This window comes from Cricetulus griseus, chromosome 5 (assembly GCF_003668045.3).
Source record: "Cricetulus griseus strain 17A/GY chromosome 5, alternate assembly CriGri-PICRH-1.0, whole genome shotgun sequence".
NCBI classification, from domain to species: Eukaryota; Metazoa; Chordata; class Mammalia; order Rodentia; family Cricetidae; genus Cricetulus; species Cricetulus griseus.
Genome location: NC_048598.1, coordinates 60,944,696 through 61,016,460, shown reverse-complemented (window position 1 = coordinate 61,016,460; position 71,765 = coordinate 60,944,696). Strand labels below are relative to the sequence as shown.

Genomic DNA, 71,765 nt, shown 5'->3' with positions numbered 1-71,765 from the left:
TTTAATAAGTGCTATTTGGGCAAATAGGAGAACTTATGTAGTGGGGAAGGAAATTGGTTTTTGTTTTTTGTTTTTGTTTTTTTTATCTCTATTGCTTTCCTCTTGTTAGCATTTGAGGCTAGATTAGCTAGCTCTCTTCCCCTCCAAGATTGTGGGGAAGTGCTTGCCTTTGTTTTATTGGGGACTTCTTGAATTTCTTCCATAATTGTCGGCTCATGGATTTTCAAAGTGGCGTCTGGAGTGCTTGGAATTTGACATTGTGCCTTTGGTATCATTAGCCACATCTACACTCAGCAAACACTGAGAGCATCAGCTACTTAGGGATAGGGAATGGGAGTTCAGATTAATAAGTCAGTCTTGTGTTTTAGCTGATTGCAGACTCATTTACTCGAGGCATTATTGATAATTTGAAATTCCTTAGCATTACCATCATAACATTATAGCTGTTTGCTAATTAGTATTAATCAGCTTTCTGTTTACTGTAAACAAAAACAACTAAGATTTATGTTTCTGGTGCACAGCAAACTACTCATCTCATTAATCAAGAGGAAAAAAGGTCACAGTTGCCTTTCGGACTTGCCTCCAGTGGCCTAAAAATCTGTTGTACTAGCCTAGGCCTTGAGTACATGGACCTTTGAGGGTTATTGAAAATACAAACTAATAGAAACCAAAGTTCAGTGTGGTAGCACACCCCTTTAATCCCTTCACTCAGAAAGCAGAGGCAGAGTTAGAGGCCTATGAAGATTACATTGTAAGACTCTCTCAAAAGTTCTACAGGAAGAGTTTCTCAATCATTTCTATTCTACTTGCTCTCCGTGCAGTTAAACTTGAAAAGTCCCCTTCTGATCCTCAGTCCATTGTGGATTTCCTATCTGTTGCAAACATTTTCAGGAAAGGATGTTCCTTCTTGATCAGATAACTTCTCTATCTAAGCTAAAGGCACAAATCTGTTAGTGATAAGCTCTGCTTCTTTCCCCACCTCACATCATTTCTGTGTAATGAATGATCCCTCTTAACAAGACAGGTGTTATTTTGCCTTTTGAACAATAGGTACCTGTATCTTAGCATTTAGAAATTACAATTCTGTGGAAAATTTGGTGTATGATTTTAAAGCTTGTGAGATTTTTAATTTTTATGTTATGTGTATGAATGTTTTGCCAGCATGTATGCCTGTGCACCATGCCTTTGGGGTATAGAAGAAGGCATTAGAACCCCTGGAACTGTAGTTGCAGATGGTTGTGAGCCACGGTGTGAGTGCTGGCAATCAGACCTGAGTCCTCCACAAGAGTCGGAAGTGCTCTAAGCTGCTGAGGTGTCTACAGCTTCTTTGTGTAAAAACACAAAGAAAAACATTTGAATTAGCCGGGCATTGGTAATGCATGTTTGAGAAGAATGTACTATACTTTGGGGGAAAGGAGTACTTTCCAGGTTTCCTTAGCAAAAAGTTCTACTCTTTTGGTCTTTATTATGTTTCCCTTCTTATTTTGTTGTTTTGTTTTTTAGTGCTTTTATTACTGTAGTGAAGTAATGAAGATTCTATGTAGCCTGTTCGTTTTCGGAATTCTCTTTGTGTTGTGCACCCATAGAGTCTTTCACTGCCCATATATAAGATGATATGACTCCTAGCCACACAGGGAGTAGTGGCTGAGCTGAAAGAGGCAGTGCTGTGTGATTGGCCTGATGTGTCTCAACTTTTAAAGCTGTGGTATTACTTTGTGTCATTTTTTTCCTTTACCTCCACTGTGAACACACTAATACTAAAGTTTGTTTGCTTGCTAGTTTTTACTTAACCAAGGTCAAAATGTTTTTATTTGCAAAATAAATACAATGAATACTTACTAAAACTTTTAATATTGGCTGGTCCTGTGGTGCTGATTTATGAGAACACCAGTGTCCCAGAAGTTGATACACAGTGTATCGTGTTGCTACACCGGTCTGGGGGAGAGGAGAGAAGAAGGAGAATGAATTAGATCAGTGCTGGAGATACACAGCTCAGAGGCAAAGCATGTGTTTTGCTTTGTTGTTTTTCAAGACAGGGTTTCTCCGTGTAGCTTTGGAGCCTTTCCTGGCACTCGCTCTGGAAACCAGGCTGGCTTTGAACTCCACTCCCAGCCGTCCGCCTGCCTCTGCCTCCGGAGTGCTGGGATTTAAAGGCGTGCGCCACCAACGCCCGGCCAAAGCATGTATTTAAACATGTGCAAATCTCTGGTTCCCTCCCCAGAACCAAAGAAAGGGAAAGCTTTTCATCAATCTTACTTTTAGTTGAATTCCCAATATATACTTCATGGTATAATAATATATTCCTTTCTTTGCCCAATCCCAGAAAGTAGAGACTATTCCCAAAATGAATTTGCTTTTAAATGACCAGTTCATAAAAATTTCTCCTACAGATAATATCACCTACTGCATTGTTTTTGGCTGCAAAAGTGGAAGAACAGGCTCGAAAGCTTGAACATGTTATCAAAGTAGCACACGCTTGTCTGCATCCCCTAGAGCCACTGCTGGATACAAAATGTGATGTATGTAAAAACGGGGAGGGGGGTTGTTTTGATTTTCTTTATAAATTTTAAACCAGGAACCATCTTACAGGAATGCTTTCTGTATGCTTCAAGAATTTGTGTCTCACCCTGAATTATATAAGGTTTTGAATCATGCTACTTGATTCACAGTTACTTTGAAGTGTTTGTGAATTCAGTGACTGTCTTAGTGTCCTATTGCTGTGAAGAGACACCATGATCACAGCAACTCTTATAAAGGAATACATTTAATTGGGGCTGGCTTACCATTTTAGAGGTTCAGTCCATTATCATGGCAGGATATGATAACGTGCAGACAGACATTGCTAGAGGAGCTGAGAGTCCCTACATCTTGATCCATAGCAGCAGAAATAAAAACCGTGTACTTGGGCATAGCTTGAGCATATATGAGATCTCAAAGCCTACCCCCACAGTGACACACTTCCTCCAGCAAGACCACAGTTCCTAATAGAGCCATTCCTTACGGGCCAAACATTCAAACCCATGAGTCTCTGGGGCCATTCCTATTCAGATCACTACAGTGACTTATGCTTACTGTGCAGGGGAATGGGTGTGTCCTATGTGACCTGTTGGTAAGTGTTCCTCTAAGAACAGAAGTTGAGTAACTCTCCGGTAAAACTGGAGGAAAGAATAGAAGACTCAATTTACTCTAGATTGGTTGTTATTCTCGAGTTCTGTGACATCCTAAAATGAGAGATACAAGTGTGGACCTTTGCAGTTATTTGTCTAGCATTATGGGTAAGTTATTCAGTTGGGAATATTCATCCACTCAGTGACTACCAAGTTATGTTAGTTCCATTTGATGTAGGTCATGTTTAAAGTCCTAAGTTTAGACTCTAATAGAAGATTAATGCATTACTGTTTTTTAAATGAACAAATACTATTTTGTACATTGAATAATAAGCAATTTGTAATAGTTTAACAATAGTTCTCATAGTTGCTGCTAATAGAGTAAACTCACTCTAGTATGTACATGCTAATGTTTTAAAGATCAGCTCAGTGCCTTAGATGTGATCTCACTCTCTAGGTTTAGTGTGTTCTCAGAAAAATGAGCATGCACGTGTGGTACATGCGTTTAGAGCAGATATACCAGGATCTAACTCTGTGTGTAGTCTAGACTAGCCCCAAACAGAGTTATTCTGCCTCCCAAGGTGGTAGCCACCAGGTACATCTTAAATGTGATGTATTACTTCCTTCTCACCTAGGTCAGTTGTTAGAGTCCCAAGACTTGGGTGGCAGGAAATTTCTATGTTCTTTCTTCCAAGAGCTTTGTGAAAGGGAGATTGGCTCTTGAATTTTAAGGGAAAGATTCTGTGATAATTTGTCTCTCTCTATGGTGAATGGAGGATGACATTGATCTAGGGGCTTAAGATTTGCCTTTTCTAGAGAAGTTGATTCTGAAAATAATTCACAGACATGAATTGGTAAGTTTTCTTCAACAAGGTGGGTTTGAGTTAAGTGCTCTTCCTTGGCTCAGTGCTCCTGTACTTGGAGTCTAGAAGCAACAGTGCCTGTGAACTTGCACTCTGCAGGCTGTGGGTCTTTAGTCAGTTGACCTACTGTGCTTGATGGTACTCTGTTTTATTTGTTCCTTTAGTTTTGTTTACTCTTTGTATTAAAAGTGGTTCTATTTAAACTTGTCCCAAGAGTGGGCATGCTCCATTTATTGCCTCAGTTTCTTTGCCTTGTATTTGTAAGCAACTGCTATACTATAATCTTCATGAGGTCTAACAGTCCAGGACTATAGTGGTGTTGTATTTATTCTAATATCTAATATCTAATATCATTTTTGTCTAACAGGCTTATCTTCAGCAGACTCAAGAACTGGTTTTACTTGAAACCATAATGCTGCAAACACTGGGTATGTGCTCATATCATTTGTGTCCAATATGCAATATTCTAAAACAAAAATTTCTACAATAGCTTCTTATTGAAGAAAGTTGTTTAAATCTAGTTTTGGCCCAGCACTCAGAGGCAGAGGCAGATCTCTGTGAGTTGAAGACCAGCCTGATCTACAGAGCTAGTTCCAGGACAGCCAGGGCTACAAAAAGAAACCCTGTCTCGAAAAACTGAAGAAAAGAAAAAGAATGTTAGACTTATCCAAAGTTCAGTGGTTCTCAGGAAGGAAACTAGCCAGCTGAAGTCAGAAAAATACGAGCGCTGGGGATGTCAGAATTCTGACCATTGTTCTTTTCCATTCCGCACATATGGAATAAAAACTGCTCTATTATAGCAATTTTTTGTTTTCATTTTACTATTATTCCATTTCCAGATGAAGTACAAATAGGAGTAGGAGTGGTTTATAGTACATGCCTTTAATCCTAGCATGTGGCTCTCTTGTGAATTTGAGGGCTTCCAGGACTACATAGTGACTCTTGTCACAAACAAAGAAAAAAAGAAGTAGAAATACAGCTACATGTGCTGTCATATTTTAGTTTAAAAGTAGTTTATTTAAAGCACATGAATTAAGTTTTATTAAAAGATTTTGCTCCTGACTGACTTCCCTAGATTTCCTTCTTTGTGCAGACTAGATTCAGCTTTCTGAAACCCATTTTCCTAGTTTTTATTCTAGTCACTCTCATGTATAATGTATTTTATCTGTTTGGATTTAAGGCAATTTTGTATCTTATTAAAAGATACAAAAGTGAAAGAGTATTGCCTCTAAATCCAATTATTTGGCATATTGTCTTGATTACAAAATTTGTTAGTTACATTTATTTGATATTAGTATGTTATGTTATAAAACAAACTTATTTTTATGATATGAAGGCATTACATAGGAGCTGAAGGTAGGAGTTAAGTAGAACTCTCAACTTCTGTGTTCCATCCCCAGCGCCAATAACAATAATAGTCACTTTGTGATATGCATATCTTATGGCACATTCTTAAACACAGAATAATGCATACTGTTTAAGTGTACATTAAAAACATATCCTTTTATTTGAAATATTATTTTGCTTGTTAATTACAGGAGAGGTATAAATAAAATACACCTTTTTAAACCCTGATTACTCATTTGTTAGACTTTAGACTCAGTGTTCTAAAGATACTAGATAATAAAAGTAAAAATCCTGCCACATGGAAGAGCTGATTAGATATCCATTGAAAGCTTTCCAACATTCTTCCTTGAATTTCTGAAGCTATTTTTAGAAACAGTCTGCCTGTGTAGCTCGATGTCTGGATTATTCTTGTTAGGAGATGTAGCTATGCCCCTTTGGTTTAACAGTAAAATGAAGATAATGTTAAAGAGAGAAAATACATAAGCTGCAGCCATGGTAATAATTATTTGATGATTTGAACATAAACTCCAATGGATTAAAATTCTAACTTTTAGATCAAGTTGGCCTTCATGTTTAAATAATTGTCTTTTCCTCTTGAGACTAAGAAACTAGTTGTCATTTATTCTGGAGGGTAAAGGACATGTCTGCAATGAAAAGCTTTGGATTTCTCTTTAATACTGAAGAGTGTATTAGACATGGTCTTTTGGTGAGCTGCATTGCTCAGGCAAGTATTGTAGTGGTAAGTAGTTGGGAAAAAAAAAGTGCTTTTCATTTCAGGTTTTGAGATCACCATTGAACACCCACACACAGATGTAGTGAAATGCACCCAGTTAGTAAGAGGTGAGTGGTCCCTCAACCCTCAATCATCTGGGATGAATGTTGTTTTCTTTTCTCTAGGATTGGTATGGATACTTTGTAATCTTTAAGTCTTTTGTTGGGTTTTATTAAGAAGGGAAAATGTAAGCCAGGCAGTGGTGGCACTTGCTTTTAATCTCAGCACAGGGAAGGCAGAGACAGACAGAGAAACCCTGTCTTTGGGGCGCGGAGGTTAAATAATCGTAGAGCAAATGTCATCTTGAAATAGTATTCATCTACTTTGGTCTGCATTTCTCCAAGTGCATTTGGTTGCTTGTGTGTGCTGGTAGAGAAAACTAGCAAAGCCTATCATACACCACTGTGGTTCCTATTAAACCATATGTAAGCAGGAGCCCTTTGTGTTTGTTGTGGCACTAGAACTCTTCCCCCAGGTTGCCAGTGTTGCTTCTCTAGTTCCCATTTGGATTATTTATGGGTGCATCACAGCCTCTGGGGACCACTCCTGTGCTTTCTCTTTTTTTGAAAATAGGATCCTGTGGTTTCAGTCTCTTGCAGGATTTTTAAGGTTTATTTTTAAACAAAATGGATAAGACTTTTGAAGACTGGGACTTTTTGTTGGAGAGAGAGAGAGAGAGAGAGAGAGAGAGAGAGAGAGAGAGAGAGAGAGAGAGAGAGAGAGAGAATGTTAATAGTCTCATTCATTCTAAATTGAATTCATTTTATATCTAGATAGTATTTTATTTTTGCTAATACCAACATTGGAAAACAAGCCTAGAGTCTTCATAACCAGCACCCTTGCCAAAGTAGAGTTCTGAGACTCATATTTTAATCCTAGGATGATACTTTATCAGTGAACCATTTTGTAAACCACAATATTTTAATTATAGTTCCTATTCTTCTCAAATATATTTTGTGGCACATTCCCTTCCCCGATTATAGTAAAGTACAGATTAAATAGCTTACTTAACTAGCTGTAGGTGTGAAGAAGAAAAGCTTGTAGATTGATCTCCCTGAAAACTTGAAAGAACAAACTAGTCTTTGCAAGGAAGCAAACCATGTAATTTGCTAAGTCAAGAGCCTAATGAAGAAAGACATTATATACGCTAATAATATTAGTAACACTTTAACAAAGGTGTATGTATTGCCTTAGGAAATAAAGCTGGATTTAGAATTAAAAAAAAAAAAAAACTACAGATTTGATACACCATCTACCAAAAAGAGTTTTGTTATTGTTTAATTATTTGACGTTCTACTAAATTCTGGTTTCTAGCCTGAACCTTGAGTACAGAGAGAGAGAGAGAGAGAGAGAGAGAGAGAGAGAGAGAGAGAGAGAGAGAGAGCGAGAGCTTGAGCCTGTGTTCATGTGTGTTTGGCGGGGGAGGGGGCTGTCTGTCTGACTTGGCTTTGAAGTAACTGAGCTTACTTCCTTTAAAGATGTTCTTTCATCTTTAGTGTCTTAGTTTCCTTTGCTCTGTTAAGACTTTGAACTAACAAAAACACTTTCTCTTCATTCCCGTTTTTTGAATTTAGATACAGTCCTTGGGAAATGTGATACCATAATTGAATGTTTTTATTGTTTTATGGTTGGTTGGTTGGTTGGTTGGTTTTGTTTGGTGGTGGGTGGACATTCATATAAAGCCCTCACCTCCTGCTCCAGATGAGACAGTTGCTACTTTGCTGCAGAATTGGCTGTTGTCATTTACAGGGACCTTTCACTCTGTGATCTCTCCTTCCCTCCCCACCAGGAAAGAATACCATACTTAAGTCACACTGCCTCCAAGACCTCTGGTGCTCTGACAGTCTTCCTTAGCACAGCTCTGCCAGACCCAATCCTTTTTGTTAAACCTTCCCTTGATGATCACATGGGGCAGCAGGGATTACAGGTGCCATGAGTGAAAACTAGGAGGGGAAGGAGTCTGGGGACTAGGGAGGGTGGGATTCGTGGCTGCCAAACTAGGTTAACAGTGATTTTTGAACAGTCGGGGTGGGGGTGGGGCTGATGAGGTCATTCCTATTGGGAAGAATATGGGATAGGAGAAGGGGAAGGAAGGGGAAGTTCTAACTGTCTTAGAACTAGTTAAAAATTGCTTTCCTGTTGGACCAGTATCTAAAGAATCCTTATTTCCCCTAGAATACTCCTCTTTCTAGGTATTATCTCTAATTGGGGTCTGTAAATTTAAAAAGTGTAGTGGGGCTTTCTATATTCTGTTACTATGTAATAACATGGTAAAAAACTGAGGTTGTACTCTGAGTTTGGGGTGGGGGTTGTTTTGTTACATTTTAAAGAAAATTTAAGCCAGCCTAAATATGATGACAGGATTAAGTTTGGCAGGCAACTCTTTGTATTTTGTACTAGACTTCAAAAATCTTTTCTTCTTCTTCTTCTTCTTTTTGTTTTTTGTTTTTTGTTTTTTTTTAAATCCAGGAGAATGCTTTATTTCAACTTTTAGCTGACTAGATGCTTAACTTAGTATCGAGTTTAGCCTAGCTAAAAGCAAATCGGCTTGTTTCTCAGATCTATGGGGGATAGCAAGAAACATTTGAGTGAATGTTGTTGAAGATTTTCAGTAGTATAGAAAATGATGGCGCTCTTGTGATATTTGTAAGTAGTAAGTAAAATTTACTTTTTGTGTACAAATCTTTGATGTTTTGTTGTATTAAGAGTTTTGTGGTGTTTACACATTGAAGCTGATGATATTGTCTTCGTTCTTCTTTCTTTTCTTACAGCAAGCAAGGATTTGGCACAGACATCCTATTTCATGGCTACCAACAGGTTGTTATCCTGACCCTCTTTGTTGCACTGTTGTAGCACACTATAGCTTCCTTTAATGCAGGGCCCCCTCAACGTGTCTCTTGCCCTTGTTGCAACAGGAGACTGGACCATCTACTGTGGTGGTACCTTCCTGGTTGCTTTGCGGTGTATTGTACAAGGGACTTTGGGCACAGAGGGGTTAAATGCACACTGTGAAGTGTAGTGGTGCTTTCTGGTGGCATATTCTCGATTTGTGAGTGCATAAGTCTAAACTTGGTAGCCTGAATAGCAGCTAAAGATTACACAGAGCTAAACTTAACCTAGAAACTTGGTAAGTATAAAGCTATTTCTAGTTTACAATTATAGTTAAATGACATTTCTTTTTTAATTTTCACATTGATCCAGTCTTTTTAAATAATTGTTAAAGTTTCTTAAGTAAAATTTATGTGATTTGGGGCTTATTCCAGATAATATTCCAAATAATAAATTAGAAGTAGTCACGTATTATCAGTGCCTAGGATTGCAGAGATACTTTAAAAGTCCCGCTTTTCTATTTAGAGAAAATAAAAATATAGTATGTGTTCGTGGCTCTTCAGTAATTGTTTCATCTATTCTAAACTAGAAAAATAGTTCAGAGGAGGCTCTAAAATTGAATGTATGGTTCTATTCTAGATTGATGTTAAAGGTTGAAAAAAAATTTTTTAAGTGGGCACTATGGAAATGGGAACCAAACTACCGTTTTAGATTAGCAAAACTTAGACCACTGGGCATGGTGGCATGCCCATGTCATCCCAGCCCTAGAAGATGGAGACAGAAAGGTCAGGATTTCAGGGTTGTCCTTGACTATATTGAGAGTTTGTGACCAGTCTGTGATACATGAGACTCTGTCTCAAAAAAACTTTGCAAAATTTCACGTGCCCAATTTTTGGTATATAATGAGAAGTAAAGTTAGTATTTATTAGTATTGGTTGACTTCTTTTGAGCCTTGAAATTTTTTGGCAAAAGGTAAGTTCTCTTTAAGGCTTTGCTGGAAGGGTCACAGAAATTTACATGAACAAGGACTGATTGACTAAGAAGTATTTTTGCTATTAAGCCACATAACATCAAATGGTCTCATCTTTGATTGTTCCATTAAAATTGCTTTGTTTTATAATGTCTTTACTTTTTTGCCATAACATTAAAAAATGAACCAAGACTACCACAAAAAAAGGTTATGTTGTATATATGATAATTATTGTAAATATACTATTTTCCTTTGTATAATACCTTATTAGACTTTAAAACAAAAGTTTTATTAGTATTAATTATGTAAATAAAATATAATACTATGGGGTGAGAATGAAGAAAGTGTTTCATGATCTATATAAAGGCTTTGTGTTATAATTTTCAGTAGTGTTAGCTCTTAATAGAATATCATTATGTAAAGAAAAACACTTCTGATTTTGTTTGCTTTTGTCTTACTGGCAAATGTTTTTCTTTGTTTTACATATTTTGAATTTTTGTGGCCCTCCACTTTTAAATCTGCTGTACACCAGTTTGCATCTTACGACCTTCTGTCTTCAGTACAAACCCACGGTGATAGCATGTGTGTGCATTCATTTGGCTTGCAAATGGTCCAATTGGGAGATTCCTGTGTCAACTGATGGAAAGCACTGGTGGGAATATGTGGACCCTACAGTTACCCTAGAGCTGCTAGATGGTAAGTAGAGGGAAGAGATCCTTTCCTGTGTGAAGACTATACTATAAGCTTTTTCTGTAAATGCAGTACATTATACCACAGTGGCTCCAGTTTCAAGTCCAGATGTCCTTTAATTTACTAGTATTCGTATTTCAGAAGGTAACATCTCTTTAAAGGCCCACATTTAGTTCCATTTTTGATGGAAGAACTTAAAAGTACAGTTAGGAGTATTTTGAAATAAGGAACCTATGAACCACATCAACCATCAAATGTTTATTAAGCACCAGTTCACACAGAAAGCCCCTTTTAGGGTTCTTCAATAAATAGAATTTTAAATTTTTATTATTTTCAGTTTTTATGCAAATTAATGTAATAAATGAGTTTTATTATGGCATTTTCATATATGGGAGTCACTGTATTTTGTTCTAATCTGTCCCCTTGTCCCAGGTTGATGGGACATGAATAAGCTGGACTGGGTGTGGTGGCACATACTGTTAATCCCAGTAATTGGGAGACAGAGGCAGATAGATCGAGGGTTCAAGACCACCCAGGATACACGGTGAGACCTTGTCTCAAAGAAGTAAAAAAGAATAAGCTGGAAATACCACATACCAGTTGAGTTTTGTCTATTAGATTAAGAGATGTTAAGTATACTAATCTTGTTGCATTTAAAACATGTAAACTAGGATCAGGATATAACTAAAGTCCTAAGCTCAATCTCAAACACTTTTACAAATGTAAGCTCAAAGTTGTGTATTAGCTTCCTGTTAGGCCATAGGGTTTCTTCCTTATGATGTCTCTTACATTATTAATTAGGAATGAATAAGGGAAAATTAAGTACAAGTCCTACCAGTTATGAACCTGCGATTTGAGGGTCTCTGGTAAGAGACAATGATAACTGATTAAAAAATAAACCAGATTGTTGAGATGAGTGATAAGCACTCTGAGCAGGTATAAGATTTCAAAAAGAAAGTAGACAGCAAACTGAAGCAGAGGTCAGATTTTTCAGTTCTCTCTCTTTGAGACTTCCAATCCCTGTTTACAAGAAGAAGGCTGATGGGAAGACAGACTTCACCCCCTTTACTATTAAAAATACTAATTTTACTACATAGAGTGCAGAACCCAGGGTTATAGAGTTTGTGGGGCAGTGGGGTTTCGCCATCAGCTAAAAAGGAGCCACAAGCAGTTTATAAGCCAGTAGTGGGGCTACAGGTCACATTTACCTGACTGGCTATATTTGGCCTACCTCACTTAAGAAACACATGCTTTTTTTTTTTAATGGTTAGTTTTTTGTTTTCTTTTTTTGTTTGTTTTCCCAATTTATTTGGAGGAAAACTAGTAAAGGTCTTTTCATTTGCTTCCCTTTGTCCTGTACCTTGAAAAAAGATTAGTTTGTTATGTCATCATCTCACTTTAGCAGTCAATAGATTGTAAGTAATCTGCCTTTTTTCTTGCTTTTAGGATGTAAGTACAGTTAACCTTACTGTTATTATAATTGATGTAAGAGCCACCTGTTATTTTCCTCTACTTCTGTATAGGCTCCAGTTCATTATTGATTTGGAAGTTGAAACTCTATATTAAAATAGTAGTATAATTTCTGTTTTGATCAAATTGTCTGTAGTATTTCTACTATTATTACTTCCTGAAGCTACTCATTTAGTAACTGTCCCCAAACAGCATTGGCTTAGATTTAGCCTAGTTATAAGGGTCTTTGCATGTGAGTGTGGGTGCATATGTACTCATTAAAGTGGTTTATGTCTCATTCTGTCTGTAGATTAGCTCCAAGGAAGAAAGACCTCAGTAAAGAAACCCCTAGGAGTTGGAGCCAGGAGAGTCAGTTTGAAGCCATACTCCCAGGCAGCCTAGGCTACATGAGTCCCTGTCTGTCAATGGGGGTGGGTGGGTGGATGGACGGATGGGTATAGAAGAAAGGCCTCTATTTTAGACCTCATACCCTCTGTAGTTCATGTAAATTGTTTATTTACATTAATGGATTATTGCAAAATTTAACAGAATAAGATACTTGAGAGGAAAAGCAAAGCTTGCGTTTTTGTCTATGTGCAGATAAAATTTGTGCAGGAAATTTGAGGCAGAACATCCTCATTCACACAGGACCCAAAAATACCTGGATATTCTCTACATTTGTTGGTGCCTGGTGAAAAGTGATCTTTTCAAAGGAGGAAATGGAATTCTCAGCATTGGATATTTTATTTTATCCAGACTTGCTCAAAAGCTCCTGAGACTAAACAGGAAACAGTCTGGAATTACTGAGGAAGCTCCATCTAAAAGCATGGTTGACTTAGACTTTAGTTGATGAGTATTTTTAGCACAGTTTTTATAGACTGATCTTAGTGATGTGATATAATGCAGTCATTACTGTCTAGAGTGCTGGGCATTGAACCCCAAGTCATATGTGCCAGGCAGCATCTCATCCCTTCACAGGCTGAGTTTGGTTAGTTGTCATGCTGTGACAACCTTTAGATAGCTGTGTATATAGTGATACTGAATTAATTTTTTTTATGTCCTGCTATGGGACATCTTAACTGTTTTTCAGTCTTAACACTGGCCTAGGCTGGGTGACAGGAAAACTTGCTATTTGCACTGAATCAGTGAATGTGCCTCTGCTTGGTCCCACTGTGTTAGATTGACTTGGCATGGTTAATACATATAATAAGCCTCATTTGACATGTTTGTCATTGACTATTAATGATGGCTTTTAGGTGATAAAGGTATAATTTAACATGGCTATGCCATTTTGGAACGGTAGTCACCTCATTGTAATCCTAAACTTAAGGTGATGGATAAATTAGATAATGGATAAAAGTCTTACCAGAGTAATTTGCTAGTATAGCGCTAAAATTGCTGGGAAGTGTGAATATGGGTAGAATTTTCTTCTTTTAGATATTTAACCTTGAAATAATTTTAAGCTTAAAGAAATTGTAAAAACATTTAAAGAAATCCTTGTGATATATTGAATCCTAGCTTCTGTTGTTGACATCTTATATAGTGTTTGGTTGTTAAGATTAGGAGATTAACACTGGTATAATACTACTTATTAAACCTGGTTTCTGTTCAGATCGCCCCATTTTCTCTGGTGTAGGGTCTTAATGTTCTGTTTGTATCCAACTGAAATATCCAGATAGTCACCTCCAGGCTGTCAGGGCTCTCTCTGTAATTGCTTCTGATTGGAGGACTAATAAGTGATTTCCAGATTGTCTGATGTTTTTTCATCGTTGAGATTGAGTGTTCTTGGCAAGAATACTACAGAAGTAGGTACTTGCTTGCCCCTCAAGCATGGGACGGCATTCACTTAATGCTGGTCACGTGATAATGGTGGTGCTTTTGAGTTCTTCGTTGTAAAGCTCTTCTTCCTCTTTATAATTAAGCCTATTGGGGAAAATACATTTAGGGCTATACAAATGAATACCTTTTTCTCAGACTTCTGCCTGCAAATTTTAAAGAACCCATTGGTGGCTCTCTCCTCTGTGAAATATTGCTATATTGTTTGCCTGGTAGAGAGTCCCACCACCACCACCCTCCAGGAGTTTATTTTCTAAGCAAGCAGGTGAAATTCGGGGAAGGAGAGATCTTTTTTGAGTGAATACAGCTTTGAAATAAACAGTTCAGAATTGTATCTACTTCTGTGTATGCCAAAGACTGAATAGGAAGTTAAGAATAAAAGGGATGAACTCTTAGGACCCCTTTTAAATATTGTCCACTTGAGAGAAGTTCAGATCCTAAAGGCACCGTCTAAGCTTTAAATTTAAATTTTATTTTTAGAGCTAACACATGAGTTTCTACAAATATTGGAGAAAACGCCTAGTAGGTTGAAGAGGATTCGAAACTGGAGGGTAAGAGAATTGGCAGGATTTAACAAAATATATCAATTTGTCACTACTCTAGCAATTGCCTAACAAATGGTTTGAAATTGAATGACTGAATACTGTGCTTTGCAGTATTTCCCAATACATTGATTCAGTATACCACACTTGGACTGCAGGTGCTCCTAGTTGCTCAGCTCCTGTGTCCAGTGAACTGTCTATGTCATATCTTTTTTTTTTTTTTTTTTAATTAGTCTTAGTCATGGGGAAATTCCCTTAGCTTTACAAGTGAGGCTAAAGCCTACACAAGTTATTATCTCAAGTCCTGGGTTAGGATGTAATTGTTTCAAATTCTCAAAACTTAGAGTCTTCTGTTTCATTCATTTATTGCCTTAGAACTTTGAGTCCAGATGGTTTTATTTCTGTTTACATCCTATAGATTTTTACAAGCAAAGAATTTTGTATTAAAACCCCTTGCTGTCATTGTTTCTTCTATTTCTCATTTAACTAGGCTATGGCTAAGAAACCAAAAGTAGATGGACAAGTATCAGAGACACCACTGCTTGGTTCATCTTTGGTCCAGAATTCCCTTTTAGTAGATAGTGTCACTGGTGTACCTGCCAACCCAAGTTTCCAGAAACCTTCCACATCAACGTTCCCTGCTCCAATACCTCTAAATCCAGGAAATACGTCTGTTCAAGACAGCCGTGCATCTGATACTTTGTCAGTGCTAGCAGCAGGAATGCCCAGTACCTCATACAGTTTGTCGTCACACCAAGAATGGCCTCAGCATCCGGACTCAGCCAGGACAGACCCAGTATACACACAGAAACAGGAGGCCACACTCTCTGGAAGCCAGTACATCAGCTTCCAGCAGGGACCTTCAATGACACTGCATTCGGGATTACATCACAGGCCAGACAAAATTGCTGATCATTCATCAGCTAAGCAAGAATACGCTCACAAATCTGGGAGCAGTAAGCACCATGGGCCCATTCCTGCTGCTCCTGGAGTGGTTCCTCAGAAAATGTCTTTAGATAAGTACAGAGAAAAGCGGAAGCTGGAAACCCTTGACTTGGACACAAGGGATCATTATATAGCTGCCCATGTAGAGCAGCAGCACAAACATGGGCCAGCCCAGGCAGTCGCAGGCAGTTCTGTCACTTCTCCCATTAAAATGAAACTTCCTGTCACCAACTCCGACAAATCTGAGAAACACATGGCAGAGAAAAAAGAAAAGAGTGGATCACTGAAGTTACGGATTCCTATCCCACCCCCTGATAAAGGTCCCAGTAAAGAAGAGCTGAAGATGAAGATCAAAGTGTCATCCTCAGAAAGACACAGCTCTTCTGATGAAGGCAGCGGGAAGAGCAAGCACTCGAGCCCACACATCAATAGAGACCACAAGGAGAAGCACAAGGAACACCCTGCCAACCGCTACCACAGCAGCCACAAGCATTTGCACATGCTCAGCGGAGGAGGTAGTAAGCATGCTGCTGATGGGATGCCACCCACTGTGCTGAGGAGTCCTGTGGGCCTGGGCCCGGACAGCATCTCCTCCAGCTCCAGTGCAAGGAAGAAGCTGCATATCAATGATGCCTCCCACAACCACCACTCCAAAATGAGCAAAAGTTCCAAAAGTTCAGGTAGTTCATCTAGTTCTTCCTCTGTTAAGCAGTATCTATCCTCTCACAGCTCTGTTTTTAACCATCCCTTACCCCCTCCTCCCCCTGTCACATACCAGGTGGGCTACGGACATCTCAGCACCCTCGTGAAACTGGACAAGAAACCAGTGGAGCCCCACGGTCCTGAGGCCAATCACGAGTACAGTACAAGCAGCCAGCATTTGGACTACAAAGACACATTCGACATGCTGGACTCGCTGCTAAGTGCCCAAGGAATGAATATGTAATCATTTGTTTAGGTCAACTTTTCCTTTCCTTTTTAATTTAAAAATGGTTGGAATGGAAAACTTCCTCCTGATCCAGCAGTGGTGCCACTGCTTCTGTATTTGTAAGTGCTGCTTTATTCTTCATTCTGAAAAGAAGAGATGATAGTAAACAAGTCTTTCTCCACATGATAGTGTTACCAGTACTGTAAACGCATGGAAGATGCAGCTAAGAACATTAGGATGAATGGCTGGCTGCTGCTAGGAATCTAAGCTGCCTCAAGCTTTTGTTATTTATGATTTGAATACTGTAGCTGTTTTTTTGTTGTTGCTTGGCTTTGAATGAGTGTAAATTGTTTTCTTTTGTGTATTTATACTTGTATGTATGGTTTGCATGTCTCAATGATAAAGGGATAAAACAGTATACTGACAACTGTTTACAAGAAAGTGGAGAAAAATGTACATACATTTTTGTATGTTTAGATATTACCATAAATACTCAGGATTGGAGCTGCTTGTAAGTATAACTATACAGAATAACTTTATTTTCTCTCGTCAGAGTCCATCACTAATCTAAAACACAAGTGGCACTTTTTTATGTTACCCTTAAACTCTAGGCCTTACTGGAAGCCGCTGAGGGACACTTCACTACTACATGGGGATGCGGTGCCGCGGGGGGTCCTTAACACTGGGAAGCGCTCAGTTTGCCTTCAGAGAGTCTGACCAGATTGGCTACAGAATCAGCCCTGATTTCTGAAGGCTTGAAGAGGAAAAGAAAAAGACAAAAGTTTACATACACTTGATGTGAAGTGCATTTAAATGTTTGTTGGCTTGTTGCAGTGCTGTAGAAGAACAGTTAATAATGGGTGTGAGGGTGACTGTGGCTTAACTCACAGGAGCTCCCAGTGAAGAGTTTGTCCATTTCTTCAAGAACTTTGACACTATAGATTTTAACAGTGAACAGGGGTCACTTTTCCTTTACATTTGCAGTGACACCGTAGTCTTTAATACACTCTTCCCACGGGGAGAGAGAGTGAGTGAGTATGTATTAGGGAGAGAGAGATACCATTTCTTTTCAGGTAAATGCAGTCTTCCTTATAAAGATGAAATTAAACCTATGCTCTCTTGATTCTTTTATATTCTGACAATAAATAAAAAGAAAACATTGCTGACTGTATTTATAGCTTATGGTCATTATCAGGAAAATGTAAGGAAAAAGGCCAGCCTCAGGCAAGCCACTGCTGGAGGTTTTACATTCGTTTGCACGTCTTAGTAGGTTCTCATTGAGGTGACGCTTGCACTGTCACCTGACACATGGTCAGGGGATAGACTAATTTATCTAAATTTTGGTGTAAGCACCAATAGTATGGCTCTTGTATTTCTGTGGTAAGTCTTAGCTGTTGAGTCTCTTAAGATGGGTCGGATTCAACTTGTATTGAATCACAATTTTCTCTGTATATGAACTGTTATAAAGCCACTGATCTGTGCACAATTGTAATTTTATTCAAGTATGTTGTGGTTGTAAATATTAAGAGTTGAGCCTTGTACTCTACTTTTATTTAGCAATTACCTAATTTTCCAGTAGCTATTTGTTTGTTTGTTTGTTTGTTTTTTAAGGAAAATTGTTATTATTTTGTCAATGTTATTTGAACTTGTGATGTCAGGAGCCTCTTTGTGGGAACTCTGCCTAGCAGGCTCATCATCACTCTGTTCTTATCTTGCATCAGTAATCTGTTACTATGTGATTTTGTTGCTGTGTGGTATACTATTGTATCATAAACATGGTGATTCTGATGCAGTTACAGTTTACTGTGGTACATATTCAAGGACTAGCATAGAATTAAACAGAGTGCAAGGTGAGGAGGGAGGGAAGGGTTTTGTTCTTGGTGATTTAGATGTGAAACCTCGACAGAGCATCATGTGAACTGACATGGGGTGGTCATGCTACTGTATCATTGGGAGTGATGCCAGGAATTTTAATCAGCTTTTGTAAAGAGTATCCAGAGAAGTAGTGAACTTATTTTCAGTATGACATAGACAACAATGTGAATATTTAAGGTCTGGGACTATAGTTAAACTTCACTAAGGATTTTCAGAAATGTGTTGTGTTTTTTGTTTGTTTGTTTGTCTTTTTTTAGATATGGGAATAAAGGTAATTTTGTTGAATCTTATTGGTGCTAATGACGGACAGTTAAACAGATAGTGTATATGCTGTGGATCAGTACACTTAGTACTTCCAGAATTGACTTTGAAATGCTATGTATTCACTTTTCACTCTGTAAATGTAATTCTTTACAATGACTATTTATTAAAAGGCAGTCAGTCTTGATTTTTACAGGATTGTGTGAACTATTCAAACTCTTCATCCTCTGAACAAGATGCTAAAACCACAATGGGGGAAAATGTGTGAATCCTCTTAGGTTTCCTTTCCACTAAGAAAACCTTCAATTCATATCACCCTGAATTTGCTTGAACCATCTTGTTTGCATAAAATAGTTCATCTGCATGGTCCCATTAGACTCTACCAAAGAAAAAAGACTCAATGAATGGACGTTCTATTGTGAGTCTTCTAAGTAGCCATAAATAACCAAAATAGTATCAAACTTAGGTGTGAAATTTCACATGTGCGAAGTACTGTTAAGGTGATACATTTTGATGAGTTTTTTAATACTTGAAAATATTAAAAACATTAAATTGTCCTATAAAAGAGTGATTCATTCTTAAGGATGTGTTTCCCTAGGTTTGTGACCTTTTTGCAAAAGCACATTGTAATCAGAGGCATCCTGTCTACCTCTCTCAGCTAATTTTCCAAAATCAAGATGTGCTTCCTAAATATTTGCCTTAGATACTAACGTGCAGTTTTCAGGACCAAAGCAAGGGAGTGTTTGTCTGCAGAAGTCTTTTTGTAGGCCTGTATTACACACTCTGTGGCAGTGCCCATTGGTGGAGAAGGCCTTGCATGTCTCCTAGTATCAGATAGTAGCAATGGAAGGCAGTGGTAGTGGTCCCGGGCACCCGTTAGAGCAATGACTGCATCTCAGTGCATCTCAGTCTTCTTTGTTGTTCAGAATATTCAGCCTTCTAAGATGTCTTCCATGGTACAGGTTATCAGTTTTCTTCAGGAATGTCTGAGTACATACTTTGTGCCAACAGATTGTTATATAGGACTCCCAAACTTTTAGACCTATCTGTCCCCTTTGTACTAAAAATAGAACTAGTTAGGGATATATACCTTAGAGAAACAGTTTGGAATGTTTTCATTAATTACAAACACCTTGCCTTAAGAGGTTTCAAAAAGTGTATTTTCTTATCTGAGAGTTTAAATTCTGATTTTATTCCTTATCCAGCCTGAGGAATAATCCACTGCCTGTATATGCACAGATGGAGCATGAGTTGTTGATTAGATAACTCAGGCTCCAGCACTATGGAGATAGTTTGCTTAGATAATATCTAAGTAAGAGGAAAGTTTCTGGTTTGGGTATATTGAGACACAGTCCTAACTCAATACAGGCTGGCTTTGAAGCCTCTACCCATGCCTGGATCATTGTTTTAAGCTATTCCCAATCTTACCTGAGCAAAAAGGGACTTCAAATGTGGACTTAATTTGCCGGAAGATTCTGAGGATTTCTTTGCTGGGGGAAAAAGAAAATCTGGAAACTCAGTAACAACCTTTGGCTTGGTATTTCTCTTGATTGAGCAGTTTCCCCCTCAGGATCCTATCTTGGGCAGCGCTAGGATCCGATCAGCACATTTACACAGGGAAAGAGTCAGGAAAGCCCATGCTAGGGGAATGTGAGTGGACTGAGTTTAACTCTCCTGTGCCTGTTGGTTTAAGAGAGGTGGGCTGAAACAGTGCATTCCTGGTTTTCCTCAGTACTGTGTTGGTCCTATTGATACTAGGGTGTGTGTTTAGAATGCAGGCACTTTGTGTAATACAAGTCAGCAGTTAGATGGAAGCCAGATGAGATGCTTGTTGGAAACACCTGTCTTCATGTTAGTGGTCTGGATGGTACTGACGTGCTCCAAGTTCTTTGTTATTCCAGTTTTGAATTGTGCCCAGCTGGCTCTTTGCTCTGTGAGTCCCCTTTCCTGGTCTGTGATTTCCCATCTTTCCTGCCTGGTGTATTCTTGAGGTATCCTGATAATGCCCAAAACTACATGGGTAGGGGCAGTTCTGGTCCCCTAAGCTGTCTTCATCCTTTCACTGCAATTCAATAATCTCAAAAGTCAATCCTGGGAACTGTGTAGCTTCCCTTTGTTTCCAGGTTTTGAGAGGAAACCTCACTTAAATTCCTCCAACCGACAAGTTCATTTAGTAGTTTGTATAACTTAATTGGCCAGTTGAGAGTAGCTTCTCTTGATTAGGAAAAGGTTCCTGAAGTACCAATTTGTTATGGGCAGTGGAGTTTGAACGTTCAAAACCCTTGTGGATAATTGAATGAAACAAGAAAATTGTATACTGGCATGAATTAGCCTTTGAATTTCAGCTTCTCATTACATAAGGAATTACTAATAAAGTTTGTTTATTGACAACCAAATACAAGGCTGTAACATGTCTTAAGTTAATGTGAATCTAAAATAAACCTAAAATATCAGTTCCTGGGGATAATGGGAAGTTTGCTGCAATATAATTGACTCTCATCCTTCCAAGTACCCTATAAGTCACCCAGGAAGGAGTTTGACTGGAATGGGGTTCTCCACAGTGTCAGCCTCAAACTTGACAGTGGTGGTCATGGCTAAAGAACTGAGTTTTGTACTGTGTTCTCTTACAAGTAAGGGCCCATGTAGCCCAGGCTGGCTGGTTTTAAACTCACTACGAAGCCGAAACTGGCTTGAGCTGCCCTTGGCAGCTACAGATGAGCACAGTACGCCAAATTTTTTATGCGTTTTAAACACTTCTTAGCTGCTTCCAAGTCCCCTCCACCAGTTTTCCAGTACTTTCTACTGGAAAGAAAATAAAAGTCATAATTTTAATAAAGTAGAATTGGGAAGCTTGTTTCCTATAGAAATCTATGTTAACCTAAATATAGTTTGTTTTGTTGGGGGTGGGATGGCAGCAGGTACCACTATACCCTTGTGGAGGTCAGAGTACTACCTTTGGGAGGCCATCTGCCTTCTGAGCCATCTCACTGGCCTTTGCAGGTGAATTTACTCATTTGTAGATGTGCTGACAACAGCAAAGGACTCTCACTGAAGCGGTGCTAACACAAACCTCTTGGGTTTTTTTGTTTTTCCAGGCTGTCCCTGTGGCCTCACAGGAGAGGGTTAAGGTCTGTGTGGAGACCTGCACCCTAACATTCTAAGCTCCAGAACCCCTCTTCATGATAGCCTGGTTTTGCCGCTGAGAAATGTACATAGTAGAATAGGAGCATAAGTCGTAATTGTAACAGTGGGCTTCTTAGAACTTGAGGCCAGAAAGAGCTCCAGGAAGTACTCATGAAGACCTGAGTTTGACTCCCAAACCCACATTTGTCTTGGTTTGGTTTTTCGAGACAGTTTATCTGTATAGCCTTGGCTGTCCTGGAACTCTATAGACCAGGTTATTGGAAAACTGCCTTTGCCTCCCAGAGTGCTGGGATTAGAGGTGTGTGGCACTTTAAAAAATGTGGAAGCTTCTGGGCCAGCAACCCTGGAATATACAGATCCTCAACAAAATGACTCCCCAAAGTTGGGACTCTGAGCTCCACATACACTCTGGTATACAGGTACACACACATAAACATACAATGATAAAATTGGAAGACTGCACTGACCCATGGTCCGTGGTAGTAATGTCAGTGTTGGTGAGGTAGACAGTGCATCTCTGGTGCTCACTGACCAGCTAGTCCAGTATTGTACATCAATAGAAGGGGGTAGACCTGTCAGCTAATTTATTTTGCTGTGGTCTCTAACAGTGAAAACATGCCTTGTTCACCACCCTTTCCCCAGAGGTTTTAACAGGCTTGAACAGAAGTCGTCATTGCAAAGTTCAAAATACCAGATTTAAATGAGTTTTGGCTGCACGGTGGTAGTGCACACCTTTAGGCGGGCAGATCTCCACCAGGGCTACACTGAGAAACCCTGTCTCAAAACTCCCCCGCCCCCCCCTCCCAGGTGCTGGAATTAAAGGGCTGCACCACCACAACCTGGCTGAGAATAGTCTTCAAACAATAGCTGTCAAGTTTAGTAGATAAACATCAGATACAGCCTACCAGTATAAAAGGTTTATAATCTTAACGATTTTTACTGGTGTTTAGAAAGGCGAATAACTGAGTAACTACAGTGGAGATGACTTCAAGCCAAGTAACCAGCGAGCAACTGTCAAAGCAGCCTGGGGTTTGTGACCACACCTTAAATAGTTAAATTATTTGAACTTTTTTTTTTTTTCTTAACAGTCTAGGACCATTAAGAGTTTGAAAGAAGCTAGGTGGTGGTACACACCTTTAATCCCAGCACTCAGGAGGCAGAGACAGATGGATCTCTGAGCTCAAGGCCAGCCTGATCTACAGATGGAGTTTTAGGACAGGCTCCAAGGCTATACAGACCCTGTCTTGAAAAAAGTTTGAAAGAAAAATAACAGGGCACGCCAGCTAACAATCTAAACAACAGAGGAGAGGCTACCTTAAATGCCCTCCCCTGATAATGAGATTGATGACTAATTTATATGCCATCCTATAGCCTTCATCCAGCAGCTGGTGGAAGTAGAAGCAGACACCCACAACTAATCACCGAACTGAACTGGAATCCAGATTCAGAGAAGGACGAGTGAAGAGCAAAGAGGTCCAGACCAGGCTGGTGAAACCCACAGAAATAGCTGACCTGAACATCGGGGAACTCTTGCTCCCCAAACTGATAGCTGGAATACCAGCATGGGACTGATCCAGACCCCAGGAACATGGGTTTCTGTGAGGAAACCTCGGAAATCTACAGGACCTCCTGTAGTTCAGTCCTTATCCCTAGCATAGGTGTGGGCTTTGAGAGCCTGTTCCATATAGAGGCATACTCCCTGAGCCAAGACACACGGGGGTGGGCCTAGGCCCTATCCCAAAGGATACCCTATGGATACCCTCCAGGGGGAGCAGAAAGGGTATGTGATAGGTAGGGTTTTAGTTGTGGTGGTGGTAGGGGAAGGACAGGTGGGAGAAGGGAACTGGGATTGTCATGTAAATCAATCAATCCTGTTTCTAATTCAAATAAAAAAAAGTTGAAAAAATGCAAAAAAAAAAAAAAAAAAAAAAAAAACAGGGCAGCAATCAGTAAATGTCTACAGCTGCTGGGAAGAGGGAGCTAGTAAGAGAAAAAAACATGCCTTTAAAGCTGGGCACGGAGGAGGGCTAGCTGCTGTGGGGGTGTCATAGTTTTAATTGCTGTGATAAAACACCATGGCCAAAAAGGGTTCATTTCACCTCATACTCCTGTATCACAGTCCTTCACTGGGGGAAGTCAGGAGAGGAAAAACGGGGCACAAAGAGCAGGAGCTGATGCAGAGGCCGTGGAGGAACTCTTTCCTGGCTTGCTCACCAAGGCTTTCTCAGCCTGCTTTCTTACAGCACCTTGGACCACCATTCCTGGGGTGGCGCCACCACAATGGGTAGGGCCTCCCTCTCAACATCGAGCACTAAGAAGATGCACTGCAGACTTGCATATAGACCAATCTGATGGAGGCATTCTCCAAGTGCTCTTTAGTTCTGAGCCATCTTTCCAGCCGAACAGTTATACTTTTAAAACTAGAACTCAGAAAAGCAGGCCGACTTAGCAGTGGAGATCTGCAAGCAGCTGCCTGGCTTCTTGACTTCGGAGTTCAGAGACAGAATACAAGGCCCTCAGCTCCTGTTACACACCCTAACGTTTCTAGAATAGGTTATAGTGAGATTCCTGGAAAAATTCCAAGTTCTTGGGATCCATTGCTCCAGTACTCTGGTGGCTAAAGTATGGCTCCCTCCCTCTCTCTCTCTCTCTCTCTCTCTCTCTCTCTCTCTCTCTCTCTCTCTCTCTCTCTCTCTGTGTGTGTGTGTGTGTGTGTGTGTGTGTGTATGTGTGTGTGTGTATTTCTGCCAGGTTGGTTTCAGCATCACATCACCAATCCCCAGGATATCTCACCCTACTTTCCCTGCTTCCTTCAGACTTCTTTTGCAGGAATTAAGTCATGGGTGGCTGCGGAGGTAACTCAGTGGTTAAACTGCTTGCTGTACCTGAATTCAATCCCCCACACCCAAGTTGAAAAAATCATTGGAGAGGTCCTGGAGAGTAGGTACAGCATTAATAAGATATGTTACTCTTGCAAAGGATCTGGGTGCAGTTCCTAGCACCCATATCAGGTGGCTTACAACTACCTGTAACTCCAGTTCCAGGGCATCTGAAGTCATCTGCTGGCCTCTATGGATACCTGCATTTACACTGTATGCATACATACACTCAGACACTCATAAAATAAATATTTTTTTGACAGGAGGATTCCTGGAGCTGGCGAGCCAGCTAGCCTAGACAATGGGTAAGCTCCAGGTCCATTAAGAAACCCTGCCTCAAAAAATAAAGCAGACAGCAACAGAGGGAGACACCAAATGTCAACCTCTGATTTACACATGTACACACACATAAGCACACGCACTCAAATAAATATGAATATTATCGGGCAAAATGTGTGTGACTTATTTTAAACTATTAAAATTGAAAGAAGTAAGCCAGATGTGATGGTGCATGCCTTTAATCCCAGCACTCCAAAGTAGAGGCAGGCAGATCTCTGTGCATTTGATGCCAACAAGGTCTACATAGTGAGTTCAGGACAGCCAGGGCTACGTAGTGAGACTCTGTTCAAAAAAAAAATTAAAAGAAGCATATAAAGCAATAGAGATAGTTCTTGGGCAATCAAAATTGCAAACACTGGAATGGGGTTTGATGGGGTTTTAAAAATTAATTTGAAAGTTTCTTCTCATGCAAATAGACAGTCATGCCTGAAGTTTAAGGTCAGTATGTAACTAAAACTTTCCAATAATGCTGCAGGATCTGGTTAAATTGGGCTATGTTGGATTTATAATAGGAAAATAAGTCCCTTAACCATCATTCCCCACAGCAGAGCCAGAAGTGGGGGTAGGAAGTCTAGAGTGGGAAGCTGGTACATGCTCACTGGCTTCTCTTCAGGAAGGAGTGCTTCAAGAGCTGGAGAGCAGATGGTCTCTCATGCTGATCCCTAAAAGGGAGAAAACACATTAGAAGCAGCACACAGTAACATGACAATTACCAACATCTGCATGAATCTGATGCAAACTATTAAGATGGAGGCATAGGGGCTGGAGAGATGGTTCAGGTCAGTTCAGTTCAGTTGCTCTTGCAAAGGACTACAGTTCAGTTCCCGGTACCCATGTTAAGTGGCTCACAACTACCTGTAACTCCAACACCAGAAGATCTGGTGCCCTCTTCCAGTCTCCTCATGCATCTACACATGGTACACACACACAATTAATTAATTAATTAAAAAATGGAGGCACGACTGCTGATCATCCAATGGACTGGCTTGAGCTTCAATTCCAGTTTTTAACTGTAATCTCAAGCAAGTGATGAAAACTTTGCTCACCTGTAAAGTGAGGGCTAACAATACCTATAGTGGGTGAAGTGTTTGTCTAGCACAAACAAAGTCCTAGTACTGCACAAATTGGGCTTGGTGGGGCTCACCCATAATCCAGTACTTAGGTGGAAACAAAAAGATCAGAAATTCAAGGCTATCTTGGCTAAGCATGGATTTGTAGAGCTTGAGACCATCCCTGGGCTACATGAAACCTTGTCTCACTTTTATTTTCTGAAAACCTAACTCATTGGAAGAATTAAATAAACATCTAACTTAAACACACACACACACACACACACACACACACACACAAAACTCTAGCTGGGTGGTGGTGGTGCACGCCTTTAATCCCAGCACTTGTGAAACAGAGGCAGATGGATCTCTGTGAGTTCAAGGCCAGCCTGGTCTACAAAGCTACACAGAGAAAACTTGTCTCGAAAATGAAAACAAAAAAAAAAAAAAAGAAAGAAAGAAAGAAAGAAAACAGAAAAAAGTACAAAACTCATTGGGTGATGGTAGTAAATGCCTTTAACCCCAGCTCCAGGGAGGCAGAGGTAGATGGATCTCAGTGAAATATAGGCCTGCCTGGTCTACAAAGTGAGTTCCAGGACAGCCAAAACTACACACAGAGAAACCCCCTCTCAAGAAAAGAAGACAATCAAACCTCATGGTACCTATTGTGATTAAAAACAAGGCCCTATTTTTTGTTTTTAATCTTGGTTATTTTGAGACAGGGTTTTACCAAGTATCCCAGGCTAGCCTGGAATTCACTGTGTAGCCCAGACTGTCTTTGGATTTGTAATCCTCCTGCCTTGGCCTCTTGAGGGCTGAGATTACAGGCATATTCCACCAAATCTAATTAGGCTCTTCTTTTCCACTGCATTTGTGTTCAATCTGTTTAGAGTATAATTACATATAGTTTAAAATTTATACCTTCAGGGGTACCATGCTATAAGTACTTTTATTGGCGTTAAATTCATTTGTAAAATTTGAACCAGCAAGTTGCTCAGCAATAGAAGAATTTGCTGCCAAGCCTGACAACCTGAGTTCAATCCCCATAACTCACATGGTGGAAGGAGAGAACCAACTGTCATTAAGTTGTCCTCTGACTTCCATACATGTCCTGTACAGGATGCACATGGCCCCTCCCCCGCCCCAGCACAAATAAATGGAATAAAATTTCTTAGGTATTCAGATTTTTAACTCAGGCCATGGTGGTGCAAGCCTTTAATCCCAGAACTAGGGAGGCAGAGGCAGGTGGATCTCTGTGAGTTCAAGATCAGCCTGGTCTGCAGAGTGAGTTCTAGTACAACCAGAGCTACACAGGGGAACCTTGTGTCATAACAAACAAAAAGAATTCATAGTTTAAAAGACCTTTAAAAGTAGGGATTTATACTGTTTGGGTGTGTCTATTTGTTGAGACAGGCTTTCATGTATCTCATGCTGACTTTGAATTTCTGATCCTTCTACCTCCACCTCCTGAGTGCTGAGGCTACAGGCATCCAGCATGGCCAGTGTATATACAGTACTGGGGATTGAACCCAGGGCTTTGGGCATGCTAGGCAAGCCCTCTACCAACTTAGATTCATCCCTAGCTCCTGAAACAGAACTTTGAATGTTGTGAAGGGAATAGCTGCTTCGGGTCTCTAGGTATCTCCTCCTTCTTTGACTTTCTTACCTGGTCAGGCACAAGCGCACAAAGTCTGCCGCAGATTCTGAAAATCGGTCAGGTAGAGGAGGCATTAGGCCTCTGTGGGCTCCAATGTAAAACATGGCTGCCATCCTATCCATGGAAGCCAGAGGAGGCTTCCCAGTGGCCATCTCAAACACAGTGCAGCCGATGCTCCAGATATCTGATTTCCTTCCATAGCCAGACTCATTGATGACCTCAGGGGCCATCCAGTATGGAGTCCCACGCATGGACTTCAGCATGTCACTGTGAGTACCATTTAAGCCTGCCCAGGCCAGACGCTTGGCACAGCCGAAGTCAATCAGCTTTATTGTCCCAGTTGGCATGAGCATGACGTTGTTTCCTTTGATGTCTCGATGGACCACACAGTTCTCATGGAGATAAGCAACACCTTGCAGGATCTGTCTTGTGTATTTACAGAACACCATCTCAGGCAGGGGCCCGAAGCGGTTTATAATACTAGAGATGGAGCCACCAGGGACAAATTCCATAAAGATGCTCACCGTGTTCTCCTCCAAGCATGTCCCTAGATAAGCCACTATGTTTACATGCTTCAGTGCCTTCAGCAAATCTACTTCCTCCTGCAGTTTCCGGTATTCTTTCTCAGTAGCCAATTTATCAGAAGTATCCAAGGCCACCTGCTTCACAGCTATTAGCTGTCCTAGGCTAGTAAGTCCACAGTAAACCTACAAACAAGCCAACACAAATTACTAAATTTATGATAGAGCAATGTGTTCAAAAGTGCCCTTTCCTTTACTTCCCAAACACTTTTTGTCCTCTAAGGCAATCCATCCACAGATGAACGATATATAGTTAAACAAACTCTGCATTCAAGATGGCGATGAGCAAGCATGATGAACAGATGGCAGATTGATTTATAGTCACATGATTACATCAATACAAACTGATTCATAATACTAGATGCCCTCCAGGCATCTATTTTTTAGATAAGTTTGTATTAGTGTTTTGCTTGCTTGTCTTAGTTTTTAAAAACTGACATGTTGGCACATGGGAAGCAGAAACAAGGAGATTTCAGTCAGTTCAAGGGCAACTTGCTCTACACAGTTCCAGGTCAGCCTGGTCTACACAGTTCCAGGTCAGCCTGGTCTACACAGTTCCAGGTCAGCCTGGTCTACACAGTTCCAGGTCAGCCTGGTCTACACAGTTCCAGGTCAGCCTGGTCTACACAGTTCCAGGTCAGCCTGGTCTACACAGTTCCAGGTCAGCCTGGTCTACACAGTTCTAGGTCAGCCTGGTCTACACAGTTCCATGTCAGCTAGGGATACATAGTAAGACCCTGTCTGAAAAAAATATTGTCTTTTTATTTTTATTTATGTAATTGTTTGTATATCTTATTTATATGTATCTCTTTGTGTGTGTGTGTGTGTGTGTGTGTGTGTGTGTGTGTATGTACAAAAGAGGGTGCTGGGTCACCTAGAATTGGGGTTACAGGTGGTTATGAGCTGCCCAGTGTGGATGGATGCAGGGAGTGGAATGCAAGTCCTCTGGAAGAACAGGAGACATTTTTAACTGATGAGCCATCTCTCCAGCCCTTCTCTTGTCTTTTGAAGACCATGTCTTATGTAGCTCAGGATGCCTCAAACTCACTTTGTAGCTGAAGATAACCTTAAACTCCTGATCCTTCTGTCTTTTTCTCCCGAGTGCTAGGACTACAGTATGTCTCATCGCACCCAGCAGTAGTCAGATATGTATTCGTGGAGTTGTGTGTGTAAATGGAAGCCAACGGTTGACACTGGATATTTCACTCAATTGCTTCTCTTATTTGTTTGTTTGTTTATTCATTCTTTTATTTACTTATTTTGAGACAGGGTCTCTCTCTAAACATAGAGCTCTCCAATTAGGTTAGCCATTGAGCCCTAGGGCCCCTTCTGTCTCTTTCTCTCCTGTGTACCCAGTTTCTATCAAACTCGGGTCCTTATGCTTGTGCAGCAAGCACTTTACAAACTGAGTCATCCCTCCAGCCTCCTATGTATGGTCTTTTATTTGTTTTTCTTATCTATAAAACTGATATGACATTTGCCTCATGTATTTCTCTGATGAGAATATCAGATGCTGGGAAAGCCCCTCACCAAAAGAATGCACAGGGCTAAGTCAGAATAAAGCTTTCCAGAAAGAGAAGGGAGCAGGTCCTGCCAGTTACCCCATAATGTGACCCCATAAGTTGCCTTCTTGTGGATTCCTGAAGGGTCCCCAGCTAGAAACTCCACAGATCAGTCTTAAAGTTGGTCTTTTTTCACCTGTCTACTCAATACTCTTTAGGCCACTAAAACTTTAGGGGGTCATTTATGTAACTCCCAAAACACAAAGACCAGCATTTGCATTTGAATTTGCACCCTCCTTGTAGTAAGTCTCCCCATCTCCAGTGCTATGTTGAAACACTGGAGGGGGAGATTTCTTTCCCAATGGGCTTATGATGAGGGTTAGTATTGACTGTCAACTTGACAGAATCTAGATTCATTTAGAAGACACACATCTGGACATATCTGTGTGGGAATTTCTAAATTTGGTTAACTAAGAAAGGAAGACCCACCCTGAATGTGGCCAGAACCATCCCATGGGCTGGGGTCCTGGGCTGAATAAAAGAGGAAAGTGATCTAAGCACCAGTATCCATCTCTCTATGCTTCCTGACTGCGGATGTCACGTGACCAACTGCAACACACAACTGCTGCCATGACTTCCTCATCTTGATAAACTATACCCTCAAACTTAGAGCCAAATGAATCATTGTTTCCTTAAGTTGATTTTGTCAGGTGTCTTGAAAAAAAAATAGTTAGTGCAGGGCTTGAACTTGGAATGAAGAGAGGCTAGAGGTGCAATGGGTAGTCACTGCCTGAGAGCAAGAGCCGTGAGGGGAAAGCCTGTGAGACAGTTGATCTTGAGGAAATAGTTAAGTCTCTAAAGCCACCCTTGCTAACATCAAATCAACTCCATACCTTTCAAATGCATAAAGAAAGAAACATAATCCCCCTGAAGCAAGTCTGGGTTTTTCTGTGGCTTCCAGCTGAAAATGTTCTAAGTGCAGGCATCATGGAAGAGGGTCAGGGCGGGTGGAGAGTTCTAGCATCAGGATTCAAGGTGGACTTACTGTGCCATAGGCTCCTCTTCCAAGGATCTCACCCTTGGTCCAGAATATAGCTTCTTCATGTTTTAAACTCTTGTCAGAAAGTGTCCTCTTTTCATTTGAGTTAAGAAAGTTTTCTTCCTTGTCATATATCCTGAATCCATTAACACACCTCTGGGAAAATGACAAAAAATTATCATTAAACTCTAATTTGTTATGGGGAGTTGAGAACACAAAGAGGTCTGCCTCTTCTTTCTCCTCCTTTTTGTGAGACAGATAGCCCAGACTGGCCTCCAATTTACTATGTAAACAAGGATTACCTCTAACTTCTGACTCTACTGCCTTTATGCCCCAAGTGCTGTGGTTACAAACACCGTGCCATCATACACATCATACACATCATGCACACCTGTGTGCAACCTAGGGTAACTAGGAGTATATGTGGTCCAACACAAAATCATAAACTTACTTCAAACATCATGAGATGTTGTTTGTTTGTTAAAGTGATCATGAGGTTCTATAGCGGGTAACTGTCTGGTGATCACTGAAAATTATCTGCCGTTGACTGAAAATATCATCATCATTGGACAAAATACTGACCTACTTAAATAAATAGTTTTGCTGTGTTAAATTACCTCAGGTGATCTCAAGGCAGAGAGTCAAACTATCTAAATTCCAGAAATAAGCCCACACTGAGACCCGGGGATGTGACTCAATAGGTAGACGTCTACTTAGCATTCACGAAGCCCTGGGTTCCATCCCCAGCACCACATAAGCCAGGCAGATTAGAAGCTCAAGGTCTGGAAGCCTACATGGGACAACCTAAGCCCTCTACATACATGTAACAGTAGTGTAGCTTGGTCTACTTATGGGACTCCTAACAGTGGGAATAGGGGCTGTCCCTAATGCTTTGGCTGGCTCTTGGGAACCTATTCCTCATGCTAAATTGCCTTGCCCTGTCTAAATACAAGTGGCAGTGCTTAGTCTTACAGCAACTTGATATGCCATACTTTGCTGATACCCACAGAAGGACTGTCCCTTTCTGAACCAAAACAGAAAAGGAGTGAGTTCAGGGTGAGTGGAAATAGGGAGGGCATGGGACGAGGGAAGAGAGGGGAAACCGGAGTTGGGTTGTAAAATAAATTAATAAAAACAAAAAAGAAGTTCATCCTCAGCTACATAATGAGTTCAAGGCCAGCCTGGGCTACAAAAGACCTTGTCTCAAAGAAGAAAAAGACACAGTAAGCAATTGTAGACTAAATCTGCCAGTGTGGCATGTGCCTTTAATCCCCACACTCAGGGGGCAGAGGCAGGTGGATCTCTGTGAGTTCCAGGCCAGCCTGGTCTATAAAAGTGAGTTCCAGGACAGCATGGCTACTACACACACACACACACACACACACAAGCCCTGTCTCAAAAAAAACCCAAAAAATTACTATTTGGTCTAAAGCCACAGAGAAATCCTGTCTCAAAAAATTATTATTTGGGGTTTATGACTACTTATTTAAAAATAAGGATTTTAGGGACCAGCAAGATGACTCTGCAGTGGTTCTCAACCTGTGGGTCCTGACCCCCACAGTGGCCTCATATCAGATGTTTACATTACAATTCATAACTATCAAAATGACAGTTATGAAGTAGCAAAAACTAATTTTATGGTTAGGAGACAGCACAACATGAGGACGGGTCACAGAATTAGGAATGCAGAGGACCACTGATTCAGTGGAAGGAGGCACTAAGCCTGATGATCTAAATTTGATCCTGGAAGCTGAAATGATGGAAGGAGAGAGGATTATCCTCTGATTTCTACCCATATGCCATATCACATATGTGTGCACTCATGAGTTGCAAGCAAGAATGCACACATACATACATACATACATACATGCATACACAGACACACACACACACACACACACACACACACACACACACACACACACGTAATTAAAAATAAGGGTTTTTAGCGGGGCGTTGGTGGAGCATGCCTTTAATCCCAGCACTCGGGAGGCAGAGGCAGGCGGATCTCTGTGAGTTTGAGGCCAGCCTGGTCTCCAGAGAGAGTGCCAGGATAGGCTCCAAAGCTACACAGAGAAACCTGTCTCAAAAAACCAAAATAAATAAATAAATAAATAAATAAATAAATAAGGGTTTCGAACTAGATTGTCTCTAAGATCCTTCCCACCCGAAAGCACTTCTGATTATAATCAGACCAACCTGTAGTTTAACATTTGTTGTCTCTCTGTCCAATTCTTCAATGGTATTACCTTTCCTACTGAAGACAAGGTTCAGGTTTTCGGCATCTGCCTCATTTGTCATTATTTGGCAAGAGCTGTTATCTGTCTCATCAAGCGCTAATAGTTCTTCAACCAGACAACCTAGCAACTCATCCGTCAATTCTTCATTCTTTACTGGGTCTAAGATTTCTCTCGAAATCTTTCCAAGTGTTTGATATGTGACAGAGTTATTTTCTAAGCTGTCCTGATCTAAAGAAGGTGCCCAGTGTTGTTCTGTAGGGGAAGGTGCACTTTCTGGGTTCTCGTGGAAAGAGAAACTCCGAAAGCTCATGGGTGTTTTAGACTTCTCTGAAAGGCTATCGAATTCTAGGGAATCCATGAGCATCTGGCCAGCATTGACTTTGTCAAGAGGTTCTATGTCCTGCTTTTCTGGTGACACATGCTTGCCTGAACTCTTGTCGCTGAGCACCACAGCCCAGCTGTTTTCTGAAGGGACAAGCAGGGCCTGCTGGTGCAGCTCTCCAAGCCCTTTTAGATCTCTAAGGCTTTGGGTAAGTATGTCACTGGTAAAAACGCCTCCCTCATCTACATCCTCCTCTGTGATGATGTCTTCAACGATGGATAGATCTGAAACAGGAGGGGTCTCTTTCTGTTCAGGGGATTGCTCAGGGATTGGTTTCAAGTTTGTGAGCTGAACTTCATCTTTGGGAGACAGAAAGCCATTGCCTGAAGATTTAATCAGCCAGTCTGGTTCTGAAACACCATCCTCCCTGTGGCTACCTGTAGCCCTGCAACCCCTTTCTTTAGAAATTAACCCTCTGTGCTTTTGCTTGAGACCAAGTGAAGGCTTGGTGGCTTTTATGTGTGGCCTCTTCTGAAGAAGTCTTGCTCTGCTATTGCTGCTTCGGTCACTTTGGGAAGACTGACATTTACTGGGGACGCATCGGCCCAGGGGAGCTGTGCATATTTCACGGTAATATCTGTGTTCATGCCTTTCTGCCTCTCGAATGTAACTATAAATGGGAGTCCCAAACATCTCGTAGATTCCTGGTCCATTGGAGGTTGAATTGATTTCTTTGAACATGTCACTATACTTCAAGTCCAGGAAATGCAGTCTTGGATCTGTTGTTTCAGCCAACAGGGGAACACATGGCTTTTTTATACCCGAGCTTTTACTGATTCGAGGAAATGCTTGCTTTTTAGAGTTCTGGGTTTGATGCATTGATTTCTTCTTTTCTGTTGGAGGCACTTTCCTTTGAAACTTAGGTGACAGATGAGGTCTGGGGTCCATGGGTTCCAAAGCAGGGAAAACTTGAGTTTTTATGCTGTTTTTATGCCTGTTGGGTTTAATGGAAGCTTGGATGGAAACTGTGAGATTAGGAGGTGGTCTGTTTCTTGCCTTGGTCCTAGAATCCAACTTGGCTCTAGGAGTATTTGTCTGGAGTTTGTCCTGTTCTTGTTGAGCAAGCATGTTGAGGCTACTGCTATTCTGCATAGTGTGTTTTCTCTTTTGGAGGTTAGCTTTGGCTGTAGCTGACTCCTTGTGTGTTCCTTCTCCAGGGAATATGATTTGGACAAGAGGCACCATCCCATTCATTTCTTGCTTCATTGATTCCTCTACTGATATTTTTTTGTTCTGTTCTGTGTCTTTATGGCCTTCTAGGAGCTCTTCAATGGAGCCGTCAGAGTTCATACAAGATATGTCCTTTAGAACTCTAGCCTCTTCTGACACAGCGTATGGTTCTGTCGCTCCAGCTTCATGTAAAGAATTGCTTTCAGAAAAAGGAACTTTCTCATTTCTGATCTCTTTTTCCTCAGCTTGGGTTATTTCTGCATTTGGGGCTTCCTGGAGCTTGCTGAGACTGGTGTACACAGCTTCAGAATCTTGTTCAAACGCTCTGGCTGTTGAACCCTCTTTTTTTCTTGATGAATGATATTGGGAGATTTCACCCCCTTTTCTCATTTTGCTATCATGGAACTCACTACCCCTTTCCCTCTCTGTGGGAACATTGCCTTCTTTGACCTTCTCACAGGAAACCAATGCTGGCCCTTCTTCAAAGCAAGAGGTTTCAGTTTTGTCCCATCCTTCCATTTCCTGGGGTTCCCAACTCTCCACCACTCCCCCCTGTTTTCTGGGATGATTCACCTTCTGGAAAGAGCACATGTTTCTAGACCAAATGGCACTGTCAGACGCCCTGAGGCTCTGTTTTGCTGGTCCCTTCCATGTGACTTCTGGATGGCTCTTTGATGAGCTAAAGTCAACTGATTGACTAAGAGGCTCTAAGAGCTTAGGTACAGAGGTGGTAAAGCTTGGAACTTTTCTCTCATTGGGTCTTGGGAACTTGTGACTTTTTTCCACATCGAGGACACAAGATCTCATGGGCAAGAGTGATAGTGGTGGCAGAGGAAACTAAAAAAAGAGAAAGAAAATGATGAGTGCAGAAAAATATCTGAGTACCATATTCTCTGATTTAAAGTAAAAAAGTTCTTTTGTTTGTTTGTTTGTTTGTTTGTTTTGTGGTTTTTTGTGATGGTTTTTCTATGTAGCCTTGGCTGTCCTGGAACTCACTCTGCAGACCAGGCTGGCCTCAAACTCAGAAATCTGCCTGCCTCTGCCTCTTGAGTACTAGGATTAAAGTCGTGCACCACCACCTGGCTTAAATCAAAAAGTTGTAATACCCACTTACCGAAAGATTTTAAAGTATAACGCCATCCTGAGGATCACATTTTGTGTTCAGAGTTGGGGAATCAAACCCAGGGCTTGTACATCCTGGGCAAATGTTCTTCCACTTAGCTACATCAACATGTCCACAGGCCAGAAAGATCACAATTTTTTAAAACCAAAATCTGGGACTGGGGATGGAGTTCTCATTTGGTATACATGAGGCCCTGGTTTGATCCCCAGGATCATATAAGCAGGACACCGTATATACACCTATAACCCCATGCTGGGGAGGTGGAGGCAGGAACATCAGAGAAGTATAAGGTTATAGACTATATACAGCCTAGGCTAGAGTACTTGCCAAAAAATAAAAACATAAACAAACAAACACGGGCAGAAATAAAATAACACCTAAATCAGGACCAGCAAGATAGCTCCTTGGGTAAAGGCACCTGCCACCAAGCCTGATGACCTAAATTTGATTCCTGGGACCCACATGGTGGAAGGAGAGAGCTGGCAGCTGACACCCCCAAGTTGTCTTCTGATGTCTACATGTACATAGACTCTCTTCCTTCCCTCCTCCCTCCCTTCCTCCCCCCCCCTCACACACACACACACAACACACACACACACACAAGCAAAGTAAAAATAAATATCTTGGCTGGGCAGTGGTGGTGAACATGTTTAATCCCAGCACTCAGGAGGCAGAGGCAGCCAGATCTCTGTGAGTTCAAGGCCAGCCTGGTCTCCAGAGTGAGTTCCAGGACAGGCTCCAAAGCTACAGAAAAACTCTATTTCAAAAACAAACAAAAAAGCTAAAATTTATGCTATATATATTATATATATATACACATATATATATATTATTTACTTGTTTGTTATTTTGTTTTGTTTTTTTGATTTTTTGAGACAGTTTCTCTGTGTAGCCCGACTGTCCTGGAATTCACTCTGTAGATCAGGCTAGCCTCAAACTCACAGAGATCCGCCTGCCTCTGCCTCCCGAGTGCTGGGACTAAAATCATGCGCCACCAACGCCTGGGCTAGATGTTAAGTTTTAAGACAAGAAATATTTTCTTTAGTTGTCAAAGCATGATTAAAATGTTTTGAAAGCCTCTTGAAATCAATTTAAACTTGTTGCCATGTGTACTTTAACATCCTTCCAACACTGGTGATCTCAGGGTTTGTGGAACAAAACACTCATCATTGCTTTGCTGAATTGTTTAGTTGGGAACAGCTTTAGACGTGGAAAATTAGCAACCCTAAGATCTGGGTAGGCTTCTCAGATGCTAGTGTTTTCCCAGAATGCAGAAGGCTCTGGATTCAATCCCTAGCAACCCACAAACCGAATGTGGTAGTGCATGCCTGTGGTCCCAGGACTCTGGAAGTGGAGACCAAAGGATCAGGAGTTCAAGGTTATCCTCAGCCACATAGCAAGTTTGAGGACAGTCTGAACTGCATGACAATCTTTAAACAAAAACAAGAACAACCTAAATAGCTTTTTAAAAGATTTATTTAATGTTTATGAATGACTGCTTTGCCTGCATGTATGTATCTGTACCATGTACATGCCTAGAGGGTGTCTGTTGGATTGCCTGGAACTGGAGTTGCAGATGGTTGCGATCTACCATATATTAAGAAAAGCTGGACCCAGGTCCTCAAAAGTGACAAGTGCTCTTAAGCACTAAGTCATCTCTCCAGACTCTGCAATAGCTCTTTGTTCTCCTTTGCCCTCCAAACTATTTCAAACTCAGCTAGTTTTAATCAGTTCTAACCTCGAGGGGGCAGTGTAATGCAAAGTATAGCATTCAGCCTTGCTCCTGTTAAGCTATGAAGTCCTCAAGTGGGTGTTTCTTCGTGGTGTTTTCTCATGTAAACTCCGTAACCTAATTACATCAGATTATTTGTAGACTTGAATTGTTCATAGTGATTGAGAGCTATAGCTTGAATTTTCAGTTGTCAGCTAGGGAAGACCCAGATATTAGAAACTCAGGTGTCAGGTGATGTGTATCTCCCTGAATATCCTTCCCCCTGACACCCCTCAAAAAGAGGAAATAAGGAACGAGGAAATGGCTCAGTCAGTAAAGTGCTTGCCTTGCAAGTACAAACACCTGAGTTCACTCCCCAGACCCCACATTTCAAAAGCTAGCCATAGTAGAACAAGTTTGGAATCCCAGTGTTTGGGTGGGGGTGTAAAACAGATCCCTGGAGTTTGCTGGCTGATGAACCTAGTGTAATTGGCCAATGAGAGACCCTGTTTCAAAAATCAAGGTGGACAGCGCCTGGGAAACAACATCTGAAGTTAACCTCTGGCCACATGCACATGGTCACTTACACACACACACACACACAGAGAGAGAGAGAGAGAGAGAGAGAGAGAGAGAGAGAGAGAGAGAGAGAGAAAGAAAGAAAGGAGTCTTCCAGTGTTAAGAAGTCCCTTTCAAAAGCACTCTCACATGCCGATGCTGATGCACAGGTGTGCACAGATGTCTATCACATGCTGATGCACAGGTGTGCACAGATGTCTATCACATGCTGATGCACAGGTGTGCACAGATGTCTATCACATGCTGATGCACAGGTGGGCACAGGTATCTCTCACATGCTGATGCACAGGTGTGCACAGATGTCTATCACATGCTGATGCACAGGTGGGCACAGGCATTTCTATGTCCCCCAGGACACTGAAGGCCAGGAGAGCTGAGGAAACTGAAAAGTGACCAGTATCTTCCCAGAAACTTTCCTTTTAAATTATAGAAGCAGGGAAACTCCACTGTGGGGTGGGAGGTGAATGGCAAAGAATTACCTGGGATTTGGACAAATGTCAAGTTGAGTGGTGTGGTGACCCACACTTTCAATTCAGCACTCAGGAGGCAAGGGCAGGAGGAAGCGGATCCCTGTGAGCTCCTGGCCAGGCAGAGCTACATAGTGAAACCCTGTCTCAAAAAGTTAAATACATAAATAAACAAAGAAGCAGACAAACAAAAAGAGCTGAGTGAAAGAAAACTAAGAGGCAGGAAGCACAGCTTAGAATAGCATTGGAGAAATCAGGACTGTCAATCACATGGGCCTGTTTTCTTCAATGGAAGAAAATGGACGGCAGCTAGGCACTTGGAATGCCAGAGTGACTAGTGGCCCATCAACCTGGTGGCCTTTTGCTATTCTATGAGCCAGGCTTCCTGAATCCCCCAATATCCTGAGCGTTGTTTAGGCCCTAATCCTGAGCTTTGTCTCTCAAGTAACTAGAACACATCCCTATGAAAGAGGCCCGTGAACTTTTCATCCTTCATCAATAGAATTCATCTTTATGCTTATCTTAGATCCTTCGCTAGGCCTGAGCTCTGAGCTCTACTTAGCAGCCAATAGAATTTATTCTTGTTATAAAGGTCGCTGGTCACAAGTTCTACTCTGTTTAAGTGTGTAAGGAAAATAGAATACAGGGTCAATCCCTGAAGGTCTTTACCCCATGCCCTCAAAAATGGCACTGTCCCCAGCTTTCTTTGTTATCTCTCTTTGGTCCATTTTCTTGGCAGTTGTAATACCTGTAGTAACCCCTTAACACTAAGAGACCCATCCACCTCCCTAAGCAGGGGACAGGAAATTGCCTGAGAAACAACCCACAGAGCAAGAGATAATATTTGCAAGAATAACTGACTTCTCCATAAAATAGGCATTGTTTTTAAGATTTCCTCCACACTATTATTGCTAAGGATTTGACAATGAGTAGTTTGATGGAACTTGTTGTTGTTGTTTTAACTAAGTGAAAAGTTACTAATCTTACCTCAATTCTTCGGCCACTGTGTCTCATGTCAGAAGTAGGAAACTCTATAAGAAAAGAACAAACAAACGAGAATTGGGTGCTCTTAGTAGTAGGGTGAAAAGCTTGTGGATGGAGCAATGTAGTTGCTAAGGTATGTGGGAAAGTGTTTCAAAGTATGTTTTTTCCTGTGCAGTGTACACAGTGATGGAATGTTTCCAGAAAACCTCAAGCCAAGCCACCAGGAGGGGAATGTACTGTGTATGTTCATCTTATTGATTATTGAATAAAGTACTTGTTTGGCCAATGAAACAGCAAGTTAGACAGGACTATGAGTCAAAGAGGATTCTGGGAAATGTAGTAGAGAAGTGGTGATCTAGGCAGGAAGTGACATAGCAAGGAGACTCATATGTAAGCAAAGGAAGCAGGAAATGTCCCCCCTTTCCCCTTCACCTCCTCCAGTGGCGGGATGTGAGCCACCAGCAAGGAGGGACGCCAATAAGGCATCCGATAAGATAAGTCTTATAAAATATATAGATTTATGATAATTAAGACTGAGCTAACAGATGAAAATCCTAGTCATTGGCCAAGCAGCATTGTACCTAATACAAGTCTCTCTGTGCATTAATTTGGGCCCTAACTTGGCGGGCGGCTGGCGTAAAGTGCACATGTGGCGGTGGGGCTTTGGCAGCTTTTGGCGGAAAGATTTATCGTAACAGGGATTGTTGTGGGTTTGTTTGTTCATTTGCTTTTGAGACCTTGTCTCAGGTAGGCTGGCCTTGAACTCCCTAGGTAGCCAGGGATAACCTTGAGTGTTAGAATTACAGGTGTGTGTTATGCACAGTTCAGTACTGGGAACCAAACCCAGGGCTTCATGTGTGCCAAGCAAACACTCTACCAACTGAGCCACATGTCAGTTGTTTGTTTTTTCTCCCCATGGAATCCTCTTTCCTGAAACACACATTCCCTCTTCTTCATTTGCTCAAGTTGCCTTCACTATTGTCATATATGTGTGTACCTGTGTGTGTACATGTGTGTATGTGCACCAGGGAAGGTGTCTTTGTTCCATGATATGCTTGTAGAGCTCAGAGGACACACACAAACATTTAGGTACCACTGACTGACCTTGCCTTTTAAACAAGACCTCTCACTGGCCTAGAACTTGTCAAGTTGGCTAGGCTGGATGGCCAGGGAGCCTCAGAGATGTTCCTGAATCAGCCACATCTGGGCTGTGATGACAAGCATGTGTGATCATAAATGGCTTTTTTTAAAAATACAGGTTTTAGGGAATTGAACTCAGATCCTTGTGCTTGCAAGCACTTTAGTGACTGAGTTCTCTCTCCAGCACCACTATAGAATTAAATGCTCAACTTAATATGTTTCCTCATATTTGTGGTTTCTAGACTTTCTACAGAGATACATAAAATCATATATGTGTATATGGCATGAACAGAGGAGTAAAATTTTTAGGGTACAAAGCAGACTAATAGGAAGGAGAAGGGGTGAGAAAAGGGGGAGCAGAGGAGGGTGAAGGAGAATGTGCTTGCCATACAATATATTCTCACACAGAAGCATTAACAGTGAGTACATAAACACATGCTTGGCTCACCTTCAGGTTTTCTTTGCTGCACTTTCAGAACATGGGGGGCCTCCTCCCTGGTTGCAGACACAGCAGTACTTGGGTCTAAGCAAGGTCTCAGTAAGAGGGCCATGTCCATACCATGGAGCTCCTCAGAACTTCCTTCCCTCTTCAGACATGAAGGTCTTGCTGTGAGGCTCACCATCTCCACTTCATTTGGTGGAGAGACAGGACGCACCTGTTCCCACTCCTGATGCACTGAGGTCACCTGCCTGAGAGGGGAGAGATGGGAAAAACCCATTTGCTGGGATAGTTTGGATCTTGGATGGTCCCTCTGTTAAACGTTTGGTCCCTACCATATGGTGGTGTTCGAGGAGGTGATGTCTAAGGTAAAGAAATTAATTTGTTGGGCCAATGCCCTTGAAGGGGGTTTTGGTAGCTGTTCTCTTTGTGGAACACCATGAAGGAAGCAGCCTTCTCCCCACATGCTCTCTTCCATGACGTACTGCCACTTTACCACAAGCCAAAAAAACCGATAAACCACAGCAACTGTAGAACGAACCCCCGAAACCAAAATACACTCCTCTTTGCTCATTATCATAAATACTCTATCAGCTACAGAAAACTGACTGGTACATTCCCCGTATCTTCCAGATCTGCCATTCCCAGGCCAGTCTGACCTTGTTGGGAAGTTTGGAAATTAGTTATCAAGTGGTCTGGCTGAGCCGAGTTGTGGAATCCTAACAGGACAAGGTCCCTGCATTCTCTGGCCTGATCCTGCCAGCCCTGCCCTCTGGATTCAGTCCTAGTCCACTCTCCCTCCTTTGTTCCTGTTTCTGGGAACCCTAAAGTCAAAAACAAAAGGCTGGGACAGGAGCAGTACACCATGTCTCTAAAGGCATTAATTAGCCAGCCCAGTCCTTCCCAAACTGTCTGCAGTGGGAAGCCAGTTTCTATTTTTGTTAGTTATTCTTATTACTTTATTTTTATTTTTTGAGAAAGAGTCTCTGATGGGGGAAGTGCTTCTGTGTATGTGTTTGCCTTATTGGATAATAAATAAAGTACTGTGTGGCCAATGAGGCAGTAAGTTAGACAGGACTAGGAGTCAAGGAGGATTCTGGGAAATGTAGTAAAGAGGTCGTGATCCGCAGGAACTGACATAGCAGGGAGACTCATATATAAACAAGGGCAAGAAGGAAGTGGGCCCCTTCTCTCTTCCTCCAGAGTCACCATGTGATCCTGGGATGAGGGCACCAATGGAAGGCATCCTAAATAAGATAAGTCTTATAAAATATATAGATTTATGATAATTAAGACTGAGCTAACAGATGAGAAATCCTAGTCATTGGTCAAGCAGCATTTGTACCTAATAGAAGTCTCTGTGTACTATTTGGGGCCCTAACTTGGCAGGCAGAACTCAGGTGGCTGGCGGAAAGCGCCCACGTGGCGGTAGGGCTTGGGTGGCTTTTGGCAGAAAGATTTATCGTAACAAGTCTCATGTAATCCATGCTAGTCCCAAACTAGCTATGTAAGCAAGGATGACATTGAACTTCTAAACCTCTTGCCTCCACTTTCCTAGTGTTAGGATTACAGGCATGCACCACCATATCTGGTTTATGCAGAGCTGGGGATCAAACTCAGGGCTTGGTGTACACTTGGAAAGCACTCTGCCAACTGAGATGCATACCCAGGCTGCCCCCTCCCCATTGTTTGGCTCTTTGAGAAAGAGACAGTCTTCCTATTGTTGTAGAGTTATCTTCCAAGCAAAACAGCTGCCATTTTCATCAGATTGGCTAAGAGCGTCATGGAGCCTCACCTGGGATTTCAGCCAGTCCTTCAACTGTTTGTATGCAACTATTTCTGTCCTAATTGCATGGCATCTCAAGAGATGTTAGAATATAAAGGCTGGGGAAGGTTAACTGAAGAGGGCTCTATCTACCTGGCTATGGGGAAGCCAACATCTAGGCTGCTTGAAGACTTCAGTGTGGCTGCTTTGGGTTCCCATGCTCCTGTAAACCCTTCACCCATGCTCTGTAAGTAAACTCCTTGAACTCTGGTAGAGTTATACTTCAGTTTGTTTATTGTTGGGACCTTATAAGGAGAAGGTAGACACTGTTTCCATCTCCCCAGGGAAGGAAATTTCCCAACAGTACTGGCCAGCCTGGAACTTGATATGTAAATCAGACTGACATTAAAGCTTGTAACCATCTTCCTACCTCTGACTCCTGAATTCTAGTGTTGGAAGGACCTACCTTACAACCTTCCCGCTCATTGCAGAGTGATAACTTTTGTCAACTATGATGAAAACTAGTACAGAATACAAAAGAACCAAAAACATGCAGAAAACAGACTCCATTTTTTCATCATCTGATTAATGGACATAGATTGTGTTATCAAATTACCACGTTTCAGTGTTTATCCTCATGTTCTTTACTAGCGTTATCTTGTGCTGGTCACGGGGCTACAGAACCACATTTGGGACACCCTGTATGCCACCCACCATGATGATAATAGATTAAACCTCTGAAACTGTAAATTTAGCTCCAACTAAATGTTTTCCTTTATAAGAGAAGATGTTGTCATGCTGTCTCTTCACAACAATAGAAACCCTAACTAAGGCAAGCCTGTTTCTATAACGTGCGCGCGCGCGCGTGTGTGTGTGTGTGTGTGTGTGTGTGTGTGTGTGTGTGTGTGTGTGTGTGTACGCGCTCGAGTGTGTTGTATGTGTGTTGTACTCCTCACAACAGGAGCAGACCAATGGATAGCACTGGGTGTCCTGCTCTCACCTTCTTTGCCATATTCCCTCAAGACAAGGTCTTTCACTAAACCTGAAGCTAGGCTGGCAGCCAGCAAGTCCCAGGATCCTCCTGTCTCTGCCTTCCACAGGGCTGAGGTTATAGACACACTCATGCCAAGCTGTTAACATGGATGCTGGGATTTGAACTCTGATCCTTATGCTTGCACAGAAAGTGTTCCTACCACACACCTATAATGTCTGTTTGTTATCTGGCCCCTCCTCATAGCATTTGTTGCTACACAGCTGTCATATTTTCTCCTTAAATTAAAATTCAATACCTGGGAACATATTCCTTACTTGTTTTCTTTCAAATCTTCTTGGCTTGTTTCTTGGGGAGGGTCTGGTGGAAACATCACAATAATCTCAACACCTGCAGAAAGTCATGGCAGGAGCAGAAGAAAGCAATGAACTCCCTGGGGATGAGGGGAAAACTCTTCATCTATTTAGGTAAGTCTATTCATTTGTGGGTGAAGAGTGTGGTTTTGAATCAGGGTTTCTCTGTGTAAACAGTTCTGGCTGTCCTGGGACTGGATTTGTAGACCAAGCTAGCCTTGAACTCACAGAGATCCTCTGCCTTGAGTGCTGGGATTAAAAGCGTGGGCCACCACCACCTGGTGATGAATCTATTCTTATGACTATAGAATAAATGTTAGCTAGGGCATTGAGTTTAGACATTGTCTGCAGCATATGACATGATGCATCAGGTATGCCCCGTCTCCAGCCCATGGTCCTATGTAGCTATGGATAGCAGTGAATGTTGCCCAACAGAAAATTATATACTTGATTAAAATATTATGAAACTGTGTGTGTGTGTGTGTGTGTGTGTGTGTGTACAAGTACACTATTGTTAAATGTGAACTTTGGGGATGACAATGCTATGTCATTAATAGCAAAAGGTTGGTTCTATGATAATTTCCAGATTCGGGGCAGGGTAGCTTAGAAGGGAAGGAATCTGACACCACGCTCAATAAACCGAGTTTAATGTTCAGGACCCACATGGTGGAAGAAAAGGACTGACTCTGGCAGGATGTCCTTTGACCTCCACATACAGGCTGAGGTAGGAGTATACACACACACACACACACACACACACACACACACACACACATATACAGGCTGAGGTAGGGGCATATCCACACACACACACAACACACAACACACACACATACACACTCAAAATGTAATTTAAAATTTTAAAAATTGTTCAGGTGGAAATGACAGGCTTTGACTGAACAGTGCTTTGGGTGGAGACAAGAACCCCTTCCTCCATAAGTATAACTGATAACACCTGCCTCACAGACTATAGTAACTGAGGTTCATCAACTGTGAGGAGAAACTTTGTCAGAAAGATCATTGATTCTTTGACTTATTAAGGTTTAAAAGTTCTGTGGAGATAATGTGGAAATCTCACGTTTCCCATATGAAAACCAAAAACACTACAACTCCCTCTGAAAAGGAAACCAGCATTTCAAACAGCAAGTTGTTCCAAAGTCAAACAGAACATGTAAGAAGTTTAACCCCTCCCCACCTGCCAAGGTGTTCTGGTTGTTCTTCCAGAGGACCTGGGTTCAAATCCCAGCAGCACACACATGGCTGTTACAACTGTCTGTAATTCCAGTTTTGGGGGATCTGTCACCCTAACTCCAATGGACATAAAATAATAAATTATTTAAAAAAGAAAAAAGGTAGTCAAAGGCATTTGACCATAAGACTCTTCCAAGGGGGGGACCAGGGTTTATTTATTTTAATCAGTTTTTCCATGTCTGATGATGTTCATTATTTAACTGTTACTGAATTATACTCAGCCTGGAGAGAGGTGCTAAGCAAATCTAAGGAAGTCAGAACAGGGCAGCAGGGAACAGAGGGCTGAGGAATGTGCATTTGGATCTGGGAATGAACAGACTCCTGGAGCTGATGGAAGCTTCTGAGAGGAAAGGGATGGTGGCAGGTGACATTAGACAAGAAGGAAAGGGACTGTGACTGCTGGCTGAGTGGGAGTGGAATCAAGTACAGAAGAGCCAGGAATAAGTGGCCGGTATGGCGAGGGGCAAGTTGCCAAGACTCTGATTCAGAAAAAAGATATAACAGAACGATGGGTGGTTTTTATTCTCTCTCTCTCCTCTCTCCCTCTCGCTCTAAATGTATGTGTTCATGTATGTGAACATACACATGAAGCCAGAGTGTCATTCCCTAAGGCATTGTCCATCTTGTTTTTTTTGTTTGTGTACTTTGTTTTTGTTTTTTGGGTGTCTCACTGACCTGAAACAAACCAAGCAGCCTAGGGCCCTGGGGGTTACAAGCACACACTCAAGGCCTTATATTTGCAAAGCAAGCACTTTACTGAATGAGCTCGCTCCAATCCCAGCTTTTATTTCCTTCATTTGTTTGTGGTTTTGTTTGTTTGTCTGAGACAGGGTTTCTCTGTGTAGCTTTGGAGGCTTTCCTGGAACTCACTCTGTAGACCAGGCTGGCTTCAAAAATCCCAGAGATGCACCTGCCTCAGCCTCCCAAGTGCTGGTGTTAAAAACATGCGCCACCAATCAGGTGTCTGTGATTTCAAAGTTGTGCCACACACTTCAGAAATTCTGAGAGAACCCCAGGCATCAGTGCCATCTTTAGGGACAAGTCATGGATGGAAGTGGATACCTTCTGTCCTGCATGGCCAGTCTTCACCCCGGGCAGCTGCTCCTTCCCCAGCCAGTATGGACAGGCTGCAGTCTTCCTCAAGGCCAAAGTCCTGTCAGAGCACAGAATGACAGCTCAGCGAGGTTATAGGGAGATGCTCAGTAAACATTCAATGCACAGAAATGAGGACCTGAGTTCAGTGCCCAGAATCCACATTAAAAAGCCTAATGTTAGCTGGGCAGTAGTGGCACATGCCTTTAACTCCAGCTTGGGCAGGTAGACCTCTGTGTGTTGTAGGTCAATACAAGACCTTGTCTCAAAAAACCACAATTAAGTCTGACCTCTGGCCCCCACATGCATGCACAGGTACGAACACACTGTTGTTTTTTTTTTTAATGTAAGCATCAATACAGTGAACCATCATAGTATCTTTTAGACAGGGTGAATGTTGACTTTCCAAGGCTAAAGTTTGTAACCAAATATTCCTTCTTAAATGGATAAAATATTTAGGACTAAAACCAATAAGGAAGGTTCAGCCCTTGGAGCAGATGTGATTAATTGCTTAATGAAAACTGAAGATCAAAGCTGAAACACAAGCATAGGGACCCTCAGTGTTTTCTACTTTATGGTTTTAGCATCCGGGCTGCTAATCTGCCCTGAATCCCATAGCAAGAGTAAGTGGAAAGAATCCTTCGGCCACAGTAGCAGGGAAGCAACCCTAGAGGAACAAAGTGGTTTCCACAGCTCTTCCCTGGGGCATTGCAGAAGAAAACCCCACCCCCATGGAAGTTGCAGATAGAACCCGGGACAGAAGCAGGCAGCAAAGCGGATTACAGTTTTCACCAGGGCTGATTTCTGAACTGATTGATCATAGGGTGCAACTTCTCAAACTTCCTTGGGCCTTCTAGAAAATAATCCTATTCTTGAAAGCCAACTTGATTTATGAAAAGTACTTTGAGGTCTTTAAAAGTGTTTTCTTAGTATGGTAGAAGTCATTGTGTTTTAAAATGTATTTTTATTTAACTTTGCATGTGTGTACATGTGAATCCACAGGCTTATACTCACAAGTGAACATGCAGAGACCAGAAGACAGACTGTAGGATTCCTTTGTCTATTTGTACCATGTGGGTCCCAGGGACTAAACTCAGGTAGCCAGACTTGGTGGGAAGGAACTTTCTTCTTCTTCTTCTTCTTCTTCTTCTTCTTCTTCTTCTTCTTCTTCTTCTTCTTCTTCTTCTTCTTCTTCTTCTCCTTCTTCTTCTTCTTCTTTGTAAGATTTTATTTAATGTTATTTTATGTGTATTGGTGTTTTGTCTGCATTCATGTCTGTGTGAGGGTGTCGTATCCCCTGTATAGTTACAGACAGCTGTGAGCTGCCATGTGGGTGCTGGGAATTGAACCTGGATCCTCTGGAAGAGCAGCCAGTGCTCCCAAGCTCTGAGCCATCTCTCCAGTCCCAGTGGTAAGCGTCTTTACCTTCTGAAGCATCTTGCCAGCCTCAGAGTCATTATTGATGATATGCTCCTTTACTGGAAGTTACAATTGATTTTGTGCTTTTAAATTTCTACAGCCAGGCTGGGGTGTAACTCAATGTCCCCAGCACCATAAAGAACTGGGCATGGTGGCACATATTTGTAACCTGAACTCTTGGGCAACAGAGCAGAGGTGTGTGTGGTTCAAAGTCAGTCTTGGCTATATAGGGAGTTTGAGGTCAGCCTGGGATACATGGGACCTGACTCAAAACTAAGTTTCCAAATGCAAAGGGCATTTCTTGGTCCCAATCCTATAACTAAGTCCTATAACTCTAGCCTTGTGAGCTTTCAAAACACTACAACTACCAGAAGACTCTAAACCCTAAGAGAAGGAAGGGTAGGGAGAATGTAAAGCATAGGAAACTAGACTGTGAACAGATTTCATAAAAACGCCATTGGGTGTCAAGGAAATGTCTCAATGGGGAAAGCCACTTGCTGCCAAGAATGGTAGCCTGAGCTTGATCCTGGGACCTACCTACATGGTATGAAGAGAGAACTGATTTCCAAAAGTTGTCTGCTGACTTTCATGTGTACTATAACACGCCTGTGAGTTCTACTCCCCATAAATAAATTTAATTCAAAAATTTAAATGCCATTGGAAGCTAAAAATGTGCTAAAGTGAAAAGAGTCTGACACTGAAAGGAAAATAATAATGAAAGAATGAAAAATTATCTAAAAATAAATGGCATGGTATTTAGTACAGACAAAGCTACAACAACCTCAGTGTTATCCACATACATGACAGATTACAGACAGATGGAATGCCTGTCTCCCAACAAGGACTTTATGTTGGAGTCCTAACTCTCAAAGAGATGGTGGTAGGAAGCAGAACCTTTGGGACCTAATTAGTTCATGAACGTGGAGCTCTTGCAATGGGCTTAGTGACCTTATTCAAGACACCAGAGAGCCAGAATGAGGAATGAACCAAAGACTGCCAGTGTGTATGTGTGTGTGTTGTGTAGCAATGGCCTCTGAACTGAAACAGCCTCTTCCTCAGGGATGAGGGCACTCTTAAGATTCAGGAAGCTCATAAAACTTCCAAGACTCAGGCCCATCCCGAGGTTATATAGGCAGTAAAAAATTCCTGGAGGGGTGGAGAAGGGGGCAGGGAGAGATACACACACACACACCCCTCTCCCCCCACAGAGAGAGAGAGAGAGAGAGAGAGAGAGAGAGAGAGAGAGAGAGAGAGAGAGAGACTCTAGTTGAGCCTCCTGTAGATCCTGAGTTTCGAGGATGCTGCTTTCCTGGATTCATCACCCATGTTGCCTTTGGGTCACCTATGCTCCTGTATATAGCCCCTCACCCATAAATATTAAACAATCAATGAACTCACTGGGTCACCAAGCTAGCTAGAAAAGTGGAATCTTTTCTTTGGTCTGTCATCTGTGCTCTATCAGATGACTAGACATTTGTTGACCTATCCCCCAGGAAAAGCCCTGCAACATCTATTCTAACCCTTCGGTTTCTGGAACTGAGAAATAAATTTCTGTTGTTTACAAGCTAATGCGGTGTACATTCTCAACTGCTGACCTGACACTCCATCCCCTGTTTTCTTTCTTTAATATTTTTTTAGCCCGTTTCTTTACGTGGGTCCTCTTACCTCATTGCTGCTGATGCTCTGAAAGATGATGTTTTCAGTTTGGGAAACTGTCACATCCATTGAAGAAGAGCTTGTCTCATGACAGATGTCAAGCAGTGACTCCACATGTCTTTCTGTCAAGAAGAAACAACATGTGCTTTGTAAGATTCTAGGTTTAATCAGCTCCATTTGGTCTGATTTCCCTGAAAGGATGGTCAGGCATGAAACTTTAGGTAATAAATTTCACAGGAGAAAAAAGGCAAGAGCAGAGCTGGGGAGATGGCCCAGAGACAAGGAACTTGCTGTGCAAACATGAGGCCCAGAGTTGAGATCCCCAGAATCCATGCAAAAGCCAGGCAGGTGTAGTGACTGTCTGTGATTTGAGCACTCAGGAGGTAAAGACAGAGGATCCCCAGAACAAGGTGCCTACTTAGACTAGCAGAAACAGTGTATTCTGGGTTTAGTGAGAGAACCTGCCTCAGTAAATAAAGTGGGGCATAATGGAGGAAGAGACCTGATGTCAACCTCTGGCATGTGTGTGAGCGAGCACCTCCCCCCTCCAGTATGCATACTTCACACACAAGAATGCAAGAAAAAAAGAGTGAGGTTTTGGCTCAACATAATTATAGCAATTCATACTTAATGACTTCATTCTCACAGTCACACCTCTATGAGGTGCTGGGACTTGGGGAAGAACTTTTCAATCATCAGAGCCATCAACAGGTATCTCAGAGTTGGAGATCCCTGTCTTCCAGAGTGCTACAGAAAGAAAGGATGTCTGCCCTTCACCTTTCACAAGATGACCCCTTGAATGGACTTCTGCTAGTGGATGGGTGGGAGAAGATCTCTCTATTCTCTTCCAAATAGATTTGCTTACAATACTGAAGGCTAAGCTGGTTAATAACTGGCCTTTTGCTCTCTTGAATTGCCTCGGAAGAGTCTCATGAGGATTATCCCCCCCCCACACACACACAATATGATAGCAAGAGAAATCAAGGTAAAATGTAATGTGAGGATGTGAGGATTTATGAAGACCAGTCACTTAGATACCTAACCCTTGGGAGAAGGCTCGGTTGACAAAGTGCTTTCCTGCAAGCAAAAGGAGCTGAGTTCAGTCCCCCCAAACCTGAATTTAAAAGAAGGTCTAGAGAGATGGCTCAGTGGTTAAGAACACTGATTGCTTTTCCAGAGGACCTGGGTTTGATTCCTTGTACCTACATGGTAGCTCACAATTGTAACTCCAAGAAATCTGGTGCCTTCTTTTTGCCACCATCGGTGATAAGCACATATGTGATAAACAGACACACAGGCAAGCAAAACATCCATACACACAAAATTAAAATAAATACATTTCAAAATAGAAAAAGAAGACAGGCCCGAGTGGTGTGAATTTGTAATCCCAATACTGGGGGAGGTGGAGACAAGTGGATTCCTGAGGCTAACTAGACAGTCAGCCTAGCTGAATAAGCAAGTTCTAGGAAAAAGTGAGAGATCCTAGTTTCAAACAAACAAGGTGTGGGGGCTGGAGAGGTGGCTTATTGGTTAAAAGCACTTGCTGTTATCGAAGAGAACCAGGCTTGTTTTCTATAATTCACGGTGGCTCACAGTCGCTTATAACTCCTGTTCCAGGGCATCTAACACTCTTTTCTGGGCCCCATGAGCACAGCATACATATGGTACACATATAGACAAGCAGGCACACACTCATACACATAAATTAATTACTTAAAAAAAATAAAAAAGCAAGATGTACGGCATCCTTAGAAAAACACTGGAGGTTGACCTCTGACCTACACATGACATAGACACAGACACACAAATACATAAGAGTGTGGAGCAAGACTTCTTTACATCCTTTAGATCATTAGATCATTAATCCTGTGCTTCAGAGAGTCGCTGCTCAATAAAGAGACACTGATTTGATTCATTTAAATGAAGTAGGGTATAATGGCATACACCCTTGATCCTAGCACTTGTAAGACAGAGGCAGGCAGAGCTCTGTGAGTTCAAGGCCAGCCTGGTCTATATACTGAGTTCTAGGCCATCAAGGTATATACAGGTGTGATCCTGTCTCAAACAAACAAAAAATGGAGCTATTCAACAAATGTGAAACAGAAAGACAGACTTCAAACAGGACTTTTAAACTGGGGAATATGCATCTAAAAAGAAATATTGACCTGGTTTGGGTATAGAATTCATCAGGATGTCCAGTAGCTGCTGTTTCCTCCAACTTGCAATTTGTGACACATAATGTATTGCTGACTTGCCACTGAAGTCACAAAGTTTAGGATCTCTGGGGAGAATAGAAGAAGCATCAAAGATTATTAGGTTAAATCTGTTAAGACACAAGAACATTGACATAATAATAAGCAGAAATAAATAAGCAGAAAACTTAAGTCAGGGACATAATAATGATTTACAAACATAGGAGCTAGGGTGTGACCATTTCTCAAAATTTTAAACAAGATGGATGGTGTTGTATCTTAGTTGGTAGAGTGCTTGCCTAACATCTTAGGGTTTCTATTGCTGTGAAGAGACACCATGATCACAGCAACTCTTATAAAGGAAAACATTTAATTGGGGTGGTTTACAGTTTCAGAGATTTAGTCCATTATCATTATGGTTGGACATGGTGTCGTCCAGGCAGCCATGATGCTGGAAAAGGAGCTGAGAGGTCTACATCTTGATCTGTAGGCAACAGGAAGTGAACTGAACTTGGTGTAGCTTGAGTAGAAAGGAGACCTCAAAGCCTGCCCCCACAGTGGGCTTCCTACTTCCTACAACAAAGCACACCTACTTCAATAAGGCCACACCTCCTAATAGTGGCACTCCCTATGAGCTTATGGGGGCCAATTACATTGAAATTACAACACCTAATATGCACAAAACCCGGTATACTATCCCTAATGCTAAGTAAGCAAGATATGGTAGCCCATGCCTGTAATTCTAGGCTGGCCTCATACTCAACTGTGGAGCTGAAAATGACCTTGAACTTCTGATCCTTCCTTTACTTCCCATGTACTGAGATAACAGATACCACAACATCTGGCAGGAGATTGAACCCAGTACTCTACCAACTGAACTACATGTCCAGTGTCCAAAGAGCAATTATCTAAACCAATAAAGAGCTAGATGTCTTAAGAATAATGATCAATTCAAATATTAGTCCATTCCTCAAAGTTTGTTGGTTTGTTTGTTTGGTCTTTCAAGACAGGGTTTCTTTGTGTTGCTTTGGAGCCTGTCCTAGAACTCACTCTGTAGACCAGGCTGGCCTCGAACTCACAAAGATCTGCCTGCCTCTGCCTCCCAAGTTAAAGGCATGCACCACCAATGCCCGGCCTCCATTCTTCAAAGTTACACTGAAGTCCCTTTTATAGTGATACAAAAAAGTCATAATATATATATATATATATATATATATATATATATATATACACACACACACACACATATATATGAAACAATCCACACATCTAGGTTTACATTATTCTGGAAAATTACAATGGAATCACTGTCTTTCAGCTGGTGCTGACTGACCACCCATACTCACGCATGATGCCTGAGGAGCTCGGCTAGAACTTCTGCAGGTTTGTAGACAGTTAATACATCCAGACTTTCAAATAGGTCCACATCTCTCACAGCCAGCATCAGAGGGGTCAGGCCATGCAGGTTTGGGAAATTTATATCCAGGAACTCTTCAGATGCCTTTAACAACAAGAGTTTTGGTTTCTGCTGTGTTTTTACTATATTGCTACTAAAACCAATCCTTGCATTTTCATTGCTTGGCAAAATTCTCATTTTAACATTTTTTTTCCTGGAATGGGGATTGCACTGAGCTATACCTCTGTAGGGAGACACTGTAACCACGCCCCCTAAGGGCATTTGGAGAAATGAGGTCTGGCAGATGGATGTCCTTCACTTTGCAGAATTTGGAAATTTGAAATATGTGCATCATACTATAGACACATTCTCAGGGTTCCAATGGGCTACTGCTCTTAACTCTGAAAAAGCAGATTCTGTTATTTCACACCTGCTAGAGGTGATGGCCGTTATGGGTATACCTGCACAAGTAAAAACTGACAATGCTCCAGCATATGTCTCCACTAAATTGGAACAGTTTTTCAAATATTATAACATAAAACATGTGACCGGTATACCACACAATCCTACGGGACAGACAGTGGTTGAGAGATCTAATAGAACACTAAAGGAAATGCTCCATAAACAGGCTGGAGGAACAAAAACCCCCAAACATAGGTAACATAATGCTTTGTTAACACTAAACTTTCTTAATGCCAATGAGAAGGGACAAACAGCTGCATAAAGACACTGAACTACCAAAAAAACTGCTGAACTGAATCAGCCGGTATACTTCAAAGATGTACTAACCTCTGTAATGGAAACCAGGAGATGTGTTACTTTGGGGGAGGGGTTTTGCATTTGTTTCCACAGTAGAAGAAAAACTTTGGTTCAAGATTCGAGTTGAAAAGGAAAACCCTCTCAACGAGGAGAAATGACGGGTATTCTACCAAGGTATATTTCATAAACTAAATAGAAACCTCATAAAGAAAAGGGAAGTGTTTTGTTTTTCTTTTCACAGGAAAACTCATTTCCAGAAATCAAAGGACACTACATGGGTAAAAGAGGAAGTAACTATAGCCATCAAACAAAAGAAAACTGATCATAAAACAATTTCCACTACGCCTATTTCTCTTTGTCTCCTAATCCCCATTCAATTAACTCGATGCTGGATTTGGAGTTGGATTTGGCTTTCCTCCTCTATAATCCAAGCACTTTGTTTAACTAAACTTTATAGTTTCTGTATTATATCAAGAAGCCAATTGATGTAATACAGAATAAGAGAAAATTTGGGGACTGTCTTTTGTCTTTTCTTGGCTTTTTTTCTCAAGGTGTACACCCTCTCATAGTTGTTACTTTCCCATGGTTGCCTTTCCCGGTATGCATACGCACACAAGCAAACATTTCTCTGCTAACACTTATGTTTGAGTCCCACCCAGCCAATGAAGACCTGCCTGAGAGCAATCCCTGGATGCTCCGGAAAGAAAATGGACCACACCTCCTAGGCTACTCTGGATCCAACTTGCTCCATTTCAACCGACACTCTAGCCAGAGTACTGATTTCAATCAACACAAGAACTTCAATCAAGTTGAGGACTTCAACCTAGATCTCCAGTCAAGCAAATCCCACCTAACATGGACTGGATACAATCCATTCGAGACTTTCACTATACTAACATTTTCTTCCTACAGGACCCCACGAGGCTATTGTCATCCCAATTCAGCAGGAAGTAACTTGGAGAATGCTACACCCCCTTTCCCTCATCATTGTTGCTAAGGATAATGTATACCTAGTTAGGGATAGTTTCCTATTGTTTATGCTTGGGATGGGAAGGAGGTGTTCAGGCTTAGACACCTCTTTCACACGTCTTTAGGCTTTAGTTATATAGTTATTGTTTAGAGTTGGGATTGGAAGGAGGTGTTCAAATTGGACACCCTTTCCACATGACTTTAGGGCTTAGCCGGAATAGACATAGTTAGGATGTGCAATAGCAGATTATTGTAATTTCTTGTATTTCACCTTTATGATTGTTAATTTGGGATGTTTTACACTATTAAGTTTTAATCCTCTTTTAGACTAAAGGGGAATTGTAGGGAGACTCTGTAGCCCCGCCTCCTAGTAGCTCCTACAGGTGTGCCTGGCCATGCCTGTGAGGGCGTGGTCAGGGGAGGTGGAAGATGACTTAACAATCTCTGGGCAAGTGAGAGACTGTCTTCTAAAAAAAGAAAGAAAGAAAAAGAAGGGGGGCGCAGAGAGAGAGAGAGAGAGAGAGAGAGAGACAGACAGACAGACAGAGAGACAGAGTGATTAAAGAAAAACCCCTGTTGCCTGGCTTCCATCTGCACACATATGTCCATACATGCACATGAAGATCTACATATCCACAAGTGCACAGAAAACAAATGATCTTAGTAAAATAAAGGAGGAGAAGTTAAAGGAAGAATAATTCAGCATTTTTTATTTGGTACATACACCGAAAAATAATTTGTTTATCTGAAATGTAAATTTAATGTCCTCACTTCTATAGCTGATATACCAAACATAACTGGATATCCTGTATTTTTATTTGCAAAATCTGGTAGCCCTATGTTAAAATATCTTACAGTGTGTGTATACTGGTATTGTGTGTGTGTGTGTGTGTGTGTGTGTGTGTGTGTGTGTGTGTGTGTTTGAATGCAGGTGTGCACATTCCATCAGAGGACAAGCTCAGTTGGTTTTCTCCTTCCACTGTGGGTCTTAGACATAGAACTTTGGGTGACAGGCTTGACCAGTAAAAGCTTTTACCCACTGAACCTTCTGCTAACTCTAGCAACCCTATTTACTATCCTTCTAAGTTGCACTGAACAGGTGACATCCAGTGTTTCCCTGTAGGGTTGCTTGCACAACTAGTGACACAATATGAAAACCACTTAGCAGTATGACTTACACAGGGCAGGTGTTCCCTGAACACTGATGACTGAATGATTTGCAATAGGAAACCATGCCATTTAACTGCATTTATACAGTCAAAGCAGAAGTGACATGTAGATATGATTAGTTGCTTTAGTAAAGATAAATTTGGGCTGAAAGTTGGTGGCACACGCCTTTAATCCCAGCACTCGGGAGGCAGAGGCAGGTGGATCTCTGTGAGTTTGAGGCCAGCCTGGTCTGCAGAGTGAGTGCCAGGATAGGCTCCAAAGCTACACAGAGAAACCCTGTCTTGAAAAACAAAAAAATGAAAAACTAATAAATAAATAAATAAATAAATAAATAAATAAATAAATTTGGGCTAGGAAAATGGTTTCACTTGTAAAAATGCTTGCCTGTGAGGACCCAAGTTCAAATCCCCAGTACCCTCAGGAAAAGCCCAGTGTGGCAATGTATGCCTATAATCCCAGGAATGGGGAAGCAGAGCCAGAGGATCCCTGGAGCTCGCTGGCCAGCTGGTCTAACCAAACTGGTGAGAGACATTGTCTTCAAAGATGGAAAGACAAGCAGTGATTGATAGAAACACCTAGTATTGAAATCTGGAAAAGAAAACACACACACACACACACACACACACACACACAGAGAGAGAGAGAGAGAGAGAGAGAGAGAGAGAGAGAGAGAGAGAGAGAGAGAGAGAGATTTAATTCAGGCCATCAGAATTAAAAATCTGTTGGAAGGCCAAAAATACACAAACTGCTTGTTTTATAGAACAAAGTAACCTGCTAGTTTTCACCTCTGTTTCACTTTCTGCCATGGCAATATAGTCTTTACCTCAGCTTCTCCAGGGGCAAAATGGAGATAATGATATTACCTCAGCAGGGTGCTATGGGAATTAGTTAATTTTTTTTCTCAGTCTCTGAGAAGAAACTACCTTTTAGATCAATGCTTACTATTATCTAGAGCTGATATGAGAGTTTTGAGCTGGGAGTCATATTGCAACAGCATGTCAATTTAGCATCTCTTGATTAAGCTTGGGTCCACATTCCAGGCAAAAAATAGTTCCTTAAAGCTTGGTCATTAATTCTTCAGGCATATAAACAAATGAAAAAACTATTGCGGTTATGAAAACAGAGATGGGGTTACAGTTACATATGACAAGACTGCCATTAAGAAAAATGGATTGCCTTTTGGAAATTTTTCTAAGCCTCAGCTCGGGAAGTATGACATTTTAAACTGTCTTTGAGTACAACAAAAGCATGAAAAAAAATGTCCTTTGGTTTTGTTACAGTTGTCCTTGAAATCCACCTGGCTAAGATAGCTTTTATTTCTTGATCTGTTTGTGTCTTTATCATAAAGGGTTAGGGAAAGACTGTTTCCTAGCAGCAATATTGATTTTCTTTCAGTTGGAAGATCACATGGGTCACTCCTACTAGTGAGAAATTGCTAATAATTAAAGTCCTTGGTTAGGCATACAATTTCACAAGGTGCTTTGGGGTGACAAATCTAAATAAGAGTATCAGTTACCCCAAAAGACAACATTTAATGCATATATTCTTGGGGCTAAGAAATGGCTTAGTGGTTAAAAGCCTGCAACACTCTTGCAGAGGACCTGAGTTCTGTTCTCAGCATCTAGGCTGGGTTGCTCACAGTCACCTGTGACTCCAGGTCCAAAGGATCCAATCAATTCCCTGCTGGATTCCAGAGGCACTGTACCCATGTGCCCAAATGCACACACAAACACCCACAATTAAAAACAGAAATAAAATCTTTTTCTAAATGTATTTTCAGGCTGGAGAGGCATCTCAGTTGGTAAAGTACTTGCCATGCAAATTTGAGGACCAAAATCTGATCCCCAGAGTCCACATAAAAATCCAGGCCCATGTTATATAGTAGTTTCCTCTGAGATTAAAAACGTCCATCTTGGATGGGCACTCACTAAAACACAGGGTGTTAAAGGAAGGTAAAACTGCAGGATGTTCTAAATGGAGGTCAAATGTTCCATCTTTCAGGGAATCTTATTAAGACAGGATGTAGACAACTCAAAATAGCTTCAGGAAGTTCCTGAAACTGGCCAAATTCATTCTCCTATGGCCTACTGAGTGTCACTCTCAGATTTGCAGCACAGAAGAAGCAGAGCCAAGCTGAACTGCCTGGAAGAAACAGCCAGCAGCCAGCAGCCAGCAGCCAGCAGCCAGCCACCTCTAGAGATTCAGACCAACTGAGCTACTTGCAAAGGACATTCTCTAACCTGTTGAGCTGCTGCAGGTTGTGCAGTAAACTCCAGGTTCCAGGTTTCAGGAGCTGTCACCTGTGCCTGAGTGGGCTTTGGTGTTGCAGCTCCCTTTGAGACATTTATGCTCCTGTAGGAACCCCCTCACATATATCCTGTAAGTCACCCCAATAAAACTCGCTAATTCACCAAGTTGGACTTTTCGGTATCCATACTTTGGTTTGTTTTCAGTTTCCTATCTGTGATGAGTAGATGCTTGCTTATACCTTCACAGGAATATTGTCACACCACAGCATGGTGTGGCATGTACTTTTAGCCCCAGTGCTGTGGAGGTGAGACAAGAGGAGCCCTGGCTGGTCAGCCTATCCTACTTGGTTGGTGAGATCCAGGCAAATGTGAGACTGTCTCAAAAACAAACAAACAAACAAACAAACAAGGTGGATGGCACTAGAGGAAGTGATACCTACAGTTGATCTGGCCTTCACATACATATGCAGACATGTGCACATGGACACACACAAAAACATATTGCCCTAAAGTTCTTTGGGCACAGCTAAATATTGTGCAATGTGTAAGCTCTCTGATTCCCTTTTCAGGATAACGATAATAATTGCCAGTGGCCCAAAGGGATCTAAACAGCAACTGTGCAAATGGCAGTGATATCCAGGGAACTGCTCTGAGCAAGCTGACAGCGGTCCTCTGGGTCTTCCTGGGGTTCATCATTTCCCTGGGGTGCTGCCTGACTTCTTGCTCTTAGATAGAGGGGGGTGGAAATAGGTTGTCTCTCTGTTCTTCTAGAACCTCATTTTCTACTTGTGTCCTGTCTAGTCCTGAATCTTTCTCGTCTCTCCTGAGAGAGACTTTCTGGCATTGAGTTTGAAAATAACTTTCTCCTCTTTGGAAGAAGCGTTGGGGGCTGAAGAGCTGGCTCAGCAGTTAAGAGTACTTGCTACTCTTTTCATGAGGACCAGAGTTCAGCTGCCAAAACCCAGCATAGGCAGTTCAAAACTGCCTGTGACGCCAGCTCCAAAGGATCTGCCATCCTCTTGTGGCCTCTGTGAGCATTCATGCCTGCATTCACACACACACACTTTAAAACAAAAATAAAAAAATTAAATGTGAATAGAAATAAATGAGTCCTGTATCGGGCATGTGAAGGTGTAATCTGTCTTCAGCATATCTGTCTACCCCTCCACAAGTAAACACTGTAACTAACCAGCAAGTGTTGAAGCTGTTCAAGATCCCCTTGCCACGAACTTCTTAGCAGCTGCATTTGTGGAGCTTGAATTCTCTTGTCTGCCAAGAGCTGTCTTCGGATGTCACCATTGGCCACATGGATGGCAGTTTGATTGTTGTAATTGCAGAGGGTGATATCTGCTCCCCTCTCTAGAAGAATCTCAACAACCTGTGAAACAGTAATGTCCTTAAGATTCAAAGATGTGTTTTTATTTTTATTTTTTAAATGTTCATAATTATATATGTTGAGCATATTCCCATCCCCACCCAATTTTTAAAGGTTTGTTTGTTTGTTTTTGTCTTCTGAGAGAGAGTCTCACTCTGCTACCCTGATTGGTCTGGAACTTGCTAAGTAGATCAGGCTGGCCCCAAGCTCAAATAGATCTGCATACCTTTGCTTTCTGATTGCTAGTATTCAAGATATTATCACCATACCTGGCCCACAAAGTTATTTTTTGTTTGTTTGTTTTGGTTTTTGGTTTTTCAAGACAGGGTTTCTCTATGTAGCCCTAGCTGTCCTGGAACTAGCTATTGTAGATCAGGCTGGCTTCAAACTTACAGATATCCACCTGCCTATGTTGGGATTAAAGGCGTGCACCACCACCTCCTAGCTTACAAAGTTATTTTTAACTTAATTAATGTTTTGTATATCTCTCTGAGTGTGTATGAGTATGTATGTGTGTGTGTGTTTGTGTGTGTGAGTGTGTCTCTCTGTGTGTATCTCTGTGAGTTGGGGGTGGGTAGTCATGCAGACGAGAAGAGGGAATCAGATCCTTTGGTTATCTGTGAGCTGTCCTATGTGGGTACTGGGATGCCAACTTTGGTCTTCATGATTAAGCAGCAAGTGCTCTTAACTACTGTGCCATCTCTCTAGCTCCATCTCCAGAATTCTTCATGTTTTTGAGTGGCAGCTGTACCTTTAGGGCCAGATAGAAGACTAGTTTGGATTTGGCTCTCATTCCCAATAAAGCAAAATCAGGTAAGAGTGGGGGTGTAGCTCAGTGGTGGGAGCTCATGCCTAGTATCCCCCCCAGGACCACCACAACAAAATATTTGAATTCAGGGAACTATTATTTACCTTTCTAAATGTTAAAACCAAATCTCTGTGATGGCTGGTATGGTGGGGCACACCTTTAATCCCAACACGTTGGGAGGCAGAGACAGGCAGATCTCTCTTTGAGACCAACCTTCGCTACATAGTGACACCCTACCCCTCCACATCCTCCCCACCCCCGGAAAAAACCCTAAATTAACAACAAAGACTCTGTGATATGGGTGATTTCTGAGAACTGTATTTTTAAACTAGAGGTCTATAAATATTTTCTTCTAAGGACACATAAGCATTGAAATCTTTGTTTGTTTTGAGACAAGATCAAGATCTTATGTAGTTCAGCCTAGCTTTGATGACCCTGAACTTCTGATTCACTTGTTCTACTCCTAAGTGCTGGAATTGTAAGTGTGTGCCATGACACCTGGTTGATGTGGTGCTGGGGCTCAAACCAGGTCTTCATGCATGCTAAGCAAACACTCTACCATTTGTTGATCATCTCTCTGCCTAGCATCAATTATTATTTATTATTTATCTACATACCTATCATCTCTATCTATGTGCCTGCCCATCATCTACTTATCTCAATCAATCTACCATCTATCTACCTATATCATCTGTCTACTTATCTTATACCTCCCCGCTGCCTCCCCATGATCTGGTATTTAGCTACGTGTCTTTTAGCTGTCTGCAGAGGAGCAAGTATTGGGCTCAGGGTCTTGTGCTTGCTAGGCAAGTGCACTCTACTCCAGCTTAGGTTGGCTTATAAAGTTCTGAAAGTTGCAGTTTTTTTTTTACGTATTTCTGAAGAGTGAGTAAACTACATTCAAATGCTGAAGTGATTAGATTTTTCAACAAGTATAGAATAGGTGCCCAGTGTGTGTCATGAATTTTTCTTGGTCTAAGCCCTACACAGTGAAGCAGGTAACAACCCAGACTTCAAGCTACTCATAGTGTTGTGGGGATGCAGGGGATGTGGGGATGATGAGAAAGCAGCAGTGGGTGAATGTAGAGATGGAGATGAGCACAGGGGACTAGAGTGGTGTCAATGAAGAAGACCACTGAGCTGTCTTTCAAAGTCCTGGAGGACTTTAGCAGACAGTTCTTACAAAGGCAGAAGATAGAGCTCAAATGGTAGAATGCTTGCCTGGCCTGCACAAACCCTAGAATTTGTCCTAATACTGCAAAGACTGGACGTGGTGGTCCACACTTTTATGATTCCAGTGCATGGGAGGTAGAAGAAGGAGGATCAGAAGTTCATGGTCATCTTTGGCTATAGCAAGCTCAAGACCAGCTGTGGTGTGATAGTGTTAACTATCTTTTGTTAGTTTGTTTTTTTCAAAGATTTTATTTATTATGTATACAACATTCTGCTTCCATGTATATCTGCACACATGTATATCTGCACACCAGAAGAGGGCACCAGATCTCATAACAGATGGTTGTGAGCCACCATGTGGTTGCTGGGAACTGAACTCAGGACCTCTGGAAGAGCAGCCAGTGCTCTTAACCTCTGAGCCATCTCTCCAGCCCCGTTAGTTTGTTTTTTTAAGGTAGGGTTTCTCTGTGTAGCTCTGGCTGTTCTGGGACTACTATACAGAGCAGGCTGACCTTAAACTAAGAAATCCACCTGGTTTTGCCTCCCAGGTGCTAGGATTAAAGAAGTGTGCCACCCTGATCAGCAATAGTGTTAATTATCAACTTGATAGCACCTAGAATTACCTGGGAAATAGGCCTTTGGGTGCTCATGTGTGAGTTTATGTTTTTGTTTTTTATGTCTACATTCTTTCTAATAAGCGATTGAAGGCTTAAAAATAATAATAAAGGCTGAAAATCCCCCAGATCTATCAGAAAACAGTACTTTCATAATGATCTTGACCCCCGAGCTAGGGCTCTGCAAGGCCTGGCAACAGAACTTTGTTGGTGGAGGAACAGGAAGCTACCATGCTTCAGAAAACCAAAGGCAAATACTCTTTGCTTCCTGCAGACTCCATTTTCTCCCTCCCCACTGTACCTCTGATAGATTTTCTTCTGCTGCAGTAATGAGAGGCGTATTTCCGGTCTGTGGGTGCTGGAAGTCAAGGTTCCCAAGGACTGAATGGACTTCAGGAATATGGCCACAGATGCATTCCACATCTCCCCTGGAAACCACTTCCAGGAAATCATGAATCAGTTTGTTTTTGTTCATCTTGCTGGTTCCGTATAATTGCCTTAAAGGGGAAAATAACTTAATGACATGAAGGCCGGCAAAACAGTGGGTGGTTCCAATGTAATATCGTCTGCTTTTATTGTTACTTCATTCCTTCTGAAGAAAAACAGGATGGGATGAAGGATGGCTCCGTGGACAAAGCACTTGCTGCTCAGTGTGTTCAAATTCTCAGACCCAAATAAAAGCTAACCAGGCTTGGTAACCACCTATAATCTCAGCACTCAGGAGGCTGATGGAGGATCCTCAGGACAAGGTGCTAGTAATAGTAGCTAGGCTTGGAGACCCTGCCTCATTAAAGTGGAGAATGACTGAGTAAAATGCCTAACATCAACTTTAGGCCTCTGTATGTACATACACATGCGTGCATATCCACATACCATGTATGCACACACATATGCACATCATACATATACAGATATAAAATATAATACATAGGGTCTGGGTACATGGCTCAGTTGCTAAGATCACCTGCTCTGCAAGCATGAGGACCTGAGTTCAATTCTTTAGGACTCACAGAAAAAAAAATTTGATTTTGATTCCCAGGACCCAGATGGTAGAAGGAGAGAATTGATTCTTTGACTTCCATATGTGTGCTGTGGCACACATTTACACAGAGACACAAAGACATAGACATACATTCATACACCTATACACTAAATGAAAAAGTAATAAAAAATAAAAGTATCAGGGCTGGAGAGATGTCTCATTGGCTAAGCACACTGGTTGCTCTATCAGAGGTCTTGAGTTAAATTCCCAGCACCTACATGGTAGCTCACAACTGTCTCTAACTGTGGTGCCATGGCATCTGATGTCCTCTTCTGGTGTGCAGACATTTTTTGCATATGAAACACTCATATGCATAAATAAGTAAATAAATAAACCTTTTTTCTTTTTATTTTCTTTTTTTGAGACAGGGTTACTCTGTGTAGCTCTGACTGGCCTGGAAGTAGCTCTGTAGACCAGACTGGCCTCAAACTCACAGAGATCCACCTGGCTCTGCCTCCCAGGTGCTGAATTCAAGGCATATAACCACCACTACCTGGCACATTACAATATCATTTATGTAAATTTATTATTTTATTTTTAAAGATTTACTGGGCAGTGGTGGTTACATGCCTTGAATTCTAGCACCTGGGAGGCAGAGGCAGGTGGATCTCTGTGAGTTTGAGACCAGCCTGGTCTATAGAGCTAGTTCCAGCCAGCCAGAGATACACAGAGAAGCTCTATCTTTAAAAAAAAAAGAAACCCAAAAGTTAAAAATAAATAAAATAAAAAATATGTATATAGTAATGCATAACTTGCTACCTTTAAACCTTTGTTTTAAGTACATCCATGTGTTTGTGTGTAACCTCCAATTGTTTATTCTGTATCTACTGTATTTATTATTGCTTCTCTTAGTGATGGGCATCTCAGTTGCCTCTAGTGTTCCACCCTGCAAACAATACTGTGATAATATTTCTACTGGAGACTTGTTATACATAGTCCAATAGTCTGCTTGTGCCTTATATGTCAAAGATATTCAATTTCACTAAAACATGCCAGAACGTTCTCCAGAATGACCTCAGCAAGTAGCAGCACCGCCAATGCTGGATGTTTTCTTGGAGTTCTTCTAAGCAGCCATTTGGCTGACTGTGGTGACTTAGTCATCATACAGTCCTTAGCATTTAATAAGTGTCAAGCTTGGAACTTCACTAAAGGAAGCAAGAACAGACAATATGTTCAAAATTGGACCACAGAAAAATTTCAAGCCAGTACACATACACATCCTAGAAAATCATTTTGCAACTTGGATTTATCTTTGTAAGTTTTTTTATCAAAATGCAATATCACTTTAAGGCTAATTAATGCTTTCATAAACAGGATAATTACAGCCTGTCCTTCAATAAATCTAAAAACCATGTATTCAAATAACAACCAGGAGAAATCGGTATTTATGTCATCGGATTATTCATAAAGGAGAACTAAAATCTCAAGTACCCAACTATTTTTCTCCAAGGTTGTTACCTAGCAATGAATGTTTTAGAGTCTGTGCTTTAACTCTTGCCTGGAACCTTTTTGTTTGTGTTTGTTTCTCGGTAGGGTTTGGCTTTGCAGTTCAGACTGACCTAGGTCCCAGGCTTGGCTCCAAACTCTCCATCCCCCTGCCTCAGTCTTTTGGGTGCTGATATGGCATTATATACCATCGCACCTTGCATAACATTTATGAAAGAATTTCACAAGTAGTAACTGCTTGCTAATATAAAAATAAATAAATAAATAAATAAATAAATAAATATGTGAATTTAGCAAAACTGCGATGTCAAAGTCATCTAGTCACTAGAAGACCGGCAATGTAATCCCTATGTGGTGATCTAAGTTACAGTCAAAGATGCCTAAAGAAAGACAGTCGAGAGTCAAGGACACCTGTAGTGTCTCCACACGTCAGTCGCTGCTTCTTGCGGATGAATGTCATTTCCTCCTCTGACTTCAGCCTGAACATTTCAGTGTTAAGTTTCTCATGAACAAAACTTTTCTCCATTTCCTATATAGAAGTATTTTACAAGCAATGATTTTTTTAAACAATAATATTTTGTTCTATAAGGTTTATCTTCTATTGGATAACAGTCATCTTTGTTCTTAGATGTGTTATGGACTTGAAAAGTCAAAATTTTTATAACCAGTCATATACAACACAGCATTTCACGATGACGTATTCATATATTTATAATTTCTTTTTATTATATTCATCCCCATTATTTTCCTCTCCCTCCTACACACCCTGACCCCTTCCTCTTCCCAACTGAACTCCCTTCTATTTTCATGTTTTCTGTTGTCTTTGTTTTGTGGTCCAGTGAGTTTTGTTAAGTTTCACATGAGAGCATGACCATTTTCCCAATAAAACTTTTTGTTTTATTCTACATTTGGCTTGGAATATTATATGGAAAAGGCTTAAAGCAACTGAAACTTGACTTTAGGTTAATAAAATGTGCCCCAAAATATGTGTATACAATATTGAGGAGTTAAAAAAATTTACAAATATTTAGGTGATTAAAGTTCAAGATTATCTCTACAAAGTATTCAATGGAAGAGAGTATTTTTATTAATAAGCCTTCCTTGTCATTACTAGTTTTCCCTATGGTCTGGAGGCATTTCCACAAAGTATTGGAAGGGATTATTTGTAAAGTCAAAACTAGCTTTTTACAACTCTAAGGATAAAATTACTCGAGATTAGGATACAGTTTCTTCTGTCAGTTTACCTGATGTTCCTCCCCTGGGACATTCTTCCGGTAGGAAAACAAAAAGTTGCAGCAGTCTGTGTTATCTAAAGCAGGGTGAAAAATGGAAACTTGACTTACCTAGTGTGTGTTTGGCTGAGGGAATTTTGTTGAGGGGCACAGCTGAAGGAGCACCCAGACGAGTAGCGGCGCAAATCATCCTACCTCTTCATGGCTCTGATTTCCGGACCAGCTCTCAACCCTCACTTCCACTAGGTTTCCATTTAAAAGCAGCATAGATTTAGAACCTTTCCTTTGATCCCGTTCCAGCGTTGCACAGTCCAAACACTTTATTTTTAAAAAGTATTTAAAACTGGTTCTGGGTGCACAAACCCTTTGGCTCAGTGCAAGGAGACTTGCTTAGTTTACAGGCTGCCGCCCAGGCAACCAGAGGCAGTGTGTTTAGCTTGGAGAATTAAAAGCAGGACAGTCTCGTGGAGGAAGGAAAACAAGTGTTGTACGGGCTTCTAAACTGCTGTTGGAGTGGTTAGAAAAGTTGGGCCCCTGTGCACATCCATGGCTGACCTATTGCCATTATCACTTTGCACACTGAGATGTTCTCCAGAAGAGCCATGCCTTCTGTCGTCCCTACTGTGTGCTGAAAGGTCCCTTTTCAAATCCAAGTTAGGCCAGAGGGATAATACAACCATACAGGCAGGAATGAAGACATTCTGAAGAGACATAGCACCCCTCCCTTTGATTATCACACTATTGAAGCAATGGACCCCAAGAAACTGGAAGTCCCATGCTGGGAAAGGAAAAGACCAGAACCTGGGGCCAGCCAGAAGAGGAGCTTGTCTCTCAGGAAGTGATTCCACACAACTTGTGAGAGACTACCTTGCAGGAGAGACTGGGACCCAGGCAATGCTGGTCAGTACTGGGCAGGATCACATTTTCCCCAGGACTGCTTAGTTATTTGTACCTCTTGCCCTTTATTTAGACTAAACTTCACATCAGGATCTCAATGATGGGTTTGGGTGTGGCTCACTAGACCTCTTTGTTACTCTTCCCAGCATGGCAGCATTGAATAAATCTCCTTTATCTGCTTTTTCACTGTTACTTGTCTATTTAAATGGCCTATTGAAGATGGGTGGTCCAGACTGATTTAATAAGGATTGCCAAGACTTAGGCTTTGAATCTGATGACATTGGTAATAAGAATCTAATCCAATTGATTGTCCTGGACTGGTGGTTCCATTGAGCCATCCTTGAGGAATCCTTTCATTAGAACACATTTATTCTTCCTCCTCCTCCTCCTCCTCTTCATTATTTGAGACAGGGTTTCTCTGTGTAACAGCTCTAGCGTTCCTGGAACTAGCTCTGTGGATCAGGCTGGCCTCAAACTCACAGAGATCCGCCTTCCTCTGCTCCTGGTGCTACATTTCTTATCCAGAGAGGCTTGTAGCATTCTAACACACAGGCTTCAGCAAAATGAATGCATTCTTGTCTGACTCAGAGACTACAGCTAACCCAGCATTGAGAAAGACCGTGAAGACAGAAACATACTCATAGGAATATACCAGAACATAAGGTTAGTTGGCATTTGGAGCCACTAGACTTTTCTGCTATTTACTGAAGGGTGTGAAGATCTCTTCTTTGAAGTTGTGATATTATACGTTCTCACTGAAAGGAGATGCAGCTGTGTGGTCAAGAAACTCTTCAGATGTCTTTGAAAACATGAAGCTTGGGGCTGGAGAGAGGGCTCAGCGGTTAAGAGCGCCTGCTACTCTTACAGAGGACCCAGGTTCCGTTCCCAACTCCCTGGGTGGGTGGTTCACAACTTCAGTGGATCTGACACCTTCCCCTGGCTTCAGCAGGCACCTAAACATAGGTGGCAAACACTAACACAGATACGCACATGCACAATTTGTAAAAAGTATTTGTTTCTATTGTGGGATTTTTTTTCCCTCCCTCCCCCATCTAGTCAGACCAATCTTTCTAAAGGTTACTTAGGGTTTGTTCTCCGCTGTATAGAATTTTGGCCAATTTTTATCAATGTTTGCTGTGTCACTGACTGCCCTATATCTACTTTTATTAATTACAATAGTTTTTGTTATATTTTTCTGTGTGATTCTTTTAGATTTTCTTCAAACAAAACAACCATTCAAGAAACACACCATTATTCCAGCTGTATAGCAGAGGATTCAGAAGACCACCAAGTGGGTTGCCAGACTTTACAAATGTAAACACAGAGCAGGGTCTCCCACAGTTTAGGGTAGCCTCTATTTTGCTGGGTAACCAAGAATGGCCTTGAACTTTGAATCCTCCTGTCTCTACCTTCCAAATGTTGGGACTACTAGTGTGGACCATTCTCCACCAGGATGGGGTGCTTAGGCTTGAAACCAAGGATTCGAGCATGCCAGGTAAGCACTCTATCATCTTGGGAATCAGTTTTACATAAACAAAAATCAGCAAGTACTGGTCACCAACAGACCTGTACTACAAAATATACTACAGGAAATTCCTCACCATGGTAGGAAATGGCATCAGTTCTAAAGTGATATTTTAGAAGTTGAATTGATGGGATATGCTGAGAACATTGAAATTGGGAGGCATAGGAAGGTATTGAGGGAAACTTTTATTTGGGATTTAGCCAAATGTGTAAATGGTGTTTATTTACTAGCCAGAAATGGTAGAAGAATGCTTGGGCTAAAAACCAAAGGAGTTATTACAGATCTACGTAAGTTTGAGATGCTTATTAATCTTCCAAGAGTTGATATCAGGTAATGGATCTGTAAAGGTTTATGGTACAACGGGTACTATATAGGTGAGAGATATCCCAGAGGGGTTTCCAGGAGGATCCAGTGATGATGGTGGACCAGAAACCAGAGGCCTTGAACCAGACCAGTGACTCATTGTAATGAACATTTGCTAGTAAAACTGATTGGACAAAAGGGTTTACTGTATGATGACACACCTCAGCTCCCAATGCCACCAGGACGAATGAAGTGTTGGAGAGGCAGGAAAGATGGAGATGGAGGAGCAAATAGGTTTTTTTTTTTTTTTTTTTTTTTTTTTTGGTTTGTCTGTTTGTTTGCTTGTTTTGTTTTGATTTTTTAAAATTTTCTTTTGAGGAAGTGCAGCAGGGGTAAGGGTAGGATATGGGGTGACTGGGAGGTAAGCAGAATTAGGGTACATGATGTGAAATTCCTAAAGAACCAATAAAGAAATTGTTAAACAAAAAAGTTGAGTCACTTATATATGCATGGCAATTGGGCTCAATGACTGAATGAGATAAACTAAATGGACTTGGAGAAGAGAAGGATGTGACTTTTTTTTTTTTTAAACAAAATCTAATGTATTTCAGGTAGGCCTCAAACTTGATATGTAGCTGAATATATTCCTGAACAGAAGCAGGGTTCCCATTCATTAACTCAGCATCATTTCTGGTGTGTGTGTGTGTGTGTGTGTGTGTGTGTGTGTGTGTGTGTGTTGCACATGTGAAGGTCAGAAACTAGAAGGACTCGGTTCTTTCCTTCTACCATGTAGGTCCCAGGGATCGCACTTAAGTCTTCAGGTTTGGTAGGAAGTGCCTTTACATGGTGAGCCATGTCACCAGCACTCAGCATCGTATCTTGAGTGCCTTTGTGTTTGTGTATAAGTGCAAGTATCAGTCTAAGCACCAGAGTTATCAGATAAACAAGACAGATAATAAAAAGCCATAAATAGTCATGGAGTTAGATAGCTATAAATGCTATGAAGAAAATTTCAGCAAGAGAGGCTGAGAGTTGTGAGTTGGAGGGACATTATCAGATTCTGCTCATAGAAGATCTCTCTAAGAGGTGACTTGGGGGTGTTACTCTTCTTGCTTTTGAGGTTTATTTATTTATTTAAATGATTGTGTGTGTGTGTGAGTATGTGGGTACACACATGCATCAGCAAGCATACTTTTGGGTGTTGAGTCTCTCTTTCCATGGTGGGATCCTGAGATCAAACTCAGGTTCTCAGGTTTGCATAGCAAATGTGGAGCCAAATCACCAGCCCCTAAGAGATGACAGTTATTTTCTTACTTCACAGAAAGGAAGGAAGCAGCTGTCCTTTGGTGGGTTGCGCAGTCAGTACAGAGGCACTGAAGTGTGTAAGTGGAAAGTGCTCAAGTTCAGAAAGGAGGCTGGGCAAAGGTATAGGAACTGATGGAAGAAGGTGTGCAGAGGCCAGATCTTCAAGGACCCAACAGGAATCAGAAGGGGTTTGACTATTACAATCGTAGAATTACAGCATAGCATATCACTCAAGGGAGTGACAGGATCTAACTTGCTTTCTGTTGTTTGTTTTTTGCACTTGTTTATTTATTTGTTTTCTTGTTTGTTGTTGTGTGTGTGAAGGTAAGAGGACAACTTGCAGAAGTTGGTTCTTTCTTTCACCATATGCTAAATCCACTCACTGGACTGATTAGCAAAACTTAATATCAGGTAAGATTTGATTGTGTAAATATGACTTGATAACATGATCCTCTGTGTACACACACACATACACACACACACACAGGGCCGTGGTCAGAACAAGACACAAGACTGTGATCAAGACTTCCCTCTGGTGGCCAAAATGTTTGAAAGCTTGCCCTCTGGGCTCTAGAGTTTTCTTAGCCTCATGTACTGGCTAGTTTTTATGTAACTTGACACAGCTAGAGTCATATTGGAAGTGAGAACCTCAGCTGAGAAAATGCCCCTACCAGTTTGGCCTATGGGCAAACCTGTGGTGAGTTTTCTTGATTGATAATTTACATGAGAGGTCCCAGCTCACCATGGGTGGTGTCATCCTTAAGTTTGATGGTCCTGAGTGCTATAAGAAAGCAGGTAGAACAAGTCATGAGGAGCAAACCAGTAAGCAGCACCCCTCCATAGCATCTGTATCATGTCCTGCCTCCAGATTGCTGTCTTGAATTCCTGCCCCAGCTTTCCTCATTGATGGAGTGTGACCTGCTAACTGTAAGATGAAATAAACTCTTTCTTCCTTAAGTTGCTTTTGGTCATGGTGTTTTATCACAGCAATAGAAACCTTAACTAAGACACCCAGTGAACTTCTCCAATATATTCCCCTATTACTTCTCCAATATATTCCTTTATTCATTTTGTATTTCTTTTATAACAATACAGCCATCTTTATTTTGGAGTTCTGATTTTCTTCCCCTCTCCTCCCATTCCCTCCCTGTACTCCTTCCTCCCTCCCTCCCTCCCTCTCTCCTTCCCTTCCTTCCTTCCTTCCTTCTTTCCTTTGTCCCTTTTTTCATTCTGTACTGAGGATTACAGGATTTGCAAATGCTGGGCAAGCATTCTACCACGAAGTAACAGTGTAAGGCCTATATTTTAGTTATTTTATGTTTCCAGTATGTTCTACTTTCTGGAAGACAAGGGATGTGCCTTAATTACTCTTATTTCCTTATTGTGTTTCACATATAGAAGATTTCTGGTAGATATTTCTAGAACTGATTGTCTGCCCAGGAGAAATTTAAAGACTGAATTTTACGCACTAGCATTTTGCTCACTAAACAGGAACCCAGGGTTTTGGCAGGAGCTGTGCTTTTGTTACATTTTGTCTATGTAGAGAGGAGAAATCATTTCAGGAAACAATGCCTAATGAGATGCTGTAATGATAAGTTTGAAAGGAGGACAATTATAGTTTTGAAGCCAGTCTTAGTTGTAGGAGAGCCCTGTGAATGCTGTTGGAATGCTTGGGCTGCCTCAAACTATTCAGCAGAAAAAGGACTAAAGGGTTTTTCCATCTGAAGAAGCTTTTCTGCTGAGGCAGCACTACTGTCGATGTGAACTGCATCACCGGCATGTTAAGTATGACCTCTTTGTCCTTGCAGCATAGTGCTGAGAAAAAGTGGATTTGTTTATCTATTTATTTTGCAGAAAGATCTTGAAGGAGTCTGTTGTTTTGTACGTGTGTGTGTGTGTGTGTGTGTGTGTGTGTGTGTGTATTTTAGTTATATAGAATTGTAT

At 41.4% G+C, this 71,765-nt stretch overlaps 2 protein-coding genes across 6 annotated transcripts in view; one reads left to right on the top strand and one right to left on the bottom strand.

The window, feature by feature from the left end:
- Nucleotides 1–18,609, top strand: part of Ccnt2 (cyclin T2) — a 31,712-nt gene extending 13,103 nt beyond the window's left edge. The window contains exons 3-10 of one of the 5 annotated variants that reach the window (XM_027417763.2): nucleotides 2,391–2,519; nucleotides 4,338–4,398; nucleotides 6,095–6,157; nucleotides 8,861–8,906; nucleotides 10,421–10,584; nucleotides 14,344–14,414; nucleotides 14,896–16,030; nucleotides 16,129–18,609. In XM_027417763.2, coding sequence (XP_027273564.1) covers nucleotides 2,391–2,519; nucleotides 4,338–4,398; nucleotides 6,095–6,157; nucleotides 8,861–8,906; nucleotides 10,421–10,584; nucleotides 14,344–14,414; nucleotides 14,896–16,030; nucleotides 16,129–16,196 — 1,737 coding nt within the window. In that variant the 3' untranslated portion in view covers nucleotides 16,197–18,609. Of the gene's footprint in view, nucleotides 1–2,390; nucleotides 2,520–4,337; nucleotides 4,399–6,094; nucleotides 6,158–8,124; nucleotides 8,743–8,860; nucleotides 9,217–10,420; nucleotides 10,585–14,343; nucleotides 14,415–14,895 lie in introns of those variants that run through there. The other 4 variants (XM_027417762.2, XR_003485751.2, XM_027417765.2 and 1 more) reach the window with 4 other exon arrangements.
- A 6,390-nt stretch (nucleotides 18,610–24,999) lies between these two features.
- Nucleotides 25,000–62,546, bottom strand: Map3k19 (mitogen-activated protein kinase kinase kinase 19). Its single transcript, XM_035445650.1, has 13 exons — nucleotides 62,373–62,546; nucleotides 59,291–59,479; nucleotides 52,905–53,059; nucleotides 51,532–51,647; nucleotides 49,376–49,488; nucleotides 46,262–46,352; nucleotides 43,913–43,985; nucleotides 40,849–41,090; nucleotides 39,264–39,307; nucleotides 32,804–35,233; nucleotides 30,611–30,760; nucleotides 27,492–28,189; nucleotides 25,000–25,438 (listed from the first exon to the last, which is right to left on the bottom strand). The coding sequence occupies exons 1-13, from the start codon at nucleotides 62,544–62,546 to the stop codon at nucleotides 25,372–25,374; spliced, it is 4,542 nt and encodes a 1,513-aa protein (XP_035301541.1). The 3' UTR covers nucleotides 25,000–25,371.
- Between the last annotated feature and the right edge of the window lie 9,219 nt (nucleotides 62,547–71,765).

Bases quoted from the DNA above. Each gene is read 5' to 3' on its own strand.
- Map3k19 (XM_035445650.1), bottom strand. From the start codon at position 62,546: ATGAACAAAAACAAACTGATTCATGATTTCCTGGAAGTGGTTTCCAGG. The intron at 59,480-62,372 runs GTACAGTGGGGA...ACTGTTTCACAG, and splicing joins CAGAAGAAAATCTATCAGAG to GTTGTTGAGATTCTTCTAGA. The intron at 46,353-49,375 runs GTAAGAGGACCC...GTGCTCTGACAG, and splicing joins AGAGCATCAGCAGCAATGAG to GACTTTGGCCTTGAGGAAGA.